The sequence below is a fragment of the Squalius cephalus genome (assembly GCF_949319135.1).
Source record: "Squalius cephalus genome assembly, chromosome: 23".
In the NCBI taxonomy this organism is placed as follows: Eukaryota; Metazoa; Chordata; class Actinopteri; order Cypriniformes; family Leuciscidae; genus Squalius; species Squalius cephalus.
In genome coordinates, this window is record NC_137144.1 from 18,347,471 (window position 1) to 18,419,559 (window position 72,089).

The 72,089-nt window shown below is 35.9% G+C and overlaps 3 protein-coding genes across 4 annotated transcripts in view; all 3 read right to left on the minus strand.

Moving 5' to 3' along the window:
* Positions 1–5,532: 5,532 nt before the first annotated feature.
* rassf10a (Ras association domain family member 10a) lies at positions 5,533–9,699 on the minus strand. The gene has a single exon (XM_079858444.1). The coding sequence runs from the start codon at positions 9,477–9,479 to the stop codon at positions 8,154–8,156; it is 1,326 nt and encodes a 441-aa protein (XP_079714570.1). The 5' UTR covers positions 9,480–9,699; the 3' UTR covers positions 5,533–8,153.
* A 7,015-nt stretch (positions 9,700–16,714) lies between these two features.
* Positions 16,715–55,653, minus strand: tead1a (TEA domain family member 1a). 2 transcript variants are annotated; one of them, XM_079859465.1, is made up of 13 exons: positions 55,495–55,647; positions 55,048–55,149; positions 42,947–43,201; positions 29,900–29,964; positions 29,407–29,469; positions 26,883–27,017; positions 26,721–26,761; positions 26,547–26,602; positions 25,406–25,530; positions 22,539–22,712; positions 19,857–19,997; positions 18,771–18,923; positions 16,715–18,668 (listed from the first exon to the last, which is right to left on the minus strand). In XM_079859465.1, exons 3-13 carry the CDS (start codon positions 43,146–43,148, stop codon positions 18,555–18,557), a joined length of 1,269 nt encoding a protein of 422 aa, XP_079715591.1. In that variant the 5' UTR covers positions 43,149–43,201; positions 55,048–55,149; positions 55,495–55,647; the 3' UTR covers positions 16,715–18,554. The 2 variants fall into 2 exon arrangements, with proteins under 2 accessions (XP_079715591.1, XP_079715590.1); XM_079859464.1 differs by lacking the exon at positions 55,048–55,149 and having other exon boundaries at positions 55,495–55,653.
* Positions 55,654–60,108: 4,455 nt separating this feature from the next.
* Positions 60,109–72,089, minus strand: part of parvaa (parvin, alpha a) — a 12,877-nt gene continuing 896 nt past the window's right edge. The window contains exons 2-13 of the mRNA XM_079860264.1: positions 68,448–68,537; positions 68,274–68,344; positions 68,081–68,183; positions 67,796–67,936; positions 66,902–67,017; positions 65,698–65,756; positions 64,698–64,717; positions 64,068–64,129; positions 63,923–63,991; positions 62,675–62,776; positions 62,203–62,275; positions 60,109–60,928 (exon numbers count right to left, since the gene is read on the minus strand). Of these exons, the coding sequence (XP_079716390.1) occupies positions 60,852–60,928; positions 62,203–62,275; positions 62,675–62,776; positions 63,923–63,991; positions 64,068–64,129; positions 64,698–64,717; positions 65,698–65,756; positions 66,902–67,017; positions 67,796–67,936; positions 68,081–68,183; positions 68,274–68,344; positions 68,448–68,537 (983 nt within the window). The 3' untranslated portion in view covers positions 60,109–60,851. The remainder of the gene's footprint in view (positions 60,929–62,202; positions 62,276–62,674; positions 62,777–63,922; positions 63,992–64,067; positions 64,130–64,697; positions 64,718–65,697; positions 65,757–66,901; positions 67,018–67,795; positions 67,937–68,080; positions 68,184–68,273; positions 68,345–68,447; positions 68,538–72,089) is intronic.

A 72,089-nucleotide genomic window follows, 5' to 3' on the forward strand; every position in this document is an offset into this window, starting at 1 on the left:
GTAAATGACATTTTGGAAAAAAATTAAATAAAATAGTTGACTTTTTTTGCATAATTTTGGCAAAATTACATCTTGATTGGAAACTTTGTTTACAAGTGATATTTAATTTTGGGTTTCTTTTTCTTCTCATGAAATTTCATCTCAAGCATTTAAATCACAAAAATTCCACAACATAAAAAAACTTTCATTAGCGGCATAGTTGTAATTTTTTTTGTAACTGAAATGTATATTTATATATTTTAAAATTATAATTCATATATAATTCATATTTATTTATTTAAATAATTTTAACAATCCATATTGAAATTATTCCCTTAATGATTAATTATTTGTTTATTAAATTAATTATTTGTTGATACTATCAATAATATTATATTATTAAATGTAATAAATCATGTATTTATGATGGATAATCAGATTTTTAGTTTAAAAGTGGGTTTGGAACAAGAGTAAAAGAATATAATCTACATAAAAGGCATCTGAAAAGTTCAAAAGTCCAGTCATGGTGACATTAGAACAACGATTTTTTTTATGATTTTCTTTATCTATTGACAGTTTTCCGCTTTAAATAACCTCATGAGTATGCAGGTTCTTTGGAAAGAAAGCAGCCAACAGCCAGGTGTAACCAGAGACTGAAAGAGAAATTCTGGTTTTCTCTTTCAAAATAACCTGCACACACACACTCACACTTTGTTTCTCTTCCTCTCATTTCGTCAGTGCATTTGGGAAACATTTTGCAGGAAAGGGCGAAAAGCCATCTGCTTCCTGAGATTCATATTATGGGATGCATGAGCGTTAAAATTAGCATCCGGCACATTTGAACATATTCATTTTGACTCGTTTTTGCAAAGCGCATCTTCAGTCTGAGAGAAAAAAAAAAATCGGTTTTGTTTCTCCAGACAGATTGCATTAGATAACTTATAATGTCACCAGACTGGATTTATCATGCAAATCTGGTAAATATTTTTTTTATTTCCATAGCTATATCCAAATTCTTTGTTCATGTGAACTATGTAATGCAGGTGATTACTTGAATATAATAAACACATCATCTGTCAGCATGTACTTATTTGCTTCTCCTCAGGGTTAGATGAAGGATGTCCCGCCTAATGCACAAGCAATTAGTTAATCCTTCAAACCATTTATCCACATTTGGGATTTTTGATCTGACTTTTCATGTTGTGTGAATTTAGCTCTGTTTTTTTTAATACAATACTATTAAGCATGCTTGCATCGTTGTTGTCCACCAAGTTATATACAGGGTAACATTAGCCGCTCTGATTTGAGATTACAATCGTTGACAGGTAAAGTGGAAGCAAATTAGGTTTTTTTCTTCCAGAGCAGGTGTCCCAACTTGTTCTGCTGAAAACCTGTTAAATGCCCCTTGAGTTTTCCTCCACCCTATGCGTTTTCAATTTGTCACACCGGTGCTGTTTTCTATGTGAACATGCACTAGTTGGACGTATTTAACCGTTTGAGGCATCTTTCAACACTGCGTTCTATTATATTTTTAATTCCGCTGCCTCGTGTCTTATTTTTGCATTCAACTGCTTTGCTTTTCCGTTGTTTTTCTTTGTAAACATGCGCTAGACAGACGTGTTTGACCTTTGTGTTTGCATCATCTAGAAATGCGCCACTCAAATCTATAGATCAACTATTAAAAAACACATCTCTAGACCTTGTGTTTTATTCATTTCACTTCCCTGCATCTCACATTTTTAAACGCAAAACTCATTCTATATGAATGGCCCTTAAACCGCTGTGACACAGAATGTGAGATTAACAATTAACAACGGTATTATCAATTAATATTGTTGATTAATATGGCTATGATTCAAAACGTGCTTTTTAATTTTATTTGAACCTGTCATTAGATGGGCATCTTTGATGTTGCCCAAGGCAAAGTCTCGAGCCTCATATTTGGTGAACCGTCAAAGATATTTTCTAATAACGCATGTTTACACAGAAGAACGAATAAAATGCAGAGCAGTTGAACTCAAAAACATGTTCTGAGGAACATTGCATCTCAGCCGGAACCTGTTTCCTCATCGACAGGGTTTGTCTTTGTCTTTCACTGGGGTCAAGGAAATGAGCCCTATGTGTTTACATTTTGTAAATGAGTAATCCTTATTACAAACTCACATTCCTTTACTGTAAATCACCGCGGTCAAATGCAGAGAAATTCACACGCTATCTTGATTCTACAAATCCCTCCCCCAGCATTTCTTCCCAGCTTCAAAATACAGTTAAAACATTGTTTATATATATTTACAACAGCATAATTTGAGTGAAAATACTGATAGAACGTAAAGTGATGCTAAAAAGCCCACGCCACATGGCAGAAGGGTGGAAAAGAACTAATCTCTGTGAGTGATAGCCAGGACAGATTCTCTGGCGGCTTTAATATTTTCACCATTCTGTCTGTGTGCGTTTGGAATTTAACTAAACTTCGCTATTGGCCGATCTTAATCTTCTCTTAAGGCATTGCCCTAGGAAACTATTATTTATAATCTTCTTGTGCAAGTCACATGAGATCACATAATGTCTCAGAGAGATTTCACCGCTCAATCTGTCAGTCCACGTGCGCATGTGTGTCATAGCAAGTACAGAGCTTTTCAGTCCATGTATTTTAAAATATTCATGCAGAGCAGTCCAAGTGTTCATTCTGACTAAGAAACATCCATCTTTCCTTTTTTAATAATATAGCTGGTCGGCTTGAGTGCCTATCTTCGTATATTGTGTTTTGCACAAACTATCGTCAGATGTTATATAACTTCCCTAAAAATGAGCTTCTCGGTTCATTTCCCTAACATGAACTGTCATGTTATGTCATTATCATTCCTATTCCATATAAACAGGTTTGTAATTTTGTCCCGAGCATGTGTGTGTGTGTGTGCACCTGTGATTGGAAATATGCTCTGCGACTTCTTATTTAACAGTGCTTTATTCTCAACTGCTAAATATACAAGTTCATCAGCTGACATTATTACTGAAAAGCACCTTCAGTGTTTAATCGTTTTGCAGAATGACTCACATGCTGCTCACAGAGTTAAAAGTTGATATATACACTAATGAGTCAAAACATTATGACCTGTCACAGGTCTGGGTAGGTTAGATGGTAAGCAAAGATCAGCAGTTGTCCGATAAGGGACAAACCACAAAGGGTGTCGGGTGTCCAGGGCTCATTGATGCACGAGGGCAACGAAGGCTATCCCGTCTGGTTCGAGCCAACAGAAGGTCTGCTTTTGCACAAGTCACACAACATTTGAATGATGGTTATGGAAGGAATGTGTCTCAACACAGTGCATCTCACTCTGCTGCGTATGGGGCTGTGTAGTCGCAGACCAATCAGAGTGCCTATGGTGACAGCGTAGGGTACAACGGGGCTAAAGGTGCACCAGGGTAAAAAGTGCCTTTGATTTTATTTTCCTCTAAACCACTAGCTTTCCACAGCACTTTCCAAAACATCTGCTTTTTAAGATGCGCGTGGAAATTTGTCTGATCCTTGATGCACTATTTTGATCTAATATTTGATGTTTTTAAAAATGTTGTAGCCTAGATTTAACTAAGTTAGCAAATGAGAATCGCTGAAATGATTGAATATATTTTGAGACAAATGTCTTCTTAATGATTTTCAATGATTTTTCAATAACGGAAGAATATGTAAAAGTATGGTATTTGGAGTAAAATGCACCCCTGCTCTCGGGGCGAAAGGCTCAATAATTAATATGATGATAAACATCTGGCTGACTTCTCCATTCGTTGGCATGACAGGGCTGTCACTTTTGTGAAAAAATCCTGTTCGATTTTTGAGACATAAGTGTTCATTGAATCGATTGTAAAATCAATTTTCCATGTCTAAAGACGTTTCCGTTTTAAACGCCAAATATAGGCAAATCCACGGACAACTAACAGGCATTAGGACGAACGTAAAGAGGGCGCGCCGCGCTTGAGATGCGCACAAGGCAGCAATATTTCTGATGATTTATTGGCGTAAAGTTTCGTGCACAATGACAAACAGGAGTGCAACATTCTCGAAAAACAATAAGCAGAGTGGACTGCCAAACATCACTGCAGGCTTCAACATGGCTGTGTTTACCATTAGAAATGTCAAACAAATTTCACCTACGTAGGCGATTGTAGGCCGAATCTGTATGCATGCGACTGTCTGAATACCGGCAGAATTCACAGTTTTGTAGTAAAAAGAGACTCATTATGCAGAAGGATAATTTGCCGTTATGTGTGTGTGTCAGAGCCTGCAGTCGCTGTGTGACGCGCGTTCGCTGCGGGCGTATCGTGACCATAGATCGTGACGAGCTGGACGCGCTCCGAGAGAAGGCCGTTAAAATCGATTCCCTATTTTCATTTTCGAAACTTGCGTTGGTTGGTCCGATCGATTGTGCAATCGATTTTCGAACGTAAAGTGACAGCCCTAATGACATGGTTAGATTCAGATATTGATATATATTAAGTTGGGTGTCAACCTTAGAAATAATCACCATATTTATAATGAAACAAATATGATATTAATCATCATGATAAAATATAATTTATTGTCTTTATTAAATTATTATGGGATCTCCTTCAATTCTTCTTCCTTTCAGAATCTTTACTTTTTTGGATTCTGTATTTTTAAAAATGAAGAGTTCAGATGCAAAAGCCTCTCAATGCCATCTGAAAATTTCTTCTAGAATGATCATTTTTATCAAGCTCGTTTCTTTAAGTTCAGTAATTTCACTTAAATGGCAATTAATAGGTAATTTTCATTGCTATTTAAGTAAAATTACTGAACTTAAATATACGCGCTTCATAAAAATGATCATTCTAGAAGAAAATTTCATATGGCACTTAGAGGCTTTTGCATCTGAACTCTTCAAATATATTTATATATTAACATTTTAATGACAGTATTAAAAAAAAACTGAAAATATTACAAACTTTGCTAAAGTGATTGTTTTGAACAAGTATTAACTTAGACATTATTATACACTGACCATTCTCCACTTTTATGATTTATTTTTACACATCTGTTGCTCCATTAATGAAACATCAAACATATATTGGTTTTTTTTTTCTGCAATAAAGCAAATTTTTCTTAAGGTGTGCCTTTAGCCCCGTTGTACCCTATAGTTTTTGCAGCAGAGATGGGTGTCTAAAAGAAATGTAAAGAAAAATAAAGTGGTGTTTTGTTGATGTTGTTTGTAGTGGTTGCTTTGGTAACCTACAGTGTCTTAACAGGAAAAAAGCGTATTATCATTCCTAATGATAAAAGCTGCATAGCCTGTTTTCTTTATGCTAAATGCTACATGCTTCTCACAATGGCGGCTTAATCTAGCCTAAGCGGTTAAAATTAGTCCGTTTCACAGTTGTAATCGAAACTTAATCTAAGACAACAATTGCAGTTTATTCCATGCATTAACTTTGATGCCAAGTACAAAACTGACACGCTTTTTGCCTTTGAGGTATTTTTTTTCATGTGTCAATCATTTACTCATCACTTACTGTAATGAATGGCATGCGGTTATTGAATGTGCCCTTGCAAAATAAACTCCTTTTATTTCTGACAGATAAAGAGGACAATAAATAATAGCAAACATTAGATCTATGTTTTTACAATACAGCAGTTCTTGGATCCCATAGATAATCCTAAAGGTTTTGTTGAATGTCATTTTCGCCCTCTCAGCATGCCTCCTGATTCAACACGGGTGTTTGTCCCACATTGGTACGCTGTGCATCTCTGCTCGTCCAGCTGTTCTTGAATCTTTTCCAAACCCGTCAGAGCTCTTGTTTATTCAAAATGGTTCAATCCAATCCAGATTAATGGTGCTTTTTCATCTGTCCCCTCCTCCTCCTCTTCGACTTTAATCACAGTTGCCAACAGGAAACCAGACCCAGAATTTCCCCCATTTTTTAAATGACTTCCGATGGATTTGATTGATTTGATATGATATGATGGGAAATTAAATGCCTAAATTATTAATTGACAAATAAATGGCTCCTTTTTTAGAGCCTAAATCTAGTTGCGTAGTGCGTAATAAGTATAAGCATTCCAGTACTCTCTGGCCCGGTTTCACAGACAGGGCTTAGATCTTAGTTCAATTAGGACATTAAAGTAGCTTTTATGAATTTGCCTTAGAAACAAAACATTACTGGCGTGCATCTTGAGACAAAACACAGTTGCTTTCAGTTCAAACATGCATTTTAGTCTGGGACTAGGCTTAAGCTTTCTGTGAAACCGGGGGTTTAACTTTAATTGGATGTTGTTTATATGATAACTTGAAGAGATGGAACATAAAAACACTGTTTTACACAATCGCCTGTTTTATCTGCAAATTTTGGAGGGTGCTGACCTAGGGCTTTTCCAAATACCATAATTCATCTGTTTCAAAACTAGGGTAATTGAGAATGAAGTGGGAGGGTGGCTCTATCCCCTTTCTTCCTCTGTTTTTAAACATCACATTTAAGGCTTAACTCTTAAATCCTTTTCATACACCACCGAATCCTTGAACTCGGTGACACTTCTGCATTGAGGGTTGGTTGGATGGATGCCCTGCCCAACCTTAAGAAACGTTTTACTGTGCTGAGGTCATGCCGGAGCCGAATGTACAGTTTGTGGCATGTTTTTATGACTTTATGCTTCATAATGCATTTGTACTACAGCAGCAAGAAAGTTTAGAGTTTGATTTTGGCATTAATTCTAATTCAGATGTGGATATAATTCATAATTGACTTTGTAAGCATCCACATATTGAGATGAAATGCTGCAACAGCAGCATTCATAAAACATATTTAGGCATTCCACTTGATAATTTTGCAAATGCACTGTGTGAAATTAGTCAACCACAAAATGCATTTGATGCTGAAAGGTCCCTTGTGACAAGAAAATGAATGGGTATAAAGAAAAAGATTAAGAAGAAATGACTTAACTGCAAGTTCCAGGACTGTACATTTAGTTTAATTAAAACAGTCTCGTTTTGAAAATGCTTCAGTCTATCTCTTAACTGTAAGCAAACCGGGATTCACGCATCAGAAGTAGGAATAAACAGCAGTGCGTCGCATGGAACTTTTGATTCCCACAACTTTAGTTCCCACAGGTCTGAATGTTTTCTAGTTATGCAAATTGATTCCTTGTGTAAAAGCTCTAAGTGAATCATTCTAATTAGTCACCTGGTGAAGATGGAAGTGGCTCGCACTGTTTTATCTGCCTAAACGTTGTACAATAAATAATTCCGTAGACATTTAAAGACTCCGTTAAATAAAAATTAGAGTTTTGTGGTTTTTAGTCGATGCGCGTTAACTTTGAGAAGTTGTATATGCTAAGCGTTGGCAAAATTTGCAATGTTACTCTTCTAGTAAAAATGACCAAAGCAAATTGATGACTCATCCTGCACTACACTTATTTTTGTCCAATCAGATGCTCTCTAAAAGGAGAATGCCCCGCCCCCTAACACCATCTGCAATCTGACTAGCAAATCATGGTTCATGGGTTTGACATAAGTTTGACTTATGTTAAGTTGACATTAGTATCACAGTTTCTTTCCTGTGATAACATTTCCTGTTGAAACAGGAAGTGTAGATGGGCCATATCAAAAGGCGCATCCCTTTTATTTTTAAATAGCCAACCGATTTCAGTTACATCCCAGCCAAAAAAAACAAAAAACGATTAAGTTCTATTTGCTAGCCATTTGCTAGTCAATCTCATTGTAAAGAGCATTTGATTGGACAAAAATCCATCATTCCATCAGAGTCATCAATATTTTCCCAGAAAGGAAACACTGTAAATTTTATATTTATATTTAGAAAGAGCGAAGCAGCATGCACTAAACCACAAAAATCTAATTCTAACATTTAAACACAAGGCTACATAACAAATACATAGTGTTGGTATTATAACATTAGTCAGCACACAGTGGACATCTCTCAGTCTATGCATTGGTTAATTAGTTATAATTTGATAAGCTGCACCTTATAAGCGATTCTCCATTTGTACAAGTGAGGCAATTAGAGAGTGAGGCGATCATAACACTACACTGGTATAATTTACATGCATTCCTCTCTTATAAAGAGAGAATATTACAGAAATCTAGAGAGGCGAAATATTCCCTGAGTTCGCGTCGTATTGAATGATTCTGGGTCCATTACGACTTCAACTGTCACACAAGTGACTCGCAAACAGGTGTGTTATCCGAGTCTTGGCTGTGCATTGAACTCAGTCCGGTGTCCGAATCATCATCATTGCCGCATGTCTTTGACAGTCCCCTCGCCTGCTCTACCCACACATTGTCTTTGTCTACGGAAGGCAGTTGTTCCGTTTTTCCCTCATCTTTGCTGTCATCAGCCTGTTTCCCTTCCAGCTCGTCTAATCTGTGAACCTTTTCAAGTAATTCCCTCAACTCCTGTTCCTTCGCGCCCAAAAGCTCCTCGCTCATATCCAAGTCGCTCTTCACCGTCTCCAGATCAGTGTTCAAGCGCAACCCGATGTATAAACTCGTATCCAGCTGTGTTTTGATCCTCTCCTCCTCTAATTGGAGTTCATTGTCTGTTAGGAGGTCCGGAGCAACTGAGACCGGTTCCTCAGGGACAGAAGTCACCCTGAGAGCCGTTTCTTCTCCAGCGCTGTCCGCGTCTTTGTTAGAGAGCTCCTCCTGCCGCCGTCTCATCCACCTTTGGTTGAGTTCTTCTTGTATTTCACCTGTAAGTATCTCCATCAGAGCCTCCCTCTCGGTTAGTTCCTCCTGAAGTTGAATGACTTGGTCGCAGCGTGACGCGTATTCCTCAAACTGCGCAAAGGACGCGTCCGGATGCGCGCTGGAATCAGTATCCAAGCCCTGGTCGAGCAAATACGTGTCTTGCACATAGTTTGCACCGTGTATTTTCATTCTGTCAAAGTGAACTTTTGATTCATACCTCTCGATTTCACTGTCCAGCTCTTTTATTCGCTGTACCTGCTGTCGAATTGTGTGATCCTGCGAGATGATAAGATGAACGAGCGTTTCCATTTTCTCCGCAGATTTGTCTTTGGAAACCTCTTCTTTCTTTTTATTAATTTTATCCAACTTTCTAAAAGCCTTTCGCACAATCCTCCGCTGTTTTTCCTGTGAAAATGGCGTGGTGGCTTTTGCGGTGCAGGGACTGTCTTTGCTGAGCACGACCCGAGCCTCGGCGCTCCTCGGTCCGCTGTTGGGCAGCGACGCATCGCTTCTGACCAGGACGAAGCGCACGTTTTCCTGCTCGTCTCCCCAAGCACCCCACAGCCGAAGGATTTTCGTTTTATTCGGCAGAAACCGCTCAAACCCTCTCCATTTCTCCACGATGCAGTAAGACTGTGGAGTGCCGCTGAGCATCGCGCCTTGCTGTATGGTCTGGTCCTCCAGCAACACTTTTACCACGTCCGCGCAGGTGGTGCGTCTGGACAGTCCGGACACCAGCTTCTCCTCCCGGCATACCCACACCGAGATTTTGCTCTCCTCTTGTTCCATGATGATTCACATTGAGGCACTTTCACATTCATATAATGTTAGACGGGGTGAAAACTTGATCAACTGGAGAGATGACTCGTCCCGCGCGCTCGTCACTGTGAACTGAGAGTTGCGTTTGTCTCTGAACTACAGAAGCGTGTTTCTGAGGACTCAGGCACCTCCCAACATCACATGACTTTATACTCCAACTTCACTCATTGTTGATAATAATGCACTGAGGTGATCATAAACACATGCTGAGGATATCGGTGCTACTTGTCACACATTTAGTCCATTTACGCCACTGAGTATTTCTCAGGATATGACTATTTTTTAAAAAGCATTTCTGTATATGTCACAAATAAAAATTTTAAATAAAAATATCAAACCTTTCTTTTGACAAACATATATTGTAATTCGTGGTTTTCCAAACTGGGGTTTATGAAAAGCTAATAATTACATAATTAAATGTGAAATTAAAATAAACTATATATATATATATATATATATATATATAACCTGCATGTCATTAACCAACATCAGAGAACCGTGAACACTGAATGTGTTATTCAATTATTGAAATTAAACTTTATTTTAAGGGGACACGTTACTATAGGCTACTTACTATAGAATTACGGTTAAGGTTTGGTTTAGGGTTAGTTGTTATGCATACTTTACTGTTCTTACTATAGTAAGTACATTGCTCAGTAGGCTACTTATTTGAATAAGTGCAATGTAACTACGTCACCTTACAAAAAGTGTAACTGATGCTTCGAGTAAATATTTTAGATCAAGGTGTTTCGGCAGACCAAAATGTTTGGGAATCCCTCTTGTAATTAATAAATTACATAACTACATTTGTAACATTTACAACGTGCCCCAATACATATTTGATGCCTTGCCTGGCATTTAAGAAAATGTCCCCTTGTCCGAGAACACAGATCAACAAATGATATATAAAGCATTATATAACGTATAATCTTTGTTAATATTATTGGTGTTACTAGTTCTTTAAATTTCTAGTTGCCTACGTCTATTCATGACGCAAATGATAAAATGAGATTTAGACCATACTGTAGACAGGCCTATATAATATTAAGCCTGTGAAGTGGAGATTCTTTGACTGAAAAAGGTCAACGACTGTAACGTAAATCACCACACTGGTATTAGGCTATCCAACTGTGCGTAACCAGATGTCCAAATGTCCCATCGGTCAGTGCGGATTTAGGCCATAATATCCACAGATGAGAGAGAGGGCAAAAGACAACTTTCCAGGTGAAATAACACCAGAAATAAATCTCTCTCTCTCTCTCTCGCTCTCTCTCTCTCTCACTATATATATATATGTATATATATATATATATATATATATATATATATATATATATATATATATATATATATATATATATATATATATATATTAGGGGTGTAACGATACTCACATGTCCCGAATCGAAACATATCACGATACTGAACTCACGATTCGGGTGTAAATGAATAGGCTTGGACTTGGTGCTGGTAACCGGGTGTAAATGAATAGGCTTGGACTTGGTGCTGGTAACCCAATGCACAGGACAGTGGTGTCACCAGAATAAAAATATTCATGATTCTGACGCTGTAAATACAGAATTATTTTAGACGAATATGCTTGCACAGTGTCACTGACTATATAGGCTATTTAAAATATTGTAGGCCACTTTTTACTGGTAACATAAGACATTTGGCATTATCAGGACCCAATATTCCCAGATTGCATTATTATACATTATATTCATCATTTAGAAGTTTAACAGTTCTGACACTAAAACACTGAAAACTTGATTTTTTCTCTCAGTAATTTTTTGGGTGAATTATACACAATACACAATACATATTGTCACTGTCCACGATACACATTGTTGCGTTTTTGTATTGCGATATATTGTGACTATATATATATATATATATATATATATATATATATGTATGTATATATATATATATATATATATATAGATATATATAGATATATATATATATATATAGATAGATAGATAGATATAGATATATAGCCTATAATCTTTATAATAAGAGTAATAGTATATTATTGCATTAACAACTATTATTATAATTAATTATTTCATATAATATATAATAATGTTGATTTAATTTGTAGTTAATTTGTATTCAATTTTAGTTGAAGAAAACGGTAATGTAGCAGCGTGTCATTATTGACAATGTACTGCCACATAGTGGTTGTAATAAACATTACATAGCCTGATGTTTTTTAGCGTCCACCAAACAGAGCCTCATGTCATTCATACTGGTGACTAAAACGTGTGTATGTATGTAAACAAACAATAATGGACATTTTTCCTGCTGAATAAAACAATAGAAACCATTACAGAAATGCTAATGGTTTCCACTACAAAACCATCAGCCGTTAACCATTAAAACCATTACCAAGTGGCGTCCATTACGTAGTGTGTTTTGGGCCATATTCCATTAGGATTTATTGGTTTGTAATGGTTTTCTTACAAATTTGTATTGGTCTTGATTTACACATAATTTTAATGGTTTCCATTACAGCTTGTATTGGTTCTGATTTGTAATGGTTTTCTTACAAATTTGTATTGGTCATGATTTGTACATATTTAATGGTTTCCATTGCAGTTTTGTATTGGTTCTGATAATGGTTTCATTACAAATTTGTATTGATATGGTTACATGCTTTTAGCTGTTAATAATTAGGACATTAATTATAGTTTTTAATTAATTAATTTGAAGTATTACTACAATTATACACAATTATATAAACTGCACACCAATTTTTCAATAGCTTACAGCTCAGGTTTTGTTTAGCAAAGAATGAAGAACATGCACCTGATTATACTGTATAAATTAATACAGTAAAATACTGTACTTTTACAAAATACTGTAAAATACTGTATAAATTATATACAGTATTAAGACCTGCTTTTTTACTCAACCCAGCTGGAAATAAACATCCGACACAAAACATTAATGTTACATTTTTATTATTTGATTCACAGTTATTCTTTTACATTGTGTGGCTTCACTGGGGCTGACAGATTAGACATCAATGTAAATGACACAAGATCTGTGAGGGAACCAACAAGCAACAGGTTAACTATAGGCCGTCACCCGATACAGTCCGGCTATGAGTAACACACTTCTAGCCAAAATAACCTTGAATTTGGTTACATGTCGTTTTTGCCAAAAACAACTTGCGAGATGTATGATATTCAATCATGTAAGCAAAGCAAAATCATGGAACCTTTCCACTGATCAAACGTTTCTTTATAGTGGAAAAAGGTTCTTCACACTAAGAAAGAAAAATGGTTCTTTTAAGAATTTTCACTTAAAGATTCTTCGGCGAACCAAATATGGTTATTCTACGTCATCGCTGTGAAAACTTCTTGGAACCTTTATTTTTTAAGAGTGTATGACAATATCTACAGTAGCCCCAAAAATAAAAATAAAAAACAGAATGTAACTGCATTTGAATGTGTCATTTATACAGTGTAATTATAAATGTAAGTACTGAGTAATATTAATTAACTACATGTACTTACTATAAGGTTAGGGTAGGATTAGGATTTGGTTGAGGGTTAGTTTTATGTAAATATGCATAATTTATTACTATGGTAAGTACATGCAACATCTGTCAAATAAAGTGTTACCCTGCTGTTATTTTGCAAGAAGTGTGCCGTTTCTTTACAATAGATGACACTTTCGTCAGGAGTCAGGAGTCGGTCACTGCACTGAAACTGTCCCAAAAAAAACAAAAAAACATTCCAATGGCTTTTAGAGTGGATTGTTGTGATGTGAAATGTAAGACTATTATTAACAACTATTTGTAAATCTAATCAAATGGAACGTATTAAACATTATTAAATGTTAAATGTTAGTAGTTTGACTGGCCTGTATTACTGACTGAACATGATTGACAGGTGGTGATATATGACTGGGAGCCAGTGATTGACAGCACACTGACTCATGGCGTGAGCACTGATTTAAGTGGCAAAACTTTAAAGGGTTTGATGTGATCTCCTAACGATCGATAGTTTTACCGATTCCCGTGATTGATAAGGTGACGTCATGATGACTCAGGTGTAACGTAACTCAGGGCGTAATGTAACAGGTTGTCGCAGAATCACCATCTCCATCAATCCAACAATGTATCAGTTATTCCGCTCATAAAGCCGAGGAAAATATTCAGAAGAGTTTATAATCCCAGTGTGAACGCCTGGAGATGTTTCCCGTGAGGACCATGGACCAACATATAAAATGCGAAGGGGGAAAAATATGATTAGCTTTGCAGGAGAGGTCGAAAGCACTGTCAGGAGAGAGAGCTATTTCTGAACATTAATTTCCATGTTCCTAAATGAATTAAGATCAATCTGCAGTTACTTCACAAACCTGTTCGACTCAAGTTAATCTCCACAGATCCATATCGAGAAATCCAGTGACTTCATAATCCGCACGCGCTGTCCCGAAATAAAGTCTCAGTGCTGTTGATCCGAACAGCAGGAACGCTGGAGAAGTTTAAAGTTGAGAGAGTGCGAGCGTGTGTGTGTAGGCCTACCTGCTGACTGTCAGTGAGGGTGGAGTAGAACAGCAGAACTGATCCGACCCATTAAACACGCACACACACACACACTGCGCCCTCTAGCTCACATCAGGGGAGAAACGGCACAATTACAGTCAGTTACTATGGCAAGCCGTTTTAACATTTAATCCTTAAAACCTACTAGTATCTATTTTCATGCTACTAGTACTTATTTTTTATATACTAGTACCTTTTCCGTTAAGTACTAGTACTTATTCATTAGCTACTAGTGCTTATTCTTTAGGTAGCCTACTAGTGCCTATTTGTTAGATACTAGTGCTTATTCTTTAGGTACTAGTACCTTTTTAAAGACACCAGTACTTATTCATTAGATACTAGTTCCTTTTTATTAGATAGCTATTAAAAAGACACTAGTACTTATTCATTAGATACTAGTGCTTATTTCAATAGTGACTAGTAACTATTATTTTGTTACTAGTAACAATTTTTTATTTATTTTTTGCCATTGACTTCTATGGGGATCTGTCATTCAGATATCAACTATTAAGTTCTGACTAGTATGTACTCCAATTGTGACTAGTACGTATTTATTAGATACTAGAAGTTATTTATTAGGTACTAGTACTTATTTTTTAGATACTAGTACCTATTACTAGATACTAGTATTTATTCAATAAATACTAGTACTAAGGGCCCTTTCACACCTGAAAGTCCGAACCAAAGTTCATGTTTTGATACATTGTATACATTTGGTTAGTTTTGGTTTGGTTTCACATTGCAATTATGCGAGCGCACTAAAGAACTTTTCATGACGTACTTGCGTCCTGTCGTAATCATCTATATGGGCTGCATCTTAACATTGATTGGTTTGTAAACGGATGTGCGTCTGACGTCAGCGTGTTGTCAATTCGGCGGGTAGCCAGGGGGCCAATGTTTCGGAAAAAATTGAAGCTTCCCCGGGCGCCACCATTGATTAGCAGACCATCACCTGCTGTTAGAATTCCATTGACTCCCATTCACTTTGGTGTCACTTTGACAGCGAATAACTCTACATCTGAGGCGTTTAAAGACTCCATTTGTCCATTATTTATTTCTAAAGATACACGAAAATGTATAAAAGGCTCCATTACCTTGTATCTTACGTTATGGCCCGCAGAAGCCGTTTTTGTAAAAATAGGCTAACGATTACGTCATAACCACGCGACTCTCTGTCGCACAGTAGAGAGATTACCGTATGGACAGGAGGAGAAGCTCGCGGGCAATCGGGGGGACGTGGAGGCAAAATGACAAAATAATTCATCAGAATACTTAGCAAAAGTTGCTCCTGCTCCTAGCTCATGGACACCTCCTACTCACACTCTCCGTCTCTGCAAGTTTCGGAAGAGAATGATTCAGATTTCTCTTGGCACAGCTAAGACAGACAGGTTGCTCATGTCACATCTACGTCGTCAAGCTCAGTTTGAGTCTGCGCAGTACGCTCAGCCATCAGGAAGTGAGTGCTTCTAATTGACTTCACTTTTCTCCGTTGAATCCAATGGGGTCACTGTGTCCATTTATTTTACTGCCTATGCAGGTAACTTTGACAAGAATGAATGAACAGACGCATAGCATTGCCACTATACTGTTATTATTACGGTATTACTCCCTGCAGCACCAACTATACTCGAGGCTAGTTCAAATTCGCCAAATGTACGTCCTCGTTGTACGAACATATCGTCGCCGGCAGGACAAATGTGTGTGTGTGTGTGAGCGCGCAAATCAGCTGGAATAAACGCTGTGGGCAGGACTGCACATAAATATTCTTCTTCAGTTGTTTCTGGCTACGCGGGAACCACCGGAACTTCCTGTAAATGGTCTGAAAGTCCGAACCATACAGAAAATGCTTTCACACTGGAAACGAACCAAACCTTTGTTCAGTTTGATCCGGACCGAGACTACCTCTTTTCGTCGGACCAAATTTCGTCTGTTTGGTCCTGACCGTGGTCCGAGGGAGGTTTCACACCTGTAATTTTGATTCGGACCAAACTGAAAAGTCCGAAAGTCCGGACCAAACAAGGTAGGTGTGAAAGGGCCCTTAGTCATTAGATACTAGTACCTATTAAATACTAGTAGGCCTACTTATTCATTAGCTACTAGTACTTATCAATAGGTACCTATTCATTAGATTCTAGTACTTATTAATTACTAGTACTTATTCAATATATACTAGTACTTATTTATTAGACACTAGTACCTTTTGTAATTGTTACTAGTAACTATTCTTATTTTACTAGTCACAGCTGCTTTTTTACTCATCTTATGTTATGACTAGTCAGAACGGCCACTGGAGAGTTCAATTAAAAATCTTACTAGTAAAATAAAAAAATCATACTAGTAACATTTGGAATAAATACTAGTATCTAATAAATAGGTACTAGTATCTAATGAATAAGTACTAGTATCTATTTAATAGGTACTAGTATCTTTTAAAAAGGTACTATAAAGAATAGGCACTATAAGCACTAGTAGCTAATGAATAAGCACTAGTACACTAGTGTCTAAAAAATAAGTACTATAGCATGAAAATAGAGACTAGTAGGTTTTAAGGATTAAATGTTAAAACGGCTTGCCATAAAAGGGTCAGTGCTTGGCTACAAATGATTTAGTACAGAGAAAATAGAGAAGCTCAGTAAAACAGTTTGCAGTACAAACACTAAGTTTATTTTCATTTCTTTTCGTGTCATCCCCTCAAGGAAAATATACACGATTGAAAACAATTATTTGAAAAGAGTCCACCTATTAAAAAGCTACCCAAACTCAGCGTTTCAGTGCTCTCTTTACTGAAAACAAACTGCCATCAAATACATTAGTGTTCCGTTTTAATGCGCATTTTACTAACAGATACTCTGCAAAACATGTAGAACATGACAAAAACAAACGAACAAAACAGAACCCACAATCGTGTGTGGTAAATAAGACTGAAATCAACATTTTGATTCAGATTAAGGAGTCATTATTCCCAAAAAAACAAAGACGGCTCTGTAAGCACTGGACTGTCACTCATCATCGGTCTGGTTGTCGTTGTAAGTAACATGTCATTTGATGTACATGAAATCTCTTTCCCTATATACATGACACCACAATCAACTGCTTTCTTTACAGGGTGGAAAATGAATTTCTGACGTATCATTTGATTCATATTGAAATTAAAAAATATATTTCCATCGATTAATTAATTATTTTTCCCAGCTTTTTAAAAATGTCAAAGGCATTATGGTGATAGTATCCAAATCTGACCTTTTTTTTTTTTTTTTTTTTGGCGTATACCATTTTCTGAGCTGGAAAAAACAAAAAACAAAAGGCACTTTCAACACCTGTAGCTTTCACTTGGCATGAGCAGAAGTGACAGAATGTGTTTATTTGGTGTACAAGAGAGAAATGTGACCTACTTAGACTGGCTTGACAAAAAAAAAAAAAATGTGGCAGAACATTTTTTGTGGGACAAAATACAAACATCAAGTGAGGTTATATACTTTTACTCACAAATAGACAAAGTCTGTGATGATAAACACTAAGGCACAATATGCTTTGGTGATTTTGCTATGTAAGTTCCCTTTATTGTGTAGCCTATTCTGATATGGGAAAAAAATAACGTGCTAGTTTCTTAAATCTGAAGTATGTAATTTATTTCTTTGCCCCAACAGCGCCTCCTAACGGAATTTCAAAAAAATAAAAATTGATGGCCCCGCCCCCAAATCACGCCATTGGTCGAGACAGTGTTGTTGCGTAGAACTAGATGGGTCGCTTAAAATAAAAAGGTTAAAGTTTAAAGTTAACCCATGAAATGGCTTTACTTATTTATAACACAGAAAAGGTTACATACTTCAGTTTTAAATGCAAATTATTTTTTAAAGTTTCTATGAAGAAAATGATTTGTTTCTTAGTGTTTTAGTACTGGAACAGCCCATGTGCAGTGTAAGGCAGGTAGTTCCACATAAATAATACAGTACCCTTTTTATGCTCTTTCATTAAAGTTAAATCCACTCAATGTGAAAAAACAAAAGAAAAACAAATACCAGGGGCGAATTAAGCCTTTGAAATGTGAGAATAAAAGGCTGAACAACAGAAAAAAGCTTCCATGTACTATGACAATACAACTTTATATAAGCAACGTTCTTTCGAAACACATTGTGGTTTAAAACATCAACCGAGTTAAACAGACATCCAGACAAAAATAACAAAACTGTACCGTTTCACCCACGAAAAATAAACACCGAAACACGAGTGATGAACAAATTATAAAGTAATTATTCATTCCAGACCTCACCCAAAAACGTGACAAAAAGCCTTCTGGGGTGGGACTGACAGAGGCACAGCCACTTAAAATGAGGTTGTGAGTCATTCAAAGGCTTTTCTTAGTCCGTCAGGCTCTGCCGCTCTTGGCGGACGTCAGCTGTGTAGCCTAAAAGCCTCAGTGAATATAAAGTCTCCACTGTTCTGTCTGTGAGCAGTGTGTCGCTGACTGGGGTGAGTCGGGAGCCTCAGTCTTTGACCAGTCTGTAGATGTGATGCTGAGCGCCGTGCTCGCTGTTTGAGACCTCGAACACGCAGGCCATGCACAGTAGGGTCTCTTGAGTGTCTCTGTTCGTCACCACCTGCAGGAACAGAAACCGGCTTTTAGAAATCGCCATTTGACACTGACTATATACACATGTGGATTTAGATGACTGAATGGACATGGGAATTGTAGGACATACCAACAGGATGGTGAAGTTTTCTAGTACGCTGTTCATCATGTACTTCTCAGGCAGGTGCTTGAGCTTATGGATGAAGTTGATCATGTATTCACACATGGGAGACCGGCTGATCTTGTACACAAAACGTCCGTTCTCAAACCGAGCATACTCCGTCTACCAGAACAGACAAACAAATAAGATATTTTAATTAATTAATTAAATTAATTCATACAGTTTATATCTATATATATATATATATATATATATATTTTTTTTTTTTACTTTTTTTTTACACATATGATTTTTAATATTTCAATTTTACAAATAAAATTTTATTTAACTGAACTTTAAAAAAGTAAAGAAAACAAACAAATATAATTCATGTTATAATTGTATATAAAACACTATAATTTTACATGTTTATATGAAATATTACATATAAAATTTAATATTAACTTAACGTTACATTTTTTATATATAAAAAATATATTTTTATATATAAAATAAAAAAATTTAAAATATAAATTTTATATTATATTATATATATATATATATAAATATATATAATATTATATACAAATAATACATATATTATTTGTATATAAAAATACATATAATATATAACATTTTACACATATAATTTTAAAAATGTCAGTATTACAAATAAAATTAAATATTAACTGAACTTTAAAAAAAGTAAAAAATACAAATAAAATTCATATTATAATTGTATATAAAAATACATATTATAAAATTAAATATATACATAGATTACAAATAAAATTGAATATTTATTAACTGAACTTTAAACATTTTAATTGTGTATATAAAAAGGCCAAATATAAAATGATAGTTAAAAAATTATATATATATATATGTATGTATATATATATATATATATATATATGACCAAAAACAAGTGAAATAAACAAAACATACATATATATATATATATATATACATATATACACAATTATAATATAATATAATAATATATATATATATATATTACATTTTGAGTTTACTTTTGATAGGATATGTTTTGACGTTTACAAACATCTTTTTACTCTTATGTATCATATTTATTTAATATTCATTAGCACTCACCTCAACTTTCTCCACCACTTGTTTCCCGAAGGAGCAGACCTTTGTGGAGCAGGTAATGGTCATGTTCTCTGAGCTCTCGTACTGACTGGTCACGCCGTAGAAAGCCCCAGAATCCTCCTGGATGTTGCAGTTCAGGTCGGCCTGCGGACGCACCAGATAACAGCTCAGTGACGGATGGAGAGAAAACATTGCCAAAAGCCACTTCGACCGCAGGGTTTGCATACAGTTGAGCAAATAAATGAGTAATTCGTCAGACGCTAAAAAAATAAAAGGTGCTTTATGTCAACAGTAAACTCTTTGGCTACCTTAAACTGTGAATAGAGCTTTCTGTGAAGTTTACCAAGGCCACAGACACCTAGAATCACTGAGTCTTATTTACAGTTAATGAAACTTCTGCAAATCTATTTTAAAACGTTGAGTGTATCAAATGCCGTTGAAAGAACATAATAAAAAAAAAAAAATCTTTTGTACAGTCTCAGAGATTTCAAGGCTATAAAACATGATTTATTATACCACAACACTGTAGAGATCAAACACAATAAGAACACTCTATTCATTTCAGCTGCTGTTGTCCTAAAAACACCCATTAGTAAAAGATAAACCAGGCACGTTTGACCACCATCCGAAAACTAGTGTGCGATGTAAGAGTGTGGTAAGCGTTAACCTTCAGTCTGTCCAGGATGAGGCCGTCATGCGCTTGCACCTGTCGCTCAGAGAGGCAGGTGTTCAAATAAAGGCTCCCTATCAAACCCAGCATCAGCACTATTAAAGGACAGAGCGCTGTTTCACAGGGATTAAACACACCACTGCTGGCTTTAACACAGCACTTTAATCAAACGCCAACGTGTTGAACCAATTCAGCTGCCTCCATTCAGACGCACGCAGGGCACTGGTGCTTTCTCAACAGCTCATATAATGCTGGTGTATGGTGGATTCTTTAACTGTGGGTGCTTTTATGGCACATGAGTTTATTTTTAATGTCTGATTTTATTGTTTTACATTTTATCCCAGACCAAACTAGAAAAAGCTAGCATAAAACAATAAATTGTTTTAAGTTTATTTTAGGATTAAAGTTCAAAATGTAAAAAAAGGATAAATAATTAGTTTATGGTTTAAATTTTGTAATATGAAAAGGATTATTTTTTTAAATAAAGCTAAAATAAAGAAGAAACACTTGAAGAAGTTAATTAACAAAACTACAAATTAACTTAAAAATTTTAAGTTTTATACTGACAATGATAGCTTTCAATATGACAATTATTTGTATTAAAAAAGAGGCAAACGTGAAAATAACTGACCCACACTTTAATTCATTCTTAAACTATATAAAAAAAATCATGTTTAATGTTTATTTTAGAACTAAAGTTACATTTTTGTTATATAAAACTTATTCAGCTAAAACTGCCCAGATAAGTATTTATTAGTTATTCAATAAATTATTATAAGAATTACTCTTACCTAGGGTCAGAATTTCATTCATTCTTAAACTATAAAAAGCCATCATGAAAAATTATTTATGAATAAAGTCATCATAAATGATTTAGAATTTGTTACATTTTTGTTATATAAAACATATTCATTTAAAATTTCCCATTCAAAGTATTTATTTATTATTCTAATTATTTTTTTATATTGACAATTATATATTTTAATACAAAAAATGTTATATAAAAAAAGAGCATTAACTGAATTATGATTTATTATAAGAACTACCCTTATCCCAGATCTTAAATTATAAAAAGCAAAAATTATTATTATTTATTATTATTATTATTATTATTAAATTGCCCATATATACTCAAAGTATTTTTTAGCTAGGCTTTTACATTGACAATATCTTTTAATATGAAAATGATTGACATTACAGCCAAAAGTGAAAATAAAATGTACACAAAAATGCTGAAACTAATTATGATTATAATAATTATTTACTTTTCCCCCCATATTTATTTATAAATATATTCACTATATATATATATATATATATATATATATTAGGGCTGTCAAACGATTAATCGCGATTAATCGCATCCAAAATAAAAGTTTGTGTTTACATAATATATGTGTGTGTATGGAGTATAATTATTTTCTATATATAAATACACACACATGCATATATATTTAAGAAAAATGTGTTATTTATATATAAAATATTTATATATAATATAAATTATATATAATATAAATATATCTACACAGTATATACATGCAAATATTTCTTAAATATATACATGCATGTGTGTGTATTTATATATAGAAAATAATTGTACACCGTACACACACATATATTATGTAAAAACAAACTTTTATTTTGGATGTGATTAATCGCGATTAATCGTTTGACAGCCCTAATATATATATATATATATATATATATATATATATATATATATATATATATATATTCACTATATATTAATCACTATAATGCAACATTATCTATAACACCATTGTTTAAATTATAGAAAAGGTTTTTTTTTTTTTGTTTTTTTTAAGGATTGTCTCACTATTACAGGTGTTTCTGGACATTTTTATTGGATTGAGAAGTGAAGAAGCACATAAAATGATGTGAAAAAAAAAAATTTGGGTTTGGAAAAGGATTTGAACTGGATTTGTATTGTTAGCATGAGCAGCACATGCGCTAACAGCTACGCCGCGGCCCGACCGCTCAAATTGACTCACCCAGAACTTGACCAGAAAGAAGGCGTTCTGAGGTCCTTTCCCAAACAGCTCCTTCAGCCCACCCTTCTTCTCAGGGAATTTGTCGTAGATTTGGCGTATGTCCACTGTCTCCAGAAGCGCATCGTTGTACGAGTAACTCGTCTGGCCGATGTGCACAAACAGGTGCTTGTTGTACTGCACAAAGAGTTGGAAATTAGATCACTGCAACATATACACGAACACACTTTTTTTTGTAAGATGTTTGTTGTCGAAGCAACAAGATTGAAAGAGTTTTCAATGAGTTTTTAACAAACTATTCCCAAATGTTGTTTGTGTCAGTAAGGAAGCATTTCAGATTGAATTTGTGAAGCGGTTTCAGGTTCTGCTGAATGTTTGTGTGGCTGGACGACTGTATTGAGAACACGACTGGTTCTGCGTATAACGCATGATTAATAGCCGCTGTCACGCCAGACCAGAGGGACAAGCATTTCATACAGATCCTGCCAACATGATAGATAACACAGGTCTGCTTTAACACGGACACGAGGCATTTTGATAACCTGCAGGTCACAAGAAGTTCTTCCCAGGTCTCGCTTTTAATCTACACATTCTGTTTTGTCTTCATTGTCTAGATCAGTGCGTAAATAGGACATTCAGCATCGGTCAGCTGATCTAAAGACACTTTTGGAGGACTACTAGATCATAATAAGCAGGTTCAGTTCTTTTAGCGCACCAGAAAAGATGTGTTTTGGTTTCATTTGAGCTGAAAATGACTTTAGAAATGCAATCTTGAGCTTCTGTAGTTTTCCATCATTATCATTGGATCAGGAAAAATGCGGGATGTGACCCTGGTCATCATGACCATCATGACCATCTCTAATAAGACCCAAATGGCCTGCAGCTGCATTTACATTTCTTTAAAGCATCGCACAAGCTCGCTGATCCAAGGCTAAATGCAAACTCAACACTTTCACCAAGTTATGTAATTCTTATATTATTAAACAAATATATTATGATTTAATAATATAAATAATATCAATTTGATAAACAATTCTACCACTAAGTAATGTAATACTGTATTTATATTCTCATATTATATTATATTATAACTATTATAGTATATTATAATTATATTATGATATTTGCTCAAACGCATAATGCAACATTTCTAAAGTAAGAAATTTATAATAAATGAATATAGTAAATATTACATTATATTAAATATTAAAGTAAATATGATTATATTATATTATATTATATTATATTATATTATATTATATTATATTATATTATATTATATTATATTATATTATCACCAACACCAAGGATATGCTAGTAAAATAATGCAATACTACTAAAATCCATCATTGCATTTATGGTAAATGTATCTTTAATCAAAATAAATAGATTAATTTCACATATAACTCATCTGGTGAAAAGAGTATTTAAGCAATACATTTAAGTAAATAAACAAAAACATACATATTTTTGTAATATTATAATAATATGATTTAATTATAGATTTCTTACTTTAGAAATGTTGCATTTCTAAATGTTGTATTCAACAACTATAGTTACACCTCTAAGAAATAAAAATACTGATTAAAATAGTTGTTTAAAAATATTTTTTCAGCTATAAACCATAATCATCTTTTTATAATAAATCTGCTGAATATATATACACATACATACATACATATATATATATATATATATATATATATATATATATATATATATATATATATATATATATGTATGTATGTATGTATGTATGTATGTATGTATGTATGTATGTATGTATGTACAGTACAGGCCAAAAGTTTGGACACATTACTATTTTTAATGTTTTTGAAAGAAGTTTCTTCTGCTCATCAAGCCTGCATTTATTTGATCAAAAATACAGAAAAAAATTTAATATTGTGATATATTATTACAATTTAAAATAATTGGTTTTCAATTTATTATACTTTAAATTATCATTTATTTCGGTGATGCAAAGCTGAATTTTCAGGATCATTACTCCAGTCTTCAGTGTCACATGTGACATCCAGTCAATCACATGATCCTTTAGAAATCATTCTAATGTTCTGATTTATTATGAGTGTTGGAAACAGTTCTGCTGCCTAATATATTTGATAAATAAAAGGTTAAAAAGAACTGCATTTATTCAAAATAAAAAAAAAAGATTTTTAATATAAATCTTCTTTATTATCACTTTTTATCAATTTAACACATCCTTGCTGAATAAAATTATTGATTTATTTAAAAAAAAAATAAAGAAAAAATTTTCTTTCTTTTTTTTTCCTTTTCTTTTTTCTTTTTCTTTTTTTTATTCATCAAAGTATCCTAAAAAAGTATCACAGGTTATGAAAAAATATTAAGCAGCAGAACTGTTTCCAACTTTGATAATGAATCATCATATTAGAATGATTTCTAAAGGATCATTTGATAGACTGGAGTAATGATCCTGAAAATTCAACTTTGCATCACCGAAATAAATGATAATTTAAAGTATAATAAATTGAAAACCAATTATTTTAAATTGTAATAATATATCACAATATTACATTTTTTTCTGTATTTTTGATCAAATAAATGCAGGCTTGATGAGCAGAAGAAACTTCTTTCAAAAACATTAAAAATAGTAATGTGTCCAAACTTTTGGCCTGTACTGTATGTATATGTATATGTATATGTGTATATATATATATATATTTTTTTATATATTTTTTTTTTATTATATAAATTGCAGAGCTGCAAAAGTCATCATTTAATGGTGTTTGTTGTGTGATGTTGATCTCTACATGTTAAAGCTGTTTTTGAGGCTGGTAAAGCAGGTCAAGGCTGCTCTTCTGCAGTAGTTCTGTGTGTGTGTGCTGACTCACTGAATCTGGGTCCCGCTGATGCTCCAGGAAGGAGGAGAACTCCACCAGCCGCAGTTTAGAGGTGCCGATAGAGCGCCCGTGCCACACCGGCATTGCAGCTGTGAGGGCTGTGGGGGACTCGTAAGCTACACACACACACACACACACACACACATATCAGTGATGGATTAAAGAAATAAGACCAGAGCCGTTAAAGGGATAGTTCACCCAAAAATGAAAATTCTGTCATCATTTACTCACCCTCAAGTTGTTCAAAACCTGAATGTTCTGCTGAGCACAAAAGAAGATATTTTGAAGAATGTCGGTAACTAAACAGTTGATGGACCCCTTTAACTTCCATAGTATTTTTTTTTTTTTTGTCCTACTATGTGGCCCATCAACTGTTTGGTTACCCATATTCCTCAAAATATCTCCTTCTGTGTTCAGCAGAGGAAAGAAACTCATACAGGTTTGGAACAGCTTGAGATGAGTAAATGAGTAAATGCTTGAGTAAAAAAAAACTTGAGTAAACGATGACAGAATTTTCATTTTTGGGTTAACTGTCCCTTTAAGAGTGATTTAACTATAATAAATATACTAAATTAAATGAATAAATCTTCTTACACTAAATAATTTAATTACATTGTTTTAATATGATGGTATACATATAATTTATATATTTACATATTATATATTACAATTAAAACTAAACATACTTTTTATTTATTAATATTACATAGAAAATAAATTATATTACACATTAATAATATTAATAAAATTTTAATAATAAACAAGTCTTCAACCAAGTAATGTAATTATCATATCATATTATAAATATATATTTTATTTCTATTATATAAACTAAATTATATTATAAATTAATAATACAATTCTCCCACCAAGTAATATACTTGTTATACTTGTTATATTCTCATATATATATATATATATATATTTATTTATTATGAAACACATTTATATTATTAATTAATAAAATGATTCATGTAATAAACAATAAATGAATAAAAACGTGCACAAGTAATAAAGCTGTTTTGAATGGCTCATCAAATCAAATATAAGAACCAGATTGATCCTTGTTGAAAATATACAAAATCTAAGTAGACATGCCAACTAAATGTCTGTCAATGGTGGATGTACAAACCTGCAATAGCTGTGGCCGTCTGGATGGGGTAATTCTGCTGTGAGAACGGCTTTATACTGAGGAACAAGAGCTCATTATTACAAGGTGTCATTTTGTTGTTTATTAGTTCATAATGCATTATTTTACTAGGCACGAATTCAGCCATGTGTAAATGAATTAGTTCTATATACTTACTCTTGTGAGGAACCAGGCTGTCCTGTTGGCACCTGCCAAATCTAGAAAGGGAGCAAAAGTAACACTCAATCACTAGAGTGAAACGATACGCGTGGATATATTCTTTTGCTCGTCCTTTAAATGGACACTAATGGCTTTAAAGTGTGCAGGGGCATCTCTTACCCCTGTGGACCCAGGTAAGGTGGCCCGTGGGAGTCCCGCGAGCCCCAGCCGGCTGTGGATGGCCGTGGCCGAGACGATCTGCGCTGAAGACATGGCCGCCATCCTGCTGATCGCATCATTCTTCACGCTCTGGTCCTTCAACGACACACATCACAGAGAACATCAGTCAGCTCCTGTATATCTGACTTAAAGCCAGAAGGTCTCATCATTTCTTCAAATCAATTTGTCTTAAGACCTGACGGGGTGAAAAAGCAGGTGAGGCCCATTTAAACTGCTCAACGGAAGCATGATTCTGAAAATTAATGAACTTTTTATATAAAACGTAGCCTTATATAAGCGCATATAGCAGAGGTAAATTGTATGCGAGGAACTCAATGCTGTGAAACAAAGGAAACTGCATTTAATTCGGCACAGAGTGCTTTCTGAATCGCAGATATGTGAATGACTGTGAATGTACAGTAATATGCCCTCAAACGTTCTCGTAACGAGTAATCAGAGTTGTTAAGAGTTTCTGAGCTCCCATCATGCAGTGCACTTTAACTATGTGGTATTGCACATTAACTATGCATGCTGTTGCACCATTTGGTGAAGTCTGGCGATAGACTTATGTGGCTTGTGTTACTCATTTGGAGAATGTGAGCTCTGTTTTTGTCAGCTGCAGTGCATGAAAGCAGCAGTCAGTCCGAGTGTCTGATCAATGGCTTTCATTCTGGTCAAGTACTGGAGTGCATACGCTCAAAGAAGAGCCTTTTGTGTAATCAAATGACTGTCCACTGTATCAGGCTTATAAAGAAGGCAAAAAATGAAAGACTAATCAGAAGTTTTACCTTATTAACTGCAGGTTTAGTGTTGTTCATATTAAAGTCAGCATGAAATCCCTCCCTCTTGCAGTGACATCTCTTCTCTGTTTACTGGCGCGAGGGCGGGACAACCCGTCAATCACATGAGATCTACCAATAGCAAACCGCAACTATCCAATCAATTCCTGATGGACAAAATCAAGTCTCGTCCTACGGTGTTTTGTTTTTTAAACCATCACAACATCCGTTTCATGCCGACTTTAAGTCCTGTCGGTGTGAAGTATTAAATACAGTGCGATAATCAGAGATATTTAGGTCTGCAATGTATGAAAATGGCATTGAGCTGTATAATCTTTATCGTTCTGCAGGAGAACTTGTCAAAGTGTTTTCATACAAGCAAATGATGTCGATGGCAGAACTGTCATTCGCTGTTTGACCACCAGATGCCACAGCTGCTCAAAAGCGGGATCCTTTGACACCCCTCCTCCTTTACAGGTCAGACCATCAGCCAACATGCCACTATATGCATTATGTTGTAAATAGTAAAAATGAACAAATTTTATTAGTTATTTTTATATAACTGTATATATGCGGTCAGTAATGATCCATCAGCATAGACACATTGCTACAATGCTACAAAAGATTTCTATTTCAAATGAATGCTGTTCTTTGTTTCCACAAAAATATGAAGCAGCACAACTGTTTTCAACTTTGATAATATAAGAAATGTTTCTTGAGCAGCAAATCAGCATATTAGAATGATTTATGAAGGATCATGTGACACTGATGCTGAAAATTCACAGGAATAAATTACATTTTATAATATAGGAAAGAGTTATTTTATATGTTAATAATATTTAACAGGTTTACTGTATTCTTGATCAAATGCAACCTTGGTGAGCATAAGAGACTTATTTCCAAAAATGTTTTTAATATTTTATTGAAAAACTAATTGTATACATAATTTTACATAATATATATATATATATATATATATATATATATATTAATCATTTAATAATAAATTTTTTAAAATATTTTATTAATTATAAATATGTATTGTCAAATAATTTAACATTAGCCTGTCATAACCCACAGTCATATTTTTATTAAATGGTTTATTTAAAAAAATTTTTTTTTTTACTAAATTACTATTTAAAATACGATTTGAATTAAATGGTTGAGGCATTTCACAATATTAATGTGTTTTTGATCACACAAATGCTGTTTTGGTAAGAATAGAGACTTCTGTCCAAAAAAAAGTAATTATCTATGAAATAATATAATAATACCAATTCTGGAAATTTTGGATTAGATTGGATAGTTGCTCATATATTGTCACATGCATAAATAATATGCTTTTGAGTTTCATGCTGCTTTTCAAATCATGCGCTTGTCCTTGAACAACTTTGCTGAAGCCAAGTATATAACACATTATCACGCATTTTTCAGTGTGTATGCAACGCCTGGCAAAATGCAGTTTCTTCCAAAACAAACACACTTTTGTGCGAATCAGGAAGGAAACGGACAAACATGTGGAAGAAAAGAAGTTAGCCAGTTGACTGCATACTAAACAGGGCAGTCACAAGCAGGAAATCTAGGTTACAGACAGCCAAACAGCAGGGCACCCGTACACACACACACACACTGTTCAGTACAGATATGGCCTGAGAGAATACACATACACACACAGACTGTGTCAAACACAAGATGTAGGCATGTACCTTTAGCTTGGAGTGAAATTCTCTGGATTTCCGCCGGGCAAGAACCTGGATATGACTGGAGACCTGGTCACACACACACACACAAAAGGAGCATTTTGTAACCATGGAGATGAAAGGCTCCCTGCCATTAGCCACAAAAAAACATGTACTTTAATTACAAACAGAACATCTAATACAACATCATTTGTTCAGGAACCAGGAAGAAGCACGCTTAATTAGTTAAGAATTCAGTTTTTAAGTCAAACTGACTTTACAGTAAAATTGTAAAGATTTGCAGTGAACAGAGCACAAAGCAACAGGTGTCCGCTCGCTGAAGAACGCTTCGGTAACTAAGGAAGGCAGTAAGCCAGCGAGACCACGTTTGGTTGAAGCTGTAAACAAAGCCTGGCTTGTCACTGTCACCGGTGTGAATTTACTGGAAATAAACTGTAGTTCAGCCTCGGTTACCAACATTATTTATTTCATGTCATGCTTAGAATCTGAAGCCACTAACCTGCTTTCTCGTCCGTGTTTTTCCCGTTCTGAGTTTGATGTATCTGGCGATTAATTCGTTACGACCTGGAAGAGAAAACAAAGAAATGCTTGTTTATGGACAACAAAATGATATGCAGTCAATATTTATATTTTAAAGAAATTATTTCAGTGACTTCATATATGTGAATACATGAACAAGTAGACTATTACACAACACAAACTGTCTTTCAAACAATTAATGATTTTAATTGAGCATATTTATTATTTTATATGTAGTAAACCGCAATGAATGAATTTACAATATTGTGGCAGTCGAATAAATCATTCAACAGACAAAAAGAATCAATATATTGTTATTTTCATATTAAACATTTGCCAGTCACTGGCTTACAACCCACAGTAATTCATATAAAATAAAATAAAAATAAAAAAATATATAAAAAATGTCAAATAAATAAATAAATCAAATTAAAAAATTATAAAATTCAATTAAAAAGTGAATAATTAATTGTATGCTACTAAATTAACATTTAAAATGCAATTTGAATTATATGGTGAAAGCAAAGATTATCAGTGCATTATCAGTTTATTCCTCATAAAATGCTAATTTATTGAATTAAAGAAGACTTGAAATAAGGAGCTATGGAAGCTTCTAATGTGAATATGAACTATAGAGCTTATAGTGCTTTTTGAAGTTTGACAGCACAATATACACAAAAAGGTTGTTTCTGGGTAAAATATCAAACACAACTGTTGGTTTAAAGTTTTAAATTAAAAATGTAAACCCAATGGTTGGGTTAGTCTATATTTGACCCAAACATGGGTTGAAACGACCCAGCGTTTCTTTGATGTTTCACTGTATGGAAAAGAGCCACGTGAACCTTCTTCAAAACATCTCCTTCTGTGTTTCACGGAAGACAGATGTCATTTGGGTTTGGAATGACATTAACGGGAGTAAATAGTTTCATTTTTAGGGCAAACTATTCCTTTAAGGACAATATCTGACTGCCAGTCAGGGTATTTTCTCCAGCTAGCCTTTACCCAATATGCTTGCAGTGTAATCTCTTCTAACCCAGACCTGGGCCTCCCTATTCTTCCAAACACAAACATTCGTGTACACACACACACACACACATACTCTCTGAACACTCACAATGCGGGCATTCATGCACACTCCGACTCTCAGATCAAAGAATCTCCAAACGGCCAGCTGTAAGCATGCTTACTGCTGCATAATTCATTCTTTTCAGTCACTTGAAAACATGCTCAGCTGGACTTGGCAAACCTGCAAAACAACCTCCAGAGAGAAAGGGGACTTACAGGGACAGAGAAAGAGAGCCTGTCGACGAATGTTGAGTTTTGAGAGTCTCCCCCGTGGAGTTTAGCAGACAAACCAAAGCATAAACTGGTCAAAGAGACTGGTGCACTCTCAACAAGAGATAAGATAAACACTATCAGTTCACTAAATACTGAATGACAGCTGATTACAGTTTTTTTTTTCAATTGCTAACAAGCATTAAACAACAAAACATCAACAATATGTCTAGTATAATGACGTGTGTGTGCTGTGTCAGGAGGAATTTCTGTGTAGAGTTTGCGTGTGTGTGTGTGTGTGTGTGTGTGTGTGTGTGTGTGTGTGTGTGTGTGTGTGTGTGTGTGTGTGTGTGTGTGTGTGTGTGTGTGTGTGTGTGTGTGTGTGAGATGGACCGGCCGTCTGTATTAAGCTATTTTCCTGCCTCCGTCCCAAGATACTGGAAAAGGCTCCAACCTCCCCACAACCCTACATAGGACAAGCGCTTTGGAAAATGTATGGAATATATGGATGGATGGACAATGTGAGGGTTCTAGTCCTCCCTCTCTCAGCCACTCTTCTTTCCCCACCAATCATCCATATCCCCAAACAAAATCATTTCAAAGCCATCCTGAGTTACCAAAAGATGGCAAAAAAATGACTACTGTAATAGAGACTAAAAATAGGGCTTTCAGCTGAAATTGCAACTAGTTGTTTTTGTAATAATTATTATTTAATTTTATTCCACTAATTTTATTTCAATATAATTCCTGCAGAAATTCAGAGTTTGCCTTCTGATTTGAATGTGCTTTTATCGGTTTTTAAAGCATTGTATGCGCATATATATATATATATATACATATAAAATTATAAAAAATAAATATTATATTAATATTATATTAATATATATATTAATATTAATTATATATTATATTTATAATTACATATAATTATAATATATACATTATAATAAATAACATATATATATATATATATTTATATATACACATTCAGACATTTTTATTTATATATATTACATACACTATATATTACTAATATATTAATATTGAATTATATAAATATTAAATAATTTTTAAAAAGTACTTATGTGGATCTTTTTTAATTCAATATATTACTTATGTTTTATTATTAATAAAATCACTATTATATGAATTCTACATAATTAAATTATAAATTATATTTATTCTAATATATATGGCTGATGATCCACCAATAACAGGACATCTGAATCTTCTGATGACTCAGCAATGTCAGGAAACACTAAGTGAAGTGTTTTTTTTTTTTTTTATTCATTCAGGTTTAGTGATGACTTACTCAACACTGAGCCTTAAAAGTGAGTGATTACAAAAATGTTGAAAGACTGAAAAACACTTATAGTTGAACAGATGCACTAAACTTAGCCGCAAAACCCAGTGAGGGGGTCGGACGGCATTCCTTTCTAATGGTGTTACAAAAGTATTGAAGTAATGCTGGTGGATGTCACATCACAAAAACCATTGAGGATGTGGAGGGTTAAAGGTCATTAAATTACAATATCAGCTTGATCAGCAAGTAAAGAGGAACACCCGCTGTTTGCAATTAAAAGCGAGCTGATAAATGGACCTCACATTGACGCAGGGTTAACCTCAGCGTTCCCTCTAAGGGGAAACATGGCGCCAAAAATGTGGCTCGTCAATCATTGTGCACTGACAGCTTACTCAACCATCCGTCTCTTCCACCAAACCTAATGAAAGGCTGTGATACATGCTGTGATATCCAAACCGGCCTGCTTTTCTCAGGACCTTTCACTTTTCAGGAAAGCAACAGGTGCAATCATTTACTCACTCTCATTCCAAACCTGTATAACTGTATGTTACTCACACTTATATACTTCAGAAAACTTAGTGCATGAGTTTGCGTCTTTTTTGAAGCTACAAAATTGCTCTTTTGTGTCCTGCAGGGGGAAAATGTTGGTTTGTAAAGTCATGAGGGTGAGTGAATGATGATTCATCACTTAAATGTAATTATTATCCCTGTAAGGTTGTGATAATACAGTAAAATCACTTTAGCTCTTTGCTAGTATGAACTACTTTTAGCTTAATGCTGAGCCAAATTGTTCTTTCTTCTGATTTCAGATAATACAAACTCAAGTCTCCGTTCTTCAAGTGATGTCATGGGTCACTGAAGAGAAAGGGTGATGTCAGAAGCTGAGAGCGAGCGTGACACGTGGCTCTCTCTCTCTCTCTCTCTCTCTCTCTCTCTTTCTCTCTCTCTCTCGCACTCAATTTGATCATTTTGCTATCATCTTGTCAACTCTCAGAAAAGTGGTGAGATTGGATAAAAGAATTTGGTTCTCCTCGCAAATCTTTGACCGTTTCAAATGACCCACAAGTATTGGGGTGTTGGCCCGTGGGTGTGGCGGTGACGGGCAGGGTAGAAACCCCAAATCTTTGGGACAAAGCACTGCCAGGCCTGATGGATGACTCTGAGGACTCGCTGCCATTACAATCACAATGGCCTAAACTAACTATACAAAGACTTTCTGTAGGAGGTCCATGACTAAGGAATGATGGGTCTAAACTGAGACTGCAATATTCATGGCTGATTTCCATGTGCATTACAGAGATCAACAATTTACCTGTTGATTTACATTACCTTAAGTAACAGTAATAAAAAAACAGAATCGAATGATAGACTTAATAATAATATTATAATGTAATATTTGTCATTTAAAAAATATTAAAATCACAAACACAGACTTGAAATAAATAAAAGCATTAATTAATTCATTTTGCATAACATTTTGAAAAGTATTTCTAATGTGTTATGTTATATAAGAATTACATATTTATGTATTTTTGTCATTGTAGTTTTCTTTTATTTGCTATCTTCAATTGTTCTTATATAAACAATATACAAATATAAAAATCTTAAAATAAAATACAATACAATTTCTTATATACACACACACACACACACACAATATAAGTTCAAGTTGAGTTTTGTGAAAGATAATAATAATAATAACAACAACAACAATAGTTGATTGTTATTATCATATAAATAAAACAAAATTAAAATAAAACAATACAATTATAATACAATATATTTAAATTTATGTTATACAAATAATTATAATAATATAAATATGTATAATATAATAATATTATAATAATAATAATTTAATATTTAATTATAAATATAATTAATAAATTAATTAATTTTTTTGATTACAATTATATATTTAAATACAATTGAAAACAAAAGTATGTGACGGTATATGTATATAAGTATATGTCATTTCTATCTCAAAAAACCACCTCGGACATTTAAATTCAGAGAACAACTTCAATGTTTGCAACTTTACTCAACTACTAAGGTTGGAAATAACTGAACTAAAATCTGCCATTCAGAACAAATTCGATCAAGTTTGATTGGATAAATCAAGGTATTCTGCCTTGATTGACACTCCACAAGGTCCAATCACACTAACAGACTAATGATCTACCTGCTCATTTAGCGCACAAGCACGCATGGTGAGGAACGGCAAAATGCCATATGGATACAAGGAAAGGTCAGCCTCCAAAAGCAGATGGTGGTCTGAACAATCCCCTCTCTGGGAGTCAGTCAGCTTAGACTGATATGATCTACAGGCTCAATGCAGGTGTTTCCCTGAGAGCAGGACCGAGGGGTGCGGCCAGCTTTCCCCCTGCCAGATAAAGCCATTCACACACACACACACACACGCTTATGTGCACACACATGCCTGCTACCATCTGATTAGAGTTAGCCAGCTGTCCTCTGTGACGGGTAGAGCCCGTAACACGATGACACCCCTCTGTCCGCAAATCATTTTCAGAGGGAGGGTCTGAGAGGAAATTCAAGGCCAGATGGCAAGAGACCGTGACGGACAGTCTTTTCTTTTCCAGTGGACACAACCCTAACCCCCCCACCCCCCCACCCATACACACACACCCCTCATCCCGCCAAATCTGCTATGATTATTTAGTGAAACCAAATCTGATAGGAAAGTCATGGACATGATCAGATGGACCAAATTTGTACTCGATAAACTCTCAACAATGCACTAAAAATCAAATATATAGCCAGTCCTGCCTTGAATTTATTCTTTTTAAATGTTGTTTCACTATATGTTCTAAATGTAAAATGGATTCTGAATGCATTTCACGGTCAAACAGAAGGAAGCACAGAAATGAAGGAACCGTTTCTACGGCCTCTGCTAGTCTGGAGTCACAGTAAACCGCTCAGTGCAGTATGTTTGATGTTAAAAGCCCTGAAAGTGTGTACACGTACAACAGTCCGGTTCTGAGAGAGCTCTAGAACGCTGAAAGCTTCTCCGCCTGCGATAGCGAAGCCAAACTGGAAACAGAGTGGAAGGAGTCGGTTTGGAGCTGTTTTCTTTAATGGGAGCAATTAAGCACGCTTCCTGTGTGTGTGTGTGTGTGTGTGTGTGTGTGTGTGTGTGTGTGTGTGTGTGTGTGTGTGTGTGTGTGTGTGTGTGTGTGTGTGTGTGTGTGTGTGTGTGTGTGTGTGTGTGTGTGTGTGTGTGTGTGTGTGTGTGTGTGTGTGTGTCTGTGTCTGACTGTGTCCTAACATGGTGCGCTGGCTGGAAACATCACACCAGCCTGCTGGAAATCACACATGAAAAATCCAAACAACCCCAAATGACCTCTCTCGCTCACTCACACTTTATCTCAACTCTTTCTCCATCATTTCATAAATCACTGTCTGCAAACTTTATGAAAGGAGAGCTAAAAATGAAGTTTGTCTGTCTGCCAGGGTAAATATGCCAACCAAATGACCTTGAAGAGAAACTTTCATTAAATGTATTTATCAGTCAAAATACGAATAACTAAATAAGTTTCAATTATACTGTTTTTAATGAGCACTTCGGTATTTGCAGCAACATCACAAAACATTTTTGAGTTGTCATGGAGCTGTACATGCTGCTGTTTTACAGTCACTGCCGATGAACAATACAACTAGGGCTGCACGATTAACCAAAAGAAAACCAGGATACAAATAAAATCACGATATATGCTGCGTGTTTCACAGTGAAACGCTGCACTGTGTTTATTTACATGCGAGGTGTGATAGTGATAACATGATAGTGTTTTTAGTGTCTCAGAGCGGCTCGGTTTGAAGTAAATGCAGCTAAATTTTATTTTATAAAATGTATGCTGCGTGTATATATATATATAAATATATATATTTATTAGGGATGTCCCGATACCACTTTTTGCAGAACGAGTCCGATACCGATACTTTCATTTTTGGTACTCGCCGATACCGATACTGTAACCGATCCTTGAATTTTCACTGCATTTGTAATTTTTAAATGTATTAGTAGATAAACCAAAAGAATATAAATCATATTAGTTGGCTTAATTTGTTCATCAAATATATATTTCTTTCAGTTATTTTCATGCTTAATTAAACCTGCTAAAATGCATTGTATGAGCTTCTGTTACTGTCACTCTTCATTCTGCTCTATCATATTTTATCTTTCATTTAATAGCCACAGCACATATTTAGAGCAGCTTCAGCAGGGCTCAGTGCTGAGGATCGGGTCAGCGGTTCAAATGTTTGTCAAAACCAGTGAAATATCAATTATTTAATCCAATTTTGATATTACAACAAAAACTACCAGCCTAATTAATGTGAATTTAAAACAAGTAAGCAGTCAGTAAAAAAATAAGAACAAACAATCGAATTACAAATAAGACAAATAAATACAATAGAACAAAGAAAATGGCTACGTTCATTTGAGATATAACCGACTTTGTTTACTATATGATACTCGCCAAGATGGGCGTTTTCAAATAATTTTGTGTGAATTCGTCACACACATTCGCGAAAGACAATTTAATTCAGTATTCGCGCGCTGAGACGCTGGTTTGCGGGGCGCGCGCTTTGGATGTTTGCGTTCATGGAACTTCTTGACCTGCACTCGTCCTGTAATAATGTAGGGAACCACTCGTTATGCTTAAATCAGGTAACAGTTCATGTTTTACTTAACTTTAATAAAGTAAGTTTTCACTTTAATTTAGTTTTCATCCAAATAACATGTGCTGAGTGAACGATCAGGAATATCTCTCTCTCTCTCTCTCTCTCTCTCTCTCTCTTTCTCTCTCTCTCTCTCTCTCGTCAGTTAACGTTAATAATAAGCTACATGCCTCGTTTTATTTTCTTTGCCATTGACATCTGACTGAACAAACTTTCCACTGATGTCTGTTTAAAGGGATGTGCTCGCAAAATGTACGTGGTATCGGTGAATTTTTATGAGTATGAGTATATGAGGACAGTATCGGCCCGATGCCAGTATCGGTATCGGGCCATCCCTAATATTTATTATTATATTTTCCTAAATACTCAATATTTTTAATAATCAATAATACTAATCAGACATATATATATATATATATATATATATATATATATATATATATATATATATATATATTATATTATATATATATATATATATATATATATATTGCATATACTATCATATACTATATACGTATATGTATACTATACACTGCATATACTATATACTATCAATATATATGTTATGCTTGAATCTGATTGGTTGATGAACGTTCTAAGGCGTACAATTATTTTCTGGGAAACACACGGCTAAAGTAGTTCTAGGCAGGTCTTGACGGCATTATAGTTCCATATCACTTCGCCAAATGATTTCAGTCATTTCACAGGTCTTTACAGCCTACAACAGCAGAAAAACAAAAACTGTATATTTGATCGCTTAGAAAGGGAATAGCACACCACTCCTCAATAAACCGCACAATATTCATGTTTTGTTTGAAAAAGTGTATAGTTTTCCTTGTCTTAACTGACAACACAGACAAATAAGTGAAAATATTTTCAAAAATCGTTCACGCTTGAGAACTTTTTGAATTTCATACACTAATGAGGAACACAAGCTTCTTTACAGCTGCCACCAAACTAAAATAACATGCACTATACGGCTCAAGGACTCTCTGTAACATGATATCGGTGTCTGTTTCAATCACTCATCCGTCTCAAACAGTTAAGAGGTGTGAGGCTGAAGCATGCTGTGACCTGTCTCCTAACTGGCTCTCGGTGAGGTAACATCCAGGCCTCTCACACCTATCAAAGCCAAATGAGAACATTAATGCGGTTCACACAGGACTCATTTCTTGTGTCCATACGGCCTTCCGGGCGTCAGTCCCACCTTGCACGAAGCCCCTTTTTCAAATTCACACACCATCCCTTGAGAAACATGATTAAACTCTGTACCTCTGGGAAAGAAAACGGGCAAAATTACTCCTCGGCCCCATTTTATGCAACACAAAAGAAGCAAAGTGCAGGTTTAGAGTGGGAATATACATAGTTCTTTGGTAGACCTTGAAAAGTAAAGACTTTTTTTTAAAGCGGCCCACATCGAGGGACCTCCTCTGGAGCACAATACAACTCTGAACACAAAAGCAATGTGATTTTACAAACACTTCTTTCAGATAGCAACTGCTTCCCACCTGAGTCTCCCACCCGAATCCCTCCTTTTCCATCACACTACATCTCGCATAGACAACCTTCCCTGCACCTTTATCATTATGTAAGGAAGTCTTTCTGTGTGACTCTAAACATACCCGTAGGTAGAGGTGTGGCGGGATTTTTGTAAGGACTTAAAACATAATCGGCTGTGTAAGTACAGTGAGTAAGCACTTATGGGTGTATTACACCATCTCGTTTGATCATTTTAGAATCATTTTAACAATGATGTTTAATCACTAGGAGATCACATCTAGCTGTTGAGCTGTGGTGAGTTTGAATCTGGCTCACAACATTTCTCGTTCCTCAATTTACTCCTCTCTTTTCTAATCAACTTAAAGGGATAGTTCACCCAAAAATGAAAATGACCCCATCATTTTCTCACCCTCAAGCCATCCAAGATGTATATGACTTTCATCTTTCCGCCAAACACAATCGGAGTTATATTACAAAATATTATCACTGGCTTCCAGTAACCGCCAGTTCTGGCGGAAGAGTGACCTTTGACCTGACGAATGATTAAGCTTAAGTGAGAGTAGACCCCTCTCGTGGTTCAAACAAATAGGGCTGGGCAACAAACTCAAGCTCCTCTTCTATTATATCGAAATCCTCCAACATTTCTCTTTAAAAATACTAGTTTTAGTCTTCTAATTTGTGACCGGTGTTTTGTTTTGCTCTATCCTCTGCGCTTCCGTGTTCGTGAATACATCATGCGTCGGGTCAAAGGTCACTCTTCTCACGTACGGCTGTTACCGGAAGCCAGTGATTACAATTTATAAAGTTATAAATATGAATATTTTTCTTACAAAAACGCATAGCTTCGCTTCAGACGGCTTTTATGAACCCCCTTTTACTTATATGATGGATGGATGCGCTTTTTTGGGCTTCAAAATCAAAGTACTATTCACTCCCATTATAAAGCTTGGAAAATCCAGGATATTTTAAACATAAATCTGATTGGCTGAAAAGAAGAAAGTCATATAGACCTAGGATGGCTTGAGGGTGAGTAAATTATGTATGAATTACATTTTGGGGTGAACTAACTGCCCCCTATTAGCGATGATGTGCAAAACCAGTGGACTTCACCAATCTCAACAACTGACCATTGAGACACTGTTAGTTCCTATAAATAAATAAAAATGTATGTTCGTTGCTTGTCTTTCATCTTTGAAAATAAATCTTAAGAAGAGAGTGGAGGCTTGATTTGTGCATTTGGTTCGCCTTGTTGTGTACTTCTGCTGCTGGCAGAGATTCAACAGCACACTAGTTAGCCAGAACAGAGTGACTCTAACTCCCATAACCACTAGTTTCCCCTGCGGAACGTAATGTAGCCCAAACTGGCACCACAGTCTCGGAGCGGGTCTGTTATCCTATTGTTAAAGACACAGCTTTGCAATTTCCAATTCTCCGAGGCACACATTATGTTCACAAAGCCCAACACTGCCTGAGCACACCAGTCTATTCATTATTTTACACTCACAATTTGCTATTATAAAATGCAGAAAGACATGGTGCTCTAAGGTAAAATTAATAACGTTTCAGGCTCTGTTTGCATGAATAGAGCTACAACACAAAATGTCCTTTAAATTAAAGTAAATTGAAGGTATTTTACAACCAACGAAATACGCTACTGAAATGCCCGTCAAAGACTGAATAGCAATAATAGGTATTTTAGGACTTTAAGATAAACACATTAAAGCAGATTTACATATATCCTCAATCATAAAATTCGTAAAAACGTCTGCTAAATGTTGGTATAACATCTGACAGGAAATATTTTAGCTATGCATTGCACACGAATAAATACTTCAAAATTACATTTACAAAATGAAAACAGGCATTTGGAAGCAAATCAATGATGATGCACAGTGTTGGTGCTACAATAAACAAAATGTTAATTTAAGTTAGAATAAGTTTACTTTGCGAGAAGAAAAAAAATGGCTATGGGACGACAGTCAATTATACTGTTTAGAGGTCAATATACGAAAATATTTGATCACAGAATGGCCAGGCATGTCAATTGTGCTTAAAAAAGCTACAATACATTTCTCAAGTATAGGTGGATATGGATGTCGGAATATAAATCACTTGAGAAATATTAATTGGCTGAGATTATGTTAAGTCCTCACAGTATATCCCCTTAGAAGTGAAACCACTGAGATTAGATCTTTCCTTCATTGAACCCAGCGGGGGACTGTCAAATCTACTTATGGCATGTTTTCTCTGCCTAAAATAAGCCTACTAGCAAAGCCGAGCCGAATGGTTTATAATATCAAAGGCGACAGAGAGGGCACACTAATTTTACAATGTTGGGGGGAAAAAAATCATGCAACAACAGTCAAAAAGGACGTCTGTGAGGGGAAAGAAAAGGATTATGGGAAAAAAGAAGTGCTTGGTTCACCTGTAAAACCATTACGAACCATCTAAAGCGAAAACTCTGATCCTTTGGCTTGACTCCAGTTTTTGTGCTTCCGTGATGCTGTAAAGAGCCCCCTCAGGTAAACAGTGAGATAAGCTGAGCCACGACACAAGGAAAAAAACCTATATTGTTTTGAAGTGAAAGGCGGTTGCTATAGGGACGGCTGCTAATTAACCACACGGCGCTTGCAGACCTGAGAGCGGCAGGACTGGGGACTAGGATCTTGACTTGTATGGATCTGTGATGGGTACGCACATAAAACAAATCTCAAGCAGTTGTTATGGACGATGAAATAACGAAGGTGACGTAAAGCACAAGGCTAAGGAATGTTACACGGACACCAGCGTAGGAGGTGACAGGTTTGCCTCAGCGACCCAAGAAAAACCCCCCACAAACACCAGCCAATTTATTTAGAAGGAAATGCCTGAAGGAAAAAACCACTGTGGCCATGGGAACAAACAGGTGTCTATTGAGATACCTCAATCCATTTAACTATGCAACTTTTCTATTAAAGTTCAACATTAGTTAAAACACTAACAAAAGTTAAAATCACAGCATTTATTAATCTAGGCTATTCTTCATGTTCACTCATAATACAGTTTTCACAACTTGACAAGTTAAAAATGTTTTAGTATACATAGAAATTCACATGAACCTAGATTACCATATTTTCGGGTCAAATATTGTAATTTTTTTGTTAATGCATTAGGTAATGTTAAAATTATAAACCTTAAAGTAAAGTGTTACCAAGATTTCACAGGACAAGTTTCAAAAAGCAGAGCATGCAATTCGCAAAATCAAGGTCATGGGTTAGATTCCCAAGGAATTAATGCATGACTTAAACACCCTGAATCCAAAGCTGCTTTGGAAATAAGTGTGCGCCAGTTGCATACATGTAAATGTTTTAAAAGGATAGGAAATTGGGAAAAGGCAAGAATTTGCAAGTTGGATTCAAAACTGCATCCCCATGGAGGCAGCAACCATGTGCACTGCTATTCTACCACGGAAAAATAAACTTTCAGTAAAAAAAAAAAAACGTTTGGCTTTATGATTTATAAGTCCACCTTTTCCATCATGCATCCAGATTTAACAACTGTTTGGTTTCCGAGTTGTTCCTAATAAAGACAGCTGGATACAAGTCCAAGCAGAGTGAGGAGGCTTCACTGTGGACAAGGCCAAGAGCATGTTTAATATCCTACGAGAAAAGAAAAGCAGTATTCCCTCTTTCCATGACATCACCCCAGCCGAGAGTTTGAGGGAGGTGTTGGAGGAGGGGGTAGCTTTGGGGAATGAGGTGGGGGGGGATTGGGAGCGCAGCTGGTGTCAGCCGCACGACCATCTGCTCCTAACTAATGGTTCACGCTGACTTTACAAACAGAACCCCGGACAGCCAACCCGCTCCACCGCCTGGCCCGCTGGAGTTCAGTTTTCCAGTTTCAGAGGCCCAACGGACCTCATCATCTCACCCTGAGGACAAACAACTAACAACTTCCCTGAGAACTTTCTGATGAGCCAACCTCAACAAACAACACACGATTACAAGCAGTCAAAACAACCCCCAACGGCAGTCATAACTCCACATAGCAAGTCAAAATACTGAGATTGAGAAAAAGGGCTGATTGTAAATTGCGCTAAGATGTATAACCTCAACATCTTAAAGGTGTATTCACACAATTTGACATCACATTTGGGCTCATTTGGTTGGTTCAATCCACACTTAGAAACGGTGGTCTGGTTCATGTGAACTCAAGATTCAAATTCGAGTTCTGACCTAGCAATCAAACCAAGCTTTTTTGACTCACCATACATTTTCCCCTCATCGGACAGGATGATTTTCCGTCGGCCGCAGGGTGGGTAGATGGCCAGGGCCTCCTGGAAGCTCTGCTCAATGTCAGGGCTCCACACACCCTCTGCGTCGTTGTCCATGGGCTTATCGGCCGAGTCGCTCATCCTCTCGATATCCTCCCCGGCACTTTCACTGCCACTCCAGCTGCTGGGATCCATGGCGACGGCTGGGATCTCGGAGCCCGAGCCTGGGGAACTTTAGGTGCACTGACCTGGGAAGACCAACCACAAAAAAAAAGCAAATGATTTGTCTGTTCAACCTGAGGAGTTCTGCCAAGAGGTACAGTAGTTTAAGTCTCTGACAACACAACAATTCAAGCAGGGGTAAACATGAAGAAAATGTGATTGCCATATTCATTTACAATGGCATTTCTTATGATATCCCAAAATACTTCAAAGATTACTATAGTTTTACCATAATGCTAACATTATGCAGTTCAAAACCATGGCAATTGAGTTCATTCATTATGTCAATTAATGTTACTTTGGATACATTTGCTAATTGTAAAAATGTAGACAAATTTACTTTTAGCAGATATAAAATTAACAGCATTTATCTTCCAGGAAAACAGACCAAATATATTGATGACTCATCCTGCACTACAAAGATTTTGTCCAATCAGATGCTCTATGGATTGAGAATGCCACTGCGATGTTAAACAATGTCACTGCGTTTTTAAAAATGGCCTGTTTACAATTTCACACAGTAAATCTATTTGTGGTTTGGAAATGAAAAAATAATAATGAATGCTGACCACATTAAATACAATTAAAACATTCTCTCATCATCCATAAAAAACATCAACCCAAAAGCTAAAGATCAACACATGATTGAAAACCTATGAAGAAAAGGAAATGAGAAAACACATAAGCCACGCCAATTTAGGAATGGCACTTAGGCTAAACCAAAACAGCTGCTGTCTTAGAAGGGAACACTTACAAGCTGGCAATGATGCCAGGACAGCTTTTACATTTTGTGGTAGAAGATTGCTGAATGACAAATGTTGATCCCGTAGCTTAAGAGAGAGTGATTATCCCAAATCACATGCAACACTCCTCCTAGTCACTGTGTTTAGCATTAGCACCACACATTACGATTCAAGTTAAAGGAAACTGCTTGCGCAAAAGCTCTGTGGCAAACTGCAATCCCATTATAAAAATTACACTAGAAATCAAGGAATAATAAAAAAAAACAAAAAAAAACATGCCCATGTGCAGCCAACTGCTCACATAAACAGCTAAGAGCACAACAAAATCAAACGTGTGTGTACTTTAGAACTTTGAGGTAAAGCATGAGTTGTTAAAACAGTACAAATCTCAACTGAATGATCACACAGAGTGATTGCTAACTACAAACTTGTGTTTTCAAGTCATGCCTGGCTTAGCGGCTACGCTAACCGGGGAAATGCCAAGTGAAAACAGTGCTGCCTATTGTAGAACCACTAGCATGTGTTTCCTGTCAAATTTGAGCAGGCTGCACTTTGCAATGTGTTAATGTGTGTGTACAAAGTGTTGGACCCTGTGAAAATGAACACTTCAGCACACTTTTAAAAAGAGTAGTACTTATTACAGAAATAATATACTTTAAAAATATATACTTCAGTGCGAGCTGAATAATGTTTTCGGTTGTTATCTGCAATTGAATGAAGATGTATTAAATGCATTAAATCAATTAGTGCTTTTTTGACATAAAATTATAATCAAGTACTTCACACATCAAAATAAGTGTACTACTTTAAAGCAGGAAAAAATATTATAAATAAATGAAAAGTATTTTACTAAAAAAGTAAAACTATTAATTTGGCATTAAAAGTAGTAAGTAGTAGTGATTATATTTAACTTTACATAAGAGTAATAAACTGTCATCTATTGTAAGTCCCCATTCGGATAGCTAAATGGGTGTGTACAAGTGTGTGACTGCAGTAACTGACTGTTTTGTGTGTGTTTGTGTACTAAATGCTGGCATTGCAACAAAAAAAAAAAAATCACTCGTACTGCTGAAAGAGAGTGATAAAATGTGTGCATGCTGCAAACTGCTAAATGCTTGGGCTCTTAAACATCATCTTCCTGACTTGGAGATGAACTCAACTGTAATCACTTCCAGCACAGTCATGTGTGCACTTTTGGCTTGGCCCACAATTACACTGCAATCTGTAGTTTTCCACTTCTGGCACATCATGGAAACACTTACCGAATACTGTATTTGTACATTCAGCACACTACTTCTGAGTTTCTACTTAGTGTTTTTGTTGAGCTCTATGCATATATCGCATGTGAAGGTTTTGTTTCATATACTCCCTGATCTTGTGCATTACCAGCCGACCGAACCAGAAGTACATGCTATAATTACTTTTACGGTAATAACTTGGAAATCTGAGAGATTCTACATGAGTTTTGAATTAGCATCAACAAAAGCAGGCTGGTGGTTTGGACATTTGTAGATTAAAGAGAGCCTGAGTGTGATGGTTTAATAGGAGAGAGCGAGAGAGGCGGCTCTCAACACACCACACACTCTCCCTGTAATTTACAAAACTTCACACTTTAAAAGAGAGAGAAACTCAGTATAAGAGAAACTGTAAAGAAACTAAATAAATAAATAACCTGTTTTACTGGTCTATCACGGATGAGTGATATCAGCCGACTAATCGATTAGTTGTCCAACAATCAACTACTTGGTTAGCGATGTTTGACTATTTTATCTTGATTTTAACAAAGGACAATAACTATACCGATAACTAACTCTTAAGTTTTAATAACTGTTTTACATGTCCACATCACAGATCACGACACGGAAGAACAATATCGGTGAAATGACTTTCAGAAAGAGTTTTTTTCCAGCTGATAACAATAAAAACATTGACAGCGAATCAGAATGCACCCGACTTCAAAGAGCGAATTGTTTAAAGTGGCAGATGACTACAGCACGCACTTGTAAAAAAAATCATCATACTTGGTGTGAACCAATAATAATAATTCGTTACATTTATATAGCGCTTTTTCTGAGACCTCAAAGCGCTTTACATAGATGGGGGAATCTCCTCAACCACCACCAATGTGCAGCATCCACTTGGATGATGCGACGGCAGCCATATTGCGCCAGAACGCCCACCACACACCAGCTTACTGGTGGAGAGGAGACAGTGATGAAGCCAATCAGTATATGGGGATGATTAGGAGGCCATGATGGACAGGGGCCAAGGGGCAAATTTGGCCAGGATGCCGGGGTTACACCCCTACTCTTTTTCGAAGGACATCCTGGGATTTTTAATGACCACAGAGAGTCAGGACCTCGGTTTAACGTCTCATCCGAAGGACGGGATTATCATACTTGGTGTGAACGGCCATTAGAGTTACAATTTAATTAGAATTCTCAAAAAATATTGCATCTTTTAATTTATCCACTTAAAATGGCCTTTTGGTCACAGTTTTTGCGTCGCACAGTTTTTTTATAACATCCCACCAACGTCATTGCACTTTTAAGATGGCGTGTCAAGTTAAAAACAGTACAAGGACACATCTTAATGTGACGGTTCACCCAAAAATGAAAATTCTGTCATCATTTACTCAACCTCACGTCAATCCAAAACCTATAGGAGTTTTTTTGATTGTGAAAAACACGAGAAAATATGTTGAAAAATGTCAATGGGGACCAAATTGTAATTTTTCTCGAAATATCTTCAATGTTTCACAGAGGAAAGTCATACGTGTTTGGAACAACAACAGGTTGAGTAAATGGTGGCTGAGTTTTTGTGGACTATCCCTTTAAACTAAACGCATGATAACATGAGAAACCAAAGACATTTGCACAAGCCGTCAGGAAAAACCTCTGTGTTTCGTTATGTGTGCGCATGTAACGTCCCATAATTCCCGGCTGTGAGTCCACCCGGCGCGTCTGCACAAGCAGAGTGCCAGTCAAAGCCAAGATGTTGTGACTGCAGCAATATGGCAGTGCTTGATGTTGGAGAGCACAGTGCTTGTGCAGGGCCTCGGTGGCAGATGGAAGGCCGAGATTAGTCATGCAACAATGTACTGTGGTCACACTTACAATACACTTCACCCTCCAGGCAGCCTCAGCCGGCCAAACGAGAGGCATGGGTGCGATCCCACACAAACCGGGAGGAACACATCCACCCCGGGCAGCTGTCTCACTCCCTCTGGTCTACTCTCGCTGCCAATGGAGACGAGGGTATATAACAGTATACATGTGTACGCTTGTGTGTGTCCATGTCCACGGGGCGAGAACATCACTAAAGCGCCAGCTTGTTGTAATTAAATGTAATGATATGTATATGAGTACAGACAGTATTTGCGTGGGGTCCCATTTGTGTTGTAATGCTAGAGAACTCTATTACATGAGTGTAGATCACAAAATCTGCTTTATTCGATGCAAAACCATCACGCTGAGCTCTTTAAAGCGTTCACAGGAGCCTCTCGCTCTCACTTCATTACCAAATTAAGCTGTAATCGAAGCGCCCGGCTCTCGTCTGCACATTAGCGGCTCCCTATTGATGAAGCTGGCAGCCGGACCGATGGAAAACAGCTACACTTCCACCCGCCTCCACTTTGCTGCTTTGGATGGTTTAAATGTATTAAAGAAACAGTTTACTGGGAATTACAGCCATACCTTGAGTTATATGTTTGAGTAAATTGCCCTGTGATTAATTAAAAGTAATGAACAACTAGACTGTGTATGAACAGTTAGGCTTTTTTTTTTTAAGGGGTCTAGAGAGGAAAAAATAAGGCAAATTTGTGACAACACATTTTTTAACAGCTATATATACATATATATAGCTCTTTAAAGCTATATATATATATATAGCTGTTAATATATGTTATTCTTTATTTGAATTGCAATTTCTTTGAATTTCATGCATTTATATTTGTATTACACAATATTAGATAAGTGAAACCATTTCTATTTCACTCAAATGTATTTGTATAGCACTTTGTGTAGAAGAAAAGATAAATGCCATATAACAGTGGTAAGCAAACATAAACAAAAAATGATAAAAAATATATTAAATTATAAAAAAAATATATATATAATTTATATACCGGTAGTTATAATTTAGTTTTTTGTTTTATTTCCACTGTTTCACTGTTGTGTCAATAATAATAATAATTAATTAATTAATTAATTAATTAAATATTGTCTATATCATGTTTAAATGGGCCAGTTTACATGAAAATATATAGCTGACTCTTATATTTAGGGGTCATTGGCACTAAAAACTCCTCATATATGCACGTCACATAAGCACAACATCAAATATTTGTTAATTATGTCAATTCTCAGTAACTTGAAGAGTATCAAAAAGACTATAGAGAACAAAAACGATCCGATTACAATGAAAAACAAAAAAAAACTTAGTTGTAACGCCGCTAGATGCTCCATTCATTTAATCAAAAAGAATGGTTACATTAACCCTCATAAACCGATTCCACTTACATAACAGGAGCTTCATAACGGAGAAGGCTTATTAAGTTATTAAGCGGTTTAAGGGTTTTCATATATCCAGTATCTGTAAGTGATCGCAAAGAGCCTTCCTCCAGTGCATTTCTAGCGGTGACACGAGATGCACGCACAATGCTATTAGTCTCTATATTACTCTGTCATCAGCCAGGAAATTCAATTAAGGATGACCTAAAAATCCCTTCTTTCAGTCTTTCTCTGAGAGAGAGAGAGGCTTTTGCATTTCAATGGCATGTGTTGTATAGCGGCCAGCACATCTTGTACTCTGATTGTCAGAGTAGTATTTGCTTAGATGAAACCGTGTCCTTTTATTTCTGCGAAGGAACCACGCCAGAGAATCCTTCCTCAAAGAAACCCTTGCCTTAGACTCCAAAAAAGCATTATAGGAGGAAGACGTCTTGAAGATGCAAGAAATGTGAAGGGTCCTTAAGAAATGGGCTGTTGCTCCTATTCAGAAACATGTGCAAAGAAGCATCTTTAATCAGAAAAAAATTTCACAGCCTTGTAATACATCTTCAGCGCATTGTGCTCTATAACTTGGCATGTACTTCAAATTAATTATTTGTCACGCTGATGACTAAAGCGGGGGTCTTACAAAACACATAAGCCATCCTTGAGATTACATTTTACTCATCTAAATATGTACCGAACCCGCGTGTCCAAGGCTTCATTCACCTGAACAGAAATCGCACAGCTTTGCTCGCTCGCTCCCCAGGTTATGACTTTATTCAATGCAGTTTCGGAGGTCATACAAACCTGCTAATATCCAAGCGAAAAAAAAATATGTCTGTGAATTGCACTGCATGGACTCCTAAGGGGCGGCGGTATGTAAGCACCGTTGTTATTGCTTTCCCCGCGGCTATGTAATCCTCTCAACCAAGTGCTAATGACCCAAAGTGACGGCTGGACTTCTGGAAAGTTATTGTCCAGCGGGTAGAGAAAGCTGGCGTTACAAGACAATAATGCTAGAAAGCTTTTGCACTCACTTTCATTCAAATAAATCATTAGTTTAGCAACATCAGATTCAATGAGTCTAGAATCAAATCTGATCCTTTGTTGGTAACAATATTCTAACCAGAACCCTAAAATCAATGAGTGGTTGAAAGCAATGACTGATATTAAAATTCTGTACGATACAGAAGAGCTGATTATTATGTTGTGGCTAGTATTAAAATTCTATGCACTAAAAACTAAAAAAAAAACACTCAATCATTTTAAATGTTATATGTGAATTTAGGCATCATGGTGAGATTACATTTAACAGTGTTACTAAATTATCAGTGCTATTAATAAATGAACTTTGTGAGCATTAGATGACGGTAAAGAGCATGCACAATTAATTATCTGATATCTACTGATATTGATAAATTACTAAAAAAAAAATATTTACAGTGTTTACCGATAACCGATAAATGGCCGATATTAATATTTTATTTTATTTTATAAAATCAATACTACAAGTGAATTCAGGGGTCACAACATGATAATGTACAGTATAAGAAATGGATATTTATTTGGAGATTTGCAAAAGATTCATTTTTAACTGTTAAATTAGCCATTTTTTTATTTTTAAGTGAGTGTTAGATGACGGTAAAGGTCATTTAAATGCAAAAATGAGCATGTACGATTAAATTTACAATATCAACAGCAATAAATTAAAAAAAATCTCAAATAAATCTATTAAATATCTTTAATAAAGTACAATCAAATTCTGCCGATAACCGATATGGTTTCGATATATTGCGCATCCCTAGTGGATCAGATATTACAAACATTTCCTAAGTAACATTAGTGAGCAAGGTTGTATGTCCCCTCATGTTCCTGAGATATAATTGGTTGGTATAGGAAGGTTGATTCAGGACCTTGTCCTACTTAAATGATTAAATTCAGTGGCTACACTGCCAGAGGCCACGTACAAAGTCCACTTCCTTGAAGACAATCCATGAGTGGACCGGCTTCCTCTCCAGTGTTGTGGGTCAGACATGTTCTATGATCACTCCACAGGCTCTATTCTTCTGAGGCTGGCTATTTTTCGCTGAGTCAGATCCCGCTATTATCCAATGTCTTCCTGGGGTGCCACTCTCCCCACGCCGTCCCACAATGCCTCCTCCAGGAAATGGAAGAGACGACGTGCTCAAATAAGTGTGAGCTCCCGAGAAGCATGACCAGTGTTTGCTCATAACCTTTCCTGACCATCCAGCAGGGGACAAATACATTTACTCCAAAGGGTGCCGTGAACCACGCTCTCGTCCCGATTTACCACAGATACGGTTTCGCACAGAGAACACAGACGCTTCTTATAAAGTCTTTTCAAAACTCGCAGTACATCTGAAGAAATTGTATCAAAACAGATTTGCTCACCCTTTCTTGGCTAAATCTAGGACACAGCGGTGTCTTTTTTTAAATCTACTGTCCCAAAAGGAAAAGGTTTTTGTGCTTTGTTTTTTGTTAGTTCTGTTCAGGAGCATGTCTTCTTTTTTTAAACACTATCATCAAAAAGCATGTATTTCATAAACAAGGTACTAACTCTACCCTGAAATGCTATTTGAACAGCTGTATCAACTGTAAACTGGAGGGAAAGAAAAACTGTACGACCACCTCTGATTAATTCTGTACGGGAGGTGAATAATGGTCTGTTTAACTGGAACTCTGAGCTTTGCGTTTGTGACAGGAACTGACTCATTTAGTGACTGATTTCACTCTGACTCTCCCTAAGCTGTTGTTCTGACGTTTCCACTGAGCTGAAGGAACATTAAAGGAAAAACAAATTTGATAATAATAAAATAACATACACAAAGAAAAGCTATTCGGTTTTTACCAAACCACACAAAGCCATGATCTATACACAAACAACAATAACATTACAATTCCCCAAGCTGTTCTGCTGTTCTTTTTTCCTTTTCTCTTTCTTTTACTTTAGGATCTATCTATCTATCTATCTATCTATCTATCTATCTATCTATCTATCTATCTATCTATCTATCTATCTGATCTTTTTTCATAAAACTTTTCCAAAATAACTATATCTGCTTGTCCATCCATCCATCCATTCATCCACTCGATCAATCAATCAATCAATCAATCAATCAATCAATCAATCAATCAATCAATCAATCATAAAACTTTTTCCAAAATAACTCAATTATCTATCTGCTTGTTCATCCATCATCCATCCATCCATCCATCTATTGTTCAATATATCATTCTATCATCCTATTGTTCTATCTATCTATCTATCTATCTATCTATCTATCTATCTATCTATCTATATATTGCTCTATCTATTGCTATCTATCTATCTATCTATCTATCTATTGTTCTATATATCGCTCTATCTATCTATCTATCATAAAAAAATTCCAAAATAACTCAATTATCTATCTGCTTGTCCATCCATCCATCCATCCATCCATCCATCCATCCATTGTTCAATATATCATTCTATCATCCTATTGTTCTATCTATCTATCTATCTATCTATCTATCTATCTATCTATCTATCTATCTATCGTTCTATCTATCGTTCTATATATCGCTCTATCTATCTATCTATCTATCTATCTATCATAAATTTTTTTCCAAAATAACTCAATTATCTATCTGCTTGTCCATCCATCCATCCATCCATCCATCCATCCATCCATCCATCCATCCATCCATCCATCATCCATCCATCCCTCCATCATCCATCCATTGTTCTATATATCATTCTATCATCCTATTGTTCTATCTATCTATCTATCTATCTGATCTTTTTTCATAAAACTTTTTCCAAAATAACTCAATTACCTATCTGCTTGTCTATATATCCATCCATCCATCCATCCATCTTCTTTTGAGATAAAACTTGTTCAAAATCACTCAATTATTATTTGTCTGTCTGTATCAGGGAAGATATTTTTTCCCTCTTTATTTCACTCAAGTATCTATCTATTTCTTTCACACCAATTCACTCCAGTATCTCTTTTCTTCTTTCTGAAATCACTCAAAAACTTTTCCTCAAGCTAAGTCCAGCAACATTTACAAGCTAGCTAAAAGGCCGTCCAGCGGCCAGCCTGGAGCAGACGTGCTGACGTCAGTGGCAGAGTTCCAGTAAGGGTCTCTCTCTGGCTGTCCTCGGTCTCGTGGAGTGGTGGGTTGTGTGGAGAGAGCCGTCCTTTTGTGACAACAGAGTTTACCTCAGGGCACGGCGTGGGCCTCCCGCTGCCCCGGGCCACAGAGGACACCCTATTGTTCCTGTGTTCCCTGAACAAAGCCGGCCACCCGTGCCCCTGCTACACACAGTCCCACTGAGCTATTGTTCTGCTGACAAACTCTCAACCCAAATTTCATTACATATGAATTTTCCTTTGTCGCCCCTTCAGGCCCCCCTCTCGCGTTTGCTCCGACAAATCTTTTCGGGTTTCATATAGCCCCCCCTCTATACACCCCTCCAGTTATCATGCAAGACTTGTGATTTTGAGCATGCCAAAAGAAAAAAATGAAACTGCAAGGAACACATGTAACTCATAAAAAGAACATTATATTAGTCCATATGGTCAAATTTAGCATCAATCTACACTGAAAACCATTTCACTATATTAAAATTGCTAATTTCTCTTCTTTTGATAAGCAAAAAAAAAAAAAAAAAAAATTCTCATTCAATGCTAGTCATAAGCACCTGTTGCTTTAAAACTTGGCATCTTGGAATATCTGAACTTATTTCTAAAAACATGACGCAAGAAAACGGCTTAACGCTCAGCAAAAACTTGGGATTCTTTTTTGACTTTTTCATTTAAAAAAAACAAAAACACATTTTTTGAATGAAAACCTCAACAAAATTTAGGGGATATTTTTTATACGCGTGATCAATTTAGCTCAGCTTTGCTAGCATTTCTCTTATCAAAAATTGAAATTATATTAAACCACAAAAAAAAAACAAGAGTAATTTGTTCCCTAAACTGTATGTAAACCAAAGGTATTAATTACAAGTGCCAAACTATTGTACTTTGGCTACATAAACACAGTCCCTCCTTTACTAAACTTACTCAAACACCCTCTTTGCATAAAAAGACATGTAAAAGAAAGGACAAAATACAACATAATGGTGTTGATAAGCTAAATTACCAGATAACATCGAGGCACACACAAGCCATATGGTGCCTCCACCACTATCGCCTGTTGCTGGCATAACAATGGAGTTGGCTAGATGAGTGGCAGCAACAGTCAAACAAATGGCCGTTCCTCTGAATTAGTCCAGCGCCAGAATGAATACACAGTTTAGCATCTTTCAGCCTACAGGTGCGCTTAAGTGGCAAACCAGATGTCAGCATGGGAGCGGGACTGTTTGTGGAGTAATTCAGCCGCTCCACGAGCCCCTGCTTCAATAACAGCAGGAACAATGAAGGGCCCCTTCCCCCATTTTCCCACAATCCCGTGCTCCCAGAGGAAGCCGTGACTAGAGAATCAGGCACTTTTTTTCCCCCCTTCTCTGACAAAGTTTTAATTCTTGAAAACAGAAAAAGAAAATAGCATAATTAACTAATTGATTCTCTTCCTCTGAAAGGTTATGTTAGTGCAGTGTTAAACTCATAAAGGAAGAGAAGAAAACAAAAAGTTCAGATTTCCGTTTCACTTAAGTGGCCATATGTTCCTACACTTCAAAATACTTCAATTCAAAAATGAATGAAAACTGTCACAGATATTGATTTTTAATACTGATATGAAGTCAAAAAACAGTGTTTAGGAGCTAGCGTAAGAATGTATTTAAATTTCTTAAAGGGTTTATCTACTCTGTTTACATAAGTTAAATAGACTGGAAAGTCAAAACAACAAGACAATGGCGAAGGGGGTCGATCTCATCTGAGACAACAAACCTCTGTCAGACAGCAGTTGGGGGGGGGGGGGGGGGGGGGGCAAACAGCAAAAAAGAAAGACAAAAAAATAATACTTCAAATTCACTACAGTATAAGACATGTACTTGATGTACTACAGTATGTCCTACAGTATAAGACATGTAGGCTACATAATGTTTACAATGAAACACAGTTATTAAACTTTTCACAATGCTTTTCACACACAGATTGCACAGAATGAATTAAGTCTTCCAAGTCTGGTCAGTTAGTTTAACCCTTAAAATCTTTTCAATGCATGCTATTTAAATGTCAGACAGTAAAATTGAAAATCGCAATAAAATTGGAAAATAGCATAATGTCACTGTTTCTTCAGTCTTTTAGAGGGAAATATGACAAATGAGACCAACATATGACACATGATACCCAAAAACAATGCTGTCTAGGTAGGCAGTTTTTGAGACAGTCTTAGACCAGAGACTAATTTTAGTCTGAGGGCTTTCTAACGTCCAGATTAATTATTAACAGGGGCTGGACCATGGACTTTCTCCCTAATCCTTTATTTATGTACACAAAACTAGCGTTTTTCAGGAACGCAAACGGGAGCGGGGTGTTAACCGGACCAAATAATCGCCTAAACATCCCCAAGTCACTGAGGTCAAGTTAATAACCAGAAATCAATGACACTGATTCAGTCGTGCCAGAAACATGAATCACAGCGTGAGGTTTACTATTAAAGTAAATATGAACTTACTGTTACAACGAGATCGTGGTCAACTAGTTGGCATAGATAGAAGCAAAAAGTGTTTTCTGAACCTCCACAAATGATGAAAATCTCTGCGGGTGTTTGCACAATCTAAAAAAAAAAAAAAAAAAAAAAAAAAAAAAAACATTAATCGCTTTATTTAACTAGCCTACCCCGTTTGGCACAGTGTATTTTTTTCCCGGTTTTCATCGTGAAAGGCTGCTTATTTTTGTCGTGGCACTTTAAGAACTGGGAATAAAACTATATCCTCTATTCTCTCAGTATTTATCTCCATAATGTACAACCCAAAACACATAAAGTATTAGTATAACTAGTAGCAAAAAAAAAAAAAAAAATCTACCATTCTTATACTTAAAAAGCAATTTTATAGAAAATCTAAATAGCGTTTATAACTTCACACCGCTTTTAACAACTTAGTATAAAGCACAAACGTACCTCAAGTGTTTTAAATGTGTCTGATGCAGAGTAAACGGACCGAGCGCACGCTCTGGTTTATTTCCAGCTGATCACTTTTTTTCTTCTTCTTGTCGGAGCGCGAGAGCGCGACAATTCTGCGTATCTAACAACGATGTGAAGTATGCGCGGAATGAGGGCAAGAATGAAATGAACGCGAAGAACTGAGTTTGCGTTGGGGGCGGGGCCAGAGTGACGTCACTCGCAGAACTCCTCAGCGATGGGAGGGGCTGAGTGTGTGTGACTGAAGTGGTGAGGATTTTTTGATTCATTAGTGACTCGAATCTTTTGAATCCCTTCACTGAAGACTGAAGAGATTCGGGTTTTTTTTCATTGAGTAGGCTACAGTGGCCCTTTTGGGATCGGTTGCATAGCCTAAACGGCAAATGGTCTTACAAGGTGGTCATCCATTTTTTTTTTCTGTAAGACTGTTTATAATATTTTAAAGTCAGTTACATTAAAGATTGGCCTAATTTGATACTGAAAAGTAAGACTGATTACTCCTAAATAACTGCTAGTTGGTCACACTAGTTCTTAAAGGAACACTCCACCGTTTTCCCTACTACCATGTGTCACCATACTTGGTCGTGTAACTACTCGTGTAACTGTATTTAAATAGGGAAAACGTGGAGGTGTTTGGTCGCTTCTAGCTTCATCTCTGTTTGGTTCCTAATGAATGAACTAGGCTAAGCTAAGTTCTATCAAAGTGTCGCCGCGCGCCAGAGCGATTGAGTGCACGCACTGAGACGAGAGAGGTATCAACTCGTCTTGGGAATAGCATAGCTTAATATGAAAAAACGGTGGAGTGTTCCTTTAAGAGATGGGCTGCGTCCGAAATCGCATAGGCCTACTCTCTTGAGTAGGTAGCCTACTTATTTTGAATAAGTAGTAATTGCTTCACGACCGCTAAAAAAAGTAGGCTATGTTCTATGAATGTAATCTGGATGTAGCTACTACATTAATCATGTTGTCATTATCAGGTGACCTACCAGCATCAGTTATGTCGCTTCACTGCCATTCATAAATTCTCTCCCGTGGCCTTATGGGATGGTAAAGTGTCCATCGTATGCAGACTTCAGAATCTCACTGGAAGTAGTTGGTCTTCCGGATACTTTTTGCCTATTCTTTTATGAGTAGGCTACTGTGAATTCGGACATAGCCCACTTCTTTTGTCACATACTGTTTTTCACCTACTACTGTAAGCAAGTAGGGAAGAAGGCTATGCGATTTCAGATTTTGCAAGTGGGAGAAGTTAATTTGATTAAAGATTAGGGCACATGAATTAAAAAAAATATTGGGGGATATTTTTTTTATGTCATTCTGAAAATATAATTATATTTTCTTTAAATAACATGTTCACCCTAACTACAGGCCTTACTATAGGCCTACTCATACTGTATCATATATGTGATATTCTGCAAAACAACAAGATTTTAAACACCTTTTTTCGTTAAAATTGATATCACTTAACGTGAAATCCGTTTTCTCTCAGGTACGTGATCAGTGTAAGCTTCACGGTGAATACTTCTACATCACTCTCATCAACGTAGTCCGTAGCAGCAACAAAAATATATCTTGACTTTATCTAGTGGTTATTTGGGGGAAAACATAGGGGGACGTTTTCACCCCACTCTACCCTAAAGTTATAATAAACACTGTGATATTCCATAAAAAAAGGAGTTGTCCATTTTGATTTCATGACGACTTTAAACAACACCGAAAATGATCATTGAAGTGACTAAAAATGCTTCATAAGTAGCTTACTTTCTATACTTTGTCAACTGCTGGGCATAACAATTATAGAACATAGAAAAAAAAACAAGAATAGGCCTAGCTTAGATAAATTAACGGTTTGGTTTTTACATTTTAGTCGTACACGTTTACAATTTTTCGCAATCAAAAATGGCTACATTCCCACCTGGGGTGATGACGTTACCAAGATGAGACGGACGTATTAAACAATTACATACTGCCCTCTCGTATAAAAGCAAGTCACCCAGACATCTTATTTCAATACAGTTAGGCTACATTACATTACATTGTGTAAAATGAATGAGGAAATACAGAAATAAACATTAAAGTTACCACTGGATCCACAGAAGGGTTGTTAACATTGATAATAGAATACAGTCAGTCATTATATGTACCATTGCCATCTTGTGGTAAAAACAGACATAGGCTGTAGTCAAGGAAATGCTTTGTTTCTACACAACGTGGGAAACAGAAGCTTTAGTGATTCATTCAAGTAAAATGATCTACTTGCATTTACACAGAAATGTATGCACGTTTATTTTTTCCATCAAGTAGGGTAAAAAATGGCTAAATTATATATAGGCCTGTGTGTGTGTACATAGCCTACATTTCGTTTCTAATTGACAAAATAAATGAAAGTGCTTGTTATCAGTTTTAACTTTGCCATGTTCGAATCAAACGTAGTTAGTCAAGCTGGCATAAGCTGACTCTCATCTGATCCACGTCTACCCTTAGATAATACCCTTCTCCATCCCCAGCTCCTCCTCTCATCCACAGTCAGGACTTGGCCTTCACATATTCCTTTATCTTGATTTTCCTTGTCACATTCAATTATTGTCATTCAGAACTTTAATCATATCTGCAATACATTTATGTTGGTTCTGTTCTGTTTACCCTTATCACTGCTCTCCCATACCGCCAATCCAAACTGTATGCTACCTGTCAATCATCTTTGATTCAGGCTTGATTTGAAAGGTTAGGAAGAAAAAGGAACAGTGAACATATAACATCCTTAAAAATCAATGTGTGCTTTTACAGGAAAAGCGAGCAGGAGCAAGATGAAGAGGTGTAATTAAATGGTCATATAATTGGATCTGAACAAGCAATGAAGCAGCTTGTTAACTTGTTACTGTTACCCAGTTAGAGCAAGCCGGCCTGCCTGAGCCTGCCATTAGCAGAATGTTGCTCCCATTCTATAGGGATGCAATGAACGACATGAAAAGGAATCAGAGAGGAAGACCTTGTGCGTTTCTCTTTCCGAGGATGACATTCACAGAGGAAGGAGCACGTACTGTATATAACAAATAAGTTCAGATGTGATGCATTAATCGGAAAAGAATAAACGCTCTTTAGCAGATTGGAGGTCATGTCTTTCCTGTAAATGTTTTATAAATGGAGTCCTCAGAGGCATGTTTGATGTTCAGGATGAATACCCTTCTACCTTTGATGTTCAGTTGAATTTCAGGCCAGCGTAACTTTGAAAAATCCACACGCTAAGGGTCCGAACCGTCATGGGCAAACAAAAAAGGTGAGAAAGATGGAGAGAGAGAGGCAAGAGAATTAAAGAAAGAAAAATCAAATGTTTAAGAGCAAAATAATTGCAACCTAATGGAAGCAACACGACAATTCAGGACCATACACACGGATCAGTCAATTACCCAGGCGTCCTTTTTGTAATTTCCCCCCCTTAGATTACACTAATCACCCGCTTTTGGGAGAACAGGAAGTCAGAACATGTATGGTTCATTTGTAATGTTCTTTTCCCATATTTAAAACAAACAGAGCTACATATAGCGAATCATTTTATATTTTCACTGTTTATCTGTTGAATCTTCATTATGGAAGACAATTTTAAAATGAAGGAAAATGTATTGTAACAACTTTCCCTTTGTGCTAGACATAATTGAAAAGGTTTGTTTAGCTGTCATTAGGAATTTCAAGCGAAACAATTTTCCATGCACATTTAGCATCAGGTTTTTCACGCTAAAAATTCACCACATTGACCAACACTACAAAATAGACCTTTCTTTGTCGGATGCGACCATCTACTTTTCAAAGTGATCAGACTTCCCACATTTGACTGGGGGACCATAAAATTGGTCAGAACGCCATATAGGCTTGCATTTAAAAGGGGGCCAGAATATCAGAGACTTGGATGGGGTCTCTTTTGATTTTGTCCATCAGGAAACCACTAGCAACAGCATAGAAACGCCCAATTGTTGAGGTAAATCGACATTTTCCTCAGGAATTTCAAAACCTTATTATACATAAAGATCTGAAGTTTTCTAAAGCAGGCACAAGAATTTCAACCCTTCAGGTAGAAAAGTCATTTTCTGGAAAATCCATCCATTCTGACTAGAAAAATCCATCCAAGATTAGAGTATTTTCTCCTGTATAAACCAACAGTATTTGTTCAGACGTCTCAAAACAGATATTCCGTATTAGAATGCTTATATTTGTTATATTTATTGGTTGTTATAAAGCACAAGCGCTCGAGCACTGTAGCATATGGAGTCTGTCAAGATCAAATTAGACCGTCATTTCGATTTGCAGCCATTTTGAAAGAATCCAATAAGAATGTTAAAGCGATTTTTCAAGCACCGGTTCCCCATGTGGATGTGGATGGTTTTGAATGGAAGTAAATTACCCCCAAACAGCCTTCCACTTAAACAAGGACAAAGAGGCCCCATGTCTGCCGGTCATCCCTGCGGTATTTTGAACGGCGTAAGCATCTGTTCCAGTGAGTGAAGTGAACAGAGTCTATCAGTGACAAGACGGCTTAAAGTACAGCACTCAAGAATGCAGCCGTGGAATGGAAAGATAAAATCTGACAATCACAATGGGCAAGATGATTCATCCATGTTTAATGTAGATTTTGTAACATTTTCAAATGCCGATAAAACATGAACATTGAGTTTTACAAATGATGCTACTGGAATGATATCAACCAAAACAAGGTATATTTTCTGCGCTAACACTAATTAAATCCGTTTTTCATTCATTTTCCCCAATAACGATCCAAGACACCATGTTTTAAGACATAAGAAAATAAATAAATTGAAGTCTGATACAAATTTACGCGGCAACTTTTTTTTTTTTTGATAGACTATGCAAGTGGACAGATTTAAAAACATTAGCAAATAAATCATGACTAAGCATGACAAATTAAGATTAAAGTGAAACAGACAACAAACAATTATTTGGCCAGACACTTGATAATATTAGCAAATACTGTGACTTAAGAGAATATAGTGTTTTATGTGATATAATGTAGTGCAAGCTGGATAGTTTATGAATGAATACACTTTAAACAGATTAAACAGCTTTTACATTTCCACAAATAAAAGCCGAAGTTATGCTAGACTTCAATGCATCATCTGAGGAATGGAATGCTTTCATTAAAAAAAAACATTAGTATGCATAGTGTTTTTTTTCTTTAGTGTTTTTACATCCATCAAGATGACACCTAGACACAATTATTAGCCGTATAGGGGTATTATACAATACTCCAAAATAATTAACAGCATATTTTGTTTGTCAGCCTCATAAAAAACTCGTTATCCCATAAACGCGTTACCCGTTTCGACTCATTCCACGTGTCTGTACTTGGTGAAAAGGTTGTAAAGAACTCGAAGTGTTGATTTTAGGTCACAATTCACAATATCTGGAACAAAACAGAGGAACAAAAAAAATGACTCCTTTTGACCTTTGAGAACAAAAGCTTTTATACAGTTACAATTCTGTCTCACTCTGAAGAACTCCTTGAGCATCTAAAACACACATTCAGTGCATAGTTTCTTCAGGTCCAGTTCTTGTTTGAATTTAAAGCATGAAGTGGATTTATGCAATGTTAAATAATGTACCTGACTCTTCAAGGACTCTGACTGGCATTATATGAACAACACTAACAAACCTAGACACACATTTAACTTGAAATCATTCAAATACATACACAAACAATCATACACACAGTATAAAGACGACTTTCATACACTATAAATTAATAGAAGTATATAGAGAGAGCTGTTAAATTGTGGTATTTGTGTAGTATTTATAATAGTATGTGTATAATAGTACTTTTGAAAACGGGTTTATATATTATATACGATATAATGATAACGGTGTCGTTTTCATATATATAAATAAATATATATGTATATATGCATGTATATATATATGAAAACGACACCGTTATCGTCTCCATGTACAAAAATACGAATTTGTGAAAATGGTGACGTCATGCGCATGTGTATTACATGTTCAGTTTATAGGCATGTAAATTTTCTTTACAAAGTGACATCGCCAACTACTGGCCTGGCGGCATAATACAGCAGCGTTTTTAAACGTTTTCGCGGATCCGTGTGAACAGGATTGTTTTGACAACGTTGTCGTCATTACGCAAAAAACGCAAAGGAACCGTTTATGTTTTTAGTACATTGTTGTCGTGTAAACATACCCTGACTATTGTTAAGGGAGGGAAATAGTACTAACTATTCTTAACTGAATGAAAATGACTAAGTAACTAAATATTATTAAGTGTAGGAAAAGTTCTAACTAACTATTCTTAAGGAAAGAAAAGTGCTAATTAATTAACTGAAGGAACTAACTAAACTTTTTAAAATAATTTTGATAAAAAAATGATAATATTAATAGTCAAAAACTGAGAATTATGTATAAGATATACTGCAAACAAAAAATATAGATTATATGAATAAAATTAAATTTACAGCACAACCCAAGAAACGCCTGTTTTTAAATGTAATTTAAATATTTTTCAATTATCTCTGAAACTTCCATATGCGAGGCATTTAAGAAATGAACTTTCAGGTTAAAAGAGCAACATTTGAGAATTGGCAAAACATCAGTAGCAGAGTACAGCCCTGACAAGACAAATCTGTTTACAATGATAGGATTTGCAGAAAACAAAGGCATAATTACCCTCAGGCCTGGGTTTGGGCCTCTCCAGGCCACCGTCCTGCATCAGCTCGAAGGAGAAAGACACATTATGAACCTGCAGATAAAAAAAAAAGAAACAACCATATTTTGACACCTTGAAGAAGTACAAAATGGGGTACGCATTTAAAAAAAAAAAAAAGTGATTTCCCAAAACTGGACAGTAGAAGGACCTAAAGCAGTTATCTCTGAAATCCACACATAAGCACTGGATATTAGAAGGGAGCCACACATCACACCACTTATCCGTTTCCTGTGCAGAGGCAGATTACAGATGCATCCTGGTGCAACATGCCCATTTGGCACGGGCCGGGCATGCTGGATGTGACCCAGGTGAGCAGCCTGTACTCTGGGCTGACTGTCAACACCACCCCCTCTCGATGACACTCAACACAGCACACCAGGATGGCCTTCCACACTGAAGCACGTTAACCACCCATGTACTCAGAATTTATACCTTTTGGTCAAAATTCTCAGGGGTCAGGAAGAAGTTGTAGAGGGGGACGAAGTATCCTTCTAGAAGTCCCATCAGCAGGACCAGATACACACCATCTGCAAACTACAAACACGCCTCAGTCAGAACAACTCAATCCAGGCATACACGAGGCAAACAGAGTTCTGCTTTAAGAAATAATACTTTTATTCAGCAAGGATGCATTAAAGGGATAGTTCACCCAAAAATGAAAATTTGGTCATTACTTAAACTCATACAGGTTTGGAACAACATGAGTGTCTTTCTTCTGTTGAACACAAAAGATACTTTAAAGAATGTTGGTAACCAGACAGTTGACGGGACTCTGTGTTCCTACTATGGAAGTCAATGGCTACCATCAACTGTTTGATTACCAACATCTTCTTTTGTGTTTAACAGAAGGGAGAAACTCAAAGGTTTGGAACAACATGAGGGCGAACTATTTTGGGGTGAACTATCCATTTAAATTAATCAAAAGTGACAGTGAATCAATTTTTATTCAAAGTATCCTGAATAAAGATCACGGTTTCCACATAAATATGAAGCACCACAACTGTTTTCAACATTGATGATAATAAGAAATGTTTCTTGAGCAGCAAATCAGCATATTAGAATCATTTCTGAAGGATCATGTGACACTGAAGACTGGAGTAATGATGCTGAAAATTCAGCTTTGCATCACAGGAATAAATACAATTTTAAAATATATGAAAATAAAATACATTTTTTGATTAAACAAATGCAGCCTTGGTGAGAATAACAGACTTTTTAAAAAAAAATTTTTTTTTAAAAATCTCACTGACCGCCAAACATAGCAATCCTTTAGCATCTTATCAGTTGATTAATATTTGGCAACCGTAAACAGCCTACATATAAGCTAATGAACTACTTTATTTAGTGAAGTATATTTCTGACACAAAGCCATCATATGAGTTCAGAACACTTGAAATATAAAGTACAAATTGAATGAGCTACTTTAAATGATATTTTCATGGAGCTTTTGAAAGCTTCAGTTCCCATAATAGTTTCATGTAAAAGATCGACTGGAACAGCCAAATGGACTGTGGCATGTGACATGAAGAGGGATTAATGATGACAGATCTGTAATTTCATTACATTTATTGAACAAATACCCTTTTATCATGTTGTTGCTGCTACCATTTTATAAAATCACTGTAACAGATGATTTCTCATGGCTTAGCGCTTTAATTTACCACAGTCACAGGATGTTACCTGTGTATCCAGTTCAGCAACCTCCAAGTTCAGTTTATTCAGGTGTTTGTTGACGAAGGTGATTAGAGTCTGTGGAAAACAGATGCATATGTGGTCAGGCTTGTCTTAGGATGTCAATTCGGCTAATACTTGTGCTCTTTCATACCTTCTTCACGACATTCAGCTTGTCAGGAGCATGATCAAACAAGGTATCAAAAGCATCACGCTCTACATGGAAGAATACATCCATGTATTAGAAAACAACTGAAACATTTACACAATCATTCAAAAGTTTTGGGGTTGGTAAGATTTTCATTTTGCTCTTATAAGCTCACCAAGGCTGCATTTATCTATCAAAAAATTACAATCACAACATTACAATTTAAAAATAACTTAACTATTTTAATATATTATAACATGTAATTTATCACTGTAATGCAAAGCTGAATTTTCAGCATCATTACTCCAGTCTTAAGTGTCACATGATCCTTCAGAAATCATTCTAATAGGCTGATTTGCTGCTCATTTCTTATAATTCACAATTTGAAAACAGTTGTGCTGCTTAACATTTTTGTGGAAACCAGGATACTTTTTTTTAAGTTCAAAAGAACAGAATTTATATGAAAAATCTTTTAAAACATTATAAATGTTTTTACAGTCAACTATTGATCAATTTAATGCATCCGTGCTGAATAAAAGTATATATATATATTTTTTTTTTAAATCTTACTGACTCCAAACTTTTGAATAGTAGTGTATATAACATCTAAATGATATAAATTTTAATAATACTTACCATGCCTGCCAGATAATGCCCTATGAACAAAGAACACATCTATTAAACTATGACTGAACATCGAGTTAGAAAACATCACATGATAATTACAGCTACTCTAGGGGAGATGATTATATATACTGTGTAATATATTATATATATATGTAACATAGCAGTCTTTGGCCGATATTAGAGGAGTTTTTTTATATTGCATATTTAAATGTTCATGCTCATTTCCTCTTTGCTATCATTAAATGCTCGATTAAAGTTAATCTTTAAAAACACCGATTTAATTACATAGTTTAATGAAATCTTTAGAAAATCTCAAAATGAATATCCAATTTTAACATTTTTTACATTTATTTAGACAATCGCGTAGAATAGAAAAAAAAATTGGCTTATCGGTATAGGCAAGAATTTTAATATCAGTGCATTATTGCATGTTATGCATTTCATGTATCTCTTGTACAGCATGGGAGATCATTTATCTTTCGTAATGCTACAGTCACTGAAATCCAGAAAAAAAAAGAAAAAAAAAAAGTCAGCTGCTATTTGGGCGTGTGGAAGGGTGATCAAATTGATCAGGCAAGTCTGGGACTGCCCTGGACAGGGCTTTCTCCCCATGAGGCCCCCTCCTCTCACTCTCTAATCACTCCTGCCAGCCATCAGCCTGGGCAGCAGCAGCTACTGTGTGTGTGATAACAGCCTCAGGAAGTATTCCACAAACACACACACGTGCAAAAACACACACTTATCTCCCCAGCTGCCAGGTGCCTGCTGGACCGCTCTACAGTCAGCTGTGAACATATGTATGTGTGTGTGTTTCCACACAAAGGGTGACAAAACAGCGCTATAGGCTAACCCAGATGCCATCTTGTAATCAGTGATCTACTGCACAATGATTGAAACATATGAAAGGAATCATTACAAAAGATGGAAAAGATCATTAAACCCTGATATTGGCCCATTTATGAACGCATGGGGGTGACATTTAGAAATTATGGATGCAGCATTGACGTACTCGGTGTTGCCAGTGATCTCCTCCATAACCTGACGGGATTGGAGAATGCCCTCTCGTTTCTAAAGGAAAAGAAAAAGGGAACAGATTGGATATCACCAAGAGTCAGAATTCTCTAGGAGACTTAAGAAACCACCATCGTTTGATATCAAAATATCTGTAATGGGAAAACAATGAGCTCCTCTAGTCAGGCACAACGGGAGAATTACAGGACGATGAAATTTGAGACCACTTATTTTAATATAATCCATTCTCCTACATGAACTATAAAATTATGCAAATAAAAAAGAAATTGGAAAGAGCTTAGGCATTCAGGATTCTCACTTTTTTTCCCCATTAATTTCTATGATTTTCCCAGTTGTTTGTGATTTCTGTATATTGACTCTTTAAGAATAATTTTATAAAAAAATTGTTTATGATTTATATTTAAATTTTTAATTGATTATACACACACACTTTTTTTAGAAAGATTTTGATAGATTTTGATATCAAATGTAACATTATCATAAAAATTATATTTAATTATGTACACACAATATATATATATATATATATATATATATATATATATATATATATATATACACACATACGTATTTGTATTTGTATATGTATAGTATCATATCATCTATAGTCAATGAAAAATCTGAGATGTCCAATATTTCCTGATATTTCAAAGTTTTCAGACTATAGAAACTTTGAGGACTGCAACCATCTGTATTTGACTCAATATCAAAAGGAAGACAATACAGAGAGCAAAACAAATTAAATTAAAAATGACAGCATCAACATCAGTAAGCTAGCATTAGTTACTGAGGCTAATTAGCTTTAGCTATTGGGGATAATTAACTAGATCTCCATATTTAATTCTGTATGCAATGATTGCAAAAAAAATAGTGACTATTATAATTTGTAACATTGAAGTAAAGCAAGAAAATATCAAAAGGAATCATGACAAAATACAGATGAAAGTAAAGCTAATTAGCTATTAGCTTCATCTGCACTTTCTATTCTGACTCGCTTTCTTTGCTAAACTATATTGACAATAATTGGTATGTCAACATCAACAAATTGACCTATTATTTGATTTTGAGGAGATTTGTGAGAAGAATTTGTATGAAAAGTTCATCAGGGAGCGTTTTAAACGCAAATAACAACAAAGATTTATTAGCAGTTAGCATCACAGTCTAAAACAGAGTCTACATACCTGGACCACAACCACCTGAATGGACACATGGTCAGGGAGGCGAATGGGCGCTCTGAAGTGCTGGGAAACCGCCACCAGCAGGTGAAGGATGGCCACAATGCTCTTAGCATGAACCGCTGGCAAAAAACAAAACAAAACAAAAGAAAGTCACCATGAAATCAACTGATAATTCTTTTTTTCATTGTTTAGTATAAATGATTTATCCGTGCACAAAAATGTGTGTGCCCTCGTAATCTTTACTCAAAATTTCCCCTCCCTCTAATGATGCATTTACAGGTGCGAGGGTGGAGCAACCTGTCACTCACATGACATCACAGCATTAGAAAACCACAACCATCCAATCAATTCCCGATGGGCAAAATGAAGTCCTGCCCTACATTTTTATTACATTTTAGTAATTTCACTCAGATATCCATAAGAATAGGGAAGAAAAGACTATCGCAACTTCCATTTCATGCCGACTTTAAATCTTAACATTCCTTGAATGTATTAAAACCAGTATTGGCACTTAGATCTGTGAATTGTTACTTAAGGACACAGGATTGATGTTCTCCTCCATTTAATACGAAAATCAATAGCGCATAAATCTTTCTGCCTCATAAAATGAACTGCAATCTCTTTAGTGTCTCTTCCACATAAGTAGAGTGATTGAAATCCACTAAAAACACTGTTGCATCACCTTAAGTGTTTCCCAAGCCTTTGAAACTCAAAGCTATGAGAAACACCCATCAATAGCATTTTAAACAGACCTTACTTTGTTGTAAAGCCATTTTGTGCACCACAGCATGTCTAAGTAGACACTTTAAGCCAGGTCCATATTTAACATCACATAACACTTGTCTTGTCTTATTTAGGATCATTTGAACAAATCATGATGAAGCTCTAGGGACCTACAGTCGACGTTCCACTTGATGCTCCTGGTGGAGACCTTCAGAGCGTCATTGATTCTCTCCAGAACCGTCTGCAGCTTCTGCTTCTGGGCAATCTCAGATTGGGTCACCTCTGCAACATTTAGCTTCTCACCTTCAAGCTTTTCTACAGGACAGAAACACAAGGCCAAAATCAGAATAGGGATGTGGGGTAGATCTCAAGAAGTCTAGGTAGAACTTACTTGGTTAAGTCAAGTCAAATAAAACCAATCAGAAGAAGCCATATAGTAAAATAAACAGAGATTTGTACCAAAGAGCTTCTGGAGAACCTGTCCGTCATAAAGATCTTCAGCCAGGTCCTTCACAATGATCCTTTCCCCAACCAGAACATCATTGATCCAGTCGATAAGCACCTAATTTAGGCAAAATCATGGGTGTAGTTTGGAAAGACGTATGGGAGAACAAATGATCACAGAATTGACATTTTGGCTTTAAACACAAACCTTCATGAGTTCCTGGAGTTTTCGGTCGTTTTTCGAGTTTGGGTCCACCATAGTGCGGACTTCATTTTCCTCTGTGAGGGAAAGAGACAGACAGAAAGAGGGAGAGGAAGGTGTAAGGGCTTATTATTAAGCTGAGGGAGCATCAATTGAACGATCAGGCTACGGGTTCAGTACCTAGCATGATGTCCTCAGGATGAAGCTCAAAAGGTGTGGGACTCATCGGGAGATTAATGGCGTTCATCCCCTCCTCCTGCAGCTCCGATACTATAGGAGACAGGACACATCGGGTGAGAGGTAACAAATTATTTCTGAATACAGTGGCCAAAAAAAAAAAAAAAAAAGAAGAGAAATGAAATCGAGTGTTTTATTCCTTGTGTTATTGCTGTTTTATAAGGTTTAAAAAGATTTCTATTTCAAATAATTGTTGTTTTTTGAACTTTCTATTTATCAAAGAATACTGAAAAAATATGAAGCAGCACAAATGTTTTCAACATTGATAAGATCCCAGATAGCACACGTAAGTCTGCAAGATGTCTGTTAAAGATCACTTTATCTGGAAAGCATCTGCTGTTAACTAACATCTGATAGATGTCTTTAAGATGTCAGTTTTACATACATAAACATCTTAAAGACATTTTCTAAATGTCTATTTGACATCTGACGGGAAACGTCCTATAGACATATTGCAGATGAGCAAACACTCTAAAAAAATACATCTTCCAGATGTAAACGCACATCAAATAGACGTCTCCGTGATGTAATAATAATAAATGTTTCTTGAGTAGCAAATCAGCATATTAGAATGATTTCTGAAGGATCATGCGACACTGAAGACTAGAGTAATGATGGTGAAAATTCAGCTTAAGTACATTTTGAACTATATTCAAATAGAAAATAGTTGTTTTAAATTGTAATAATATTTTCAGAATATTACTGTTTTTACTACTTTTGATCAAATAAACTGGTGAGCATAAGAAACTTCTCTCGAAAACAAAAAAATCTTACGACCCAATTAAATAAATACAATAAAACTATATTACAGACTTCAGCTTAAACCGGTTAATAAATAGAACTGCATGCGTCTTGCTGAAAAACAATGTAGCCGGAGCTCCTTCTCTCTGTTTATATCTATGATGACGAGTCACGCAGGTACTGGGCTACTCCGCAGCGGTACGACCCGTACCAGTCTAAAATAGTCTGAATATAAACACTTATTATAGGTTTGCCGTAGTGATTCAGGATAAGACAAAAACACGGTAAAAACACCTTAGCAACACCCTGGCAACCGGCCACAACACTATCATCACGGCTCATTTTCAGAAGAAAATGTTTAAAAAATCCTATATTTATTAGACTTCAGGAAAACGTAGACATTCTCAGCATCCTCTGAGAAAAACCCAAGACTCCAGCTCTTCGCTCCAACAGCAACCCAGCATGCATCACTGTCTACAGCGCTGATTATGGGGATGCGAACATCCTGTGCTGGATTCCAGAGGCCTCCCATGGAGGACGATATCCTATTAATCAACACCCTCTCGACCTCACGCACAGCTGCTCTCCTGCTGCTTCTTCTCGCTGACACGAGGGGTGCATCCAATCCAACGGCACGACAAAGATGTCATGTAACTTGTATTATGGGGAGCGATGAGGTTAACATGGGTGACTGCCTGGGAGGATGTTTAACAATGAGCACCACAATTTCTTCAGAAATATTAGTCATTAACGAGAACTTCACCAGAAGATCTCTCTTTTATGGTGCTTTTTTGCACTCTTTGAAGCTGAAACATCATTATATGGAGAGAATTGCATAGGAACAGCGTATAGGAATGACATGAAAGGTGACTAAATAATGTTTTATTACATTTTATTTCACCAACCATTTAAGTTGTAGCAGTAATCCTGTGTAATTTATATTTTCAATTGCAACTAAAGCAATAAACATAAAATGCACTGCATTTTGTGAAATAGCCCTTTTAAAAATCAAATCCTACATCAATTACCCATCCTGATCACAGTTCTCGTCCTGTGCGTGGGTGAATATGAGACGGAGCAATAGGCAGTCAGAGAATCTGAAGGCTCAGCTGCGTTTTCCTCTCAAACGGCCTTGCAAGTGCTGATGGATGCCGTGCAATCATTACAGAAGTGCACTTGGGGAATCGTGCAAACCCAGAAGAAACACTTGAATGTAATGGGTAGCGGCACAGAGACTAATTTACTTACTGGATAAGAGGACAACAACAAAACTAATATATTTTTATTTGTTAAGGATGTGGATCACCAGAAGTTGTCAGGATTATTATTGGGTATTGCGGTCTAGTTTCGCAGCTGTTCTTGTCTCAAGGCTGAGATGACTGTTCTCATTCCTGTACAATAACAATCTCAAGCCTCGTCCAGACAGAATACCTTACATGGTTAGAACAACACTGCCAAAGCTGAGTGTTAGCTGAAGACAGAGCTTAAGAACACTTTATAATGTGCCAACGTGTGATTTTTAGACTATAAAAAGGCTGATTATTGCTACTCAAGACTGTCGTTTAGAGGTTTTCGTCAGAACGATTCGATGACTCAGTCATTTTAAGGTGTGGGTGAATATTTTGAAAGGTTTTTTATAATCATGCCTCCAAGGTAAATACTTTAAAGTGCTACTTGCCAAAATGGAGCATAAAAAATGACTAATAAATTTCGGAATAACTAATGTTAAAATCTTAAATGAACCACTTTGCGTGAATGTGACACATTTATGATATCAGTTTATGTTATTGAGCACAGTAGAGTGCAACACTGTCCACTCACTTTTTCGGTGGCCTTGGTTCAGGAAGTAGTTTTCCAACAGGGGTTTTAAAAAAGTCTTCATTAAAGAGTTAGAAGCCAAAACCCAAACCAAACAGCTACCAGGTGAATCACAAAAGGTGAATTACGAGGTGAATACAAATAGACAAAGGCACAAAACTGTGTACTTAACTTTAATGATGGAAAGAACTACAATCCCATGAAGCACTGCAAATGACAAATGAAATAAAACAATGGATAAATATAAAAACCATTGATTTAAAGGTTATGTATACAGATAGATAGATAGATAGATAGATAGATAGATAGATAGATAGATAGATAGATAGATAGATAGATAGATAGATAGACTCATTTACATCATTTGCACTGTTTTAAGGGAGTGGGCGAGCACTAAAGAGTTATTTTGGTGCAGTTTGCTTGTCTTCATTCTCTGATTGGTGGAGCTTCTCTGCAGAATCATGGGTATTGTAGTAGGAATTCCACTGTTACAGTTATTTACAAAATAAGAATTAATGCGGTCTGACAGCTTCAACAGAAGCAACAAAGCTCACAGTATAGATTTGTCTTTGATTGTTTATAATTACATTTTCCTACAGAGAAAATAAATCCATTTTTTACTTTTGCAAGCTGACAGTTGCACTCTGTTGTATAATCTAACTCTTAGATCTAAATCTAAATCTCTAACATTTCTGCTATTTGCCTTTCTGAAATAACTTAATTTTCGCCACCAAATCAAAACAATTGACAATTTATCGGTTTTAGGACGAGCTAGACATGTTCAAAAGAGAAGGTTTTCGATTCAATGAGTCGATTAAACTGCGTTAGAGAAGCGCAAGGGCCGATTTAGTGAAATGATTCATTGAAAAGATCCGACTCAAAAGAGCGATTCGTCCGAACATCGCTAAAAAGCTATACACAAACTTTAGAGTGTAAACATTATATTTCTCGCTACTTTAAAGACACCCCGTTGTCGTTTCTTTTGAGGTTTTTAAAATATAGTCTACACAAGAAACAGAGATGTTG

Bases quoted from the DNA above. Each gene is read 5' to 3' on its own strand.
- rassf10a (XM_079858444.1), bottom strand. From the start codon at position 9,479: ATGGAACAAGAGGAGAGCAAAATCTCGGTGTGGGTATGCCGGGAGGAG.
- tead1a (XM_079859464.1), bottom strand. From the start codon at position 43,148: ATGGATCCCAGCAGCTGGAGTGGCAGTGAAAGTGCCGGGGAGGATATC. The intron at 26,603-26,720 runs GTAAGTATATAG...CTTGTTCCTCAG, and splicing joins CAGCCTGGTTCCTCACAAGA to TATAAAGCCGTTCTCACAGC. The intron at 25,531-26,546 runs GTTTGTACATCC...GTGTGTGTGTAG, and splicing joins GACGGCCACAGCTATTGCAG to CTTACGAGTCCCCCACAGCC.